At 31.9% G+C, this 60,948-nt stretch overlaps 8 protein-coding genes and 1 long non-coding RNA gene across 10 annotated transcripts; 5 read left to right on the top strand and 4 right to left on the bottom strand.

Annotated features, from left to right (window-relative positions):
- Window positions 1–5,037: 5,037 nt before the first annotated feature.
- LOC105774031 (probable carboxylesterase 15) lies at window positions 5,038–6,239 on the top strand. Its single transcript, XM_012596337.2, has one exon. It carries the CDS (start codon window positions 5,137–5,139, stop codon window positions 6,133–6,135), a length of 999 nt encoding a protein of 332 aa, XP_012451791.1. The 5' UTR covers window positions 5,038–5,136; the 3' UTR covers window positions 6,136–6,239.
- A 2,132-nt stretch (window positions 6,240–8,371) lies between these two features.
- Window positions 8,372–9,301, bottom strand: LOC128041845 (uncharacterized). Its single transcript, XR_008196753.1, has 2 exons — window positions 8,952–9,301; window positions 8,372–8,725 (listed from the first exon to the last, which is right to left on the bottom strand). It is a non-coding gene; the product is annotated as an uncharacterized LOC128041845 (long non-coding RNA).
- Window positions 9,302–16,539: 7,238 nt separating this feature from the next.
- On the top strand, window positions 16,540–20,290 carry LOC105772739 (uncharacterized). Its single transcript, XM_012594157.2, has 7 exons — window positions 16,540–16,994; window positions 17,225–17,424; window positions 17,916–18,518; window positions 18,686–18,836; window positions 18,958–19,134; window positions 19,403–19,572; window positions 19,667–20,290. The coding sequence occupies exons 1-7, from the start codon at window positions 16,727–16,729 to the stop codon at window positions 19,772–19,774; spliced, it is 1,677 nt and encodes a 558-aa protein (XP_012449611.2). The 5' UTR covers window positions 16,540–16,726; the 3' UTR covers window positions 19,775–20,290.
- Window positions 20,291–21,084: 794 nt separating this feature from the next.
- On the top strand, window positions 21,085–22,222 carry LOC105772741 (cysteine proteinase inhibitor 6). The gene is made up of 3 exons (XM_012594159.2): window positions 21,085–21,622; window positions 21,692–21,837; window positions 21,910–22,222. The coding sequence occupies exons 1-3, from the start codon at window positions 21,187–21,189 to the stop codon at window positions 22,045–22,047; spliced, it is 720 nt and encodes a 239-aa protein (XP_012449613.1). The 5' UTR covers window positions 21,085–21,186; the 3' UTR covers window positions 22,048–22,222.
- A 141-nt stretch (window positions 22,223–22,363) lies between these two features.
- LOC105772742 (cysteine proteinase inhibitor 12) lies at window positions 22,364–24,115 on the top strand. Its single transcript, XM_012594161.2, has 4 exons — window positions 22,364–23,066; window positions 23,228–23,332; window positions 23,488–23,633; window positions 23,726–24,115. The coding sequence occupies exons 1-3, from the start codon at window positions 22,559–22,561 to the stop codon at window positions 23,541–23,543; spliced, it is 669 nt and encodes a 222-aa protein (XP_012449615.1). The 5' UTR covers window positions 22,364–22,558; the 3' UTR covers window positions 23,544–23,633; window positions 23,726–24,115.
- Window positions 24,116–24,315: 200 nt separating this feature from the next.
- LOC105772740 (uncharacterized) lies at window positions 24,316–27,857 on the bottom strand. Of its 2 annotated transcripts, none has more exons than XM_012594158.2 (6): window positions 27,543–27,857; window positions 26,353–26,425; window positions 26,170–26,263; window positions 25,527–25,670; window positions 25,376–25,433; window positions 24,316–25,219 (listed from the first exon to the last, which is right to left on the bottom strand). In XM_012594158.2, exons 1-6 carry the CDS (start codon window positions 27,573–27,575, stop codon window positions 24,677–24,679), a joined length of 945 nt encoding a protein of 314 aa, XP_012449612.1. In that variant the 5' UTR covers window positions 27,576–27,857; the 3' UTR covers window positions 24,316–24,676. The 2 variants fall into 2 exon arrangements, with proteins under 2 accessions (XP_012449612.1, XP_052488436.1); XM_052632476.1 differs by lacking the exon at window positions 27,543–27,857 and adding an exon at window positions 26,608–27,145.
- Window positions 27,858–47,421: 19,564 nt separating this feature from the next.
- LOC105772137 (zinc finger protein 7) lies at window positions 47,422–48,096 on the top strand. The gene has a single exon (XM_012593460.1). It carries the CDS (start codon window positions 47,422–47,424, stop codon window positions 48,094–48,096), a length of 675 nt encoding a protein of 224 aa, XP_012448914.1.
- A 188-nt stretch (window positions 48,097–48,284) lies between these two features.
- On the bottom strand, window positions 48,285–49,673 carry LOC105772257 (metacaspase-9). The gene is made up of 2 exons (XM_012593564.2): window positions 49,169–49,673; window positions 48,285–49,095 (listed from the first exon to the last, which is right to left on the bottom strand). Exons 1-2 carry the CDS (start codon window positions 49,536–49,538, stop codon window positions 48,506–48,508), a joined length of 960 nt encoding a protein of 319 aa, XP_012449018.2. The 5' UTR covers window positions 49,539–49,673; the 3' UTR covers window positions 48,285–48,505.
- A 1,392-nt stretch (window positions 49,674–51,065) lies between these two features.
- LOC105774662 (metacaspase-9) lies at window positions 51,066–52,438 on the bottom strand. The gene is made up of 2 exons (XM_012597225.2): window positions 51,998–52,438; window positions 51,066–51,900 (listed from the first exon to the last, which is right to left on the bottom strand). The coding sequence occupies exons 1-2, from the start codon at window positions 52,365–52,367 to the stop codon at window positions 51,311–51,313; spliced, it is 960 nt and encodes a 319-aa protein (XP_012452679.1). The 5' UTR covers window positions 52,368–52,438; the 3' UTR covers window positions 51,066–51,310.
- Between the last annotated feature and the right edge of the window lie 8,510 nt (window positions 52,439–60,948).

The following is a 60,948-nucleotide window of genomic DNA, read 5'->3' as shown; positions in this document are numbered from 1 at the left end:
TAAAAGTTGGATTGCACTTCAACAAGAAAATGGAGGGACTAAATGCATAAATTACCCATTAGGGCAAAGCATGCAGATTTCCCCCCAAACGGCGCTTTTTAATTACCATAAAAGTAAAAAATTTACTCATTTTTCTGCTTTCATTCTTTTGCAAAGAACACAAAAAATAAAAAATAAAACAAAAGGGAGACTCCTTTTCTCTGCTAGGGTTCCAAGGTTAGGAACCCCGCCGCCGTCACGCCTCCTCACTGCCCGGTGGTCGGAGCCATGCGAGGGCACCTACTATCGGCGCATTGAAGCGCATTCAGAGGTCGAGGCTATGGAACGGGGAAACAAAGGGAAAGAGAAAAGCTTTGGCCCCTCCTTGTACCCAAGTCCGACGACGGTGGAGGACCATCGACGGCGGGCCTAAGGGCCTATTCAGGTAGCTTCTTTTCCTTTCTTTTTTGCTATTGATTATTTTTAAGATCGATTTGCAGAAATAAAAAAAATAAATACGCAAAAGATAAGAAAAAATGAAGAGAAAGCAATTCAAATCAACCTTTTAAATCTTGTTTTCTGTTTTTTGATTCCAATATCTGTGTGTTCGTAAAAAGGTTACAATGAGAATCCTTTGGCTTTTATAGCCGTATTACACCTGTTTTATCTTCATCTTTTTTGTTTTTTGCTCTTTACTTCTTTGTATTCCTCTGTTGCTTTGCATTCACTCCTCTCTGCAGGTGTCAAAGCAGGCCAACGGTGGTGGCAGAGGCATGAGCGAGGAGGGCCAGCAGATCGTGCGGCGCTAGGGCATTGGGCAGAGGCATGCGGCGCGCCCTAGGGTTTGCTGTACCGTTCTGCCAAAACTATTAATGTTGCGGGCTTGGGTTAATTTGGGCTTAAGGTTTGGTTTGGGCTTGTTTGTAAATGGACTTTTTATTTTTGGGTTTATTTTTGTTTTGTTATTTGGGCCCCGGGCAGAAATTGGGTCTCACAGCTGCCCCTCTTTGCTCATTGTCGTGTAACGAGAATGGAGCAAAGACTTCAAAAGGACCAATTTTGCCCGGTCTCACCAGATTTGACTTATTTTGGAGCTTTTCTTCTTTAGGTATCCTCATTCCGCCTACTGCATCTTTAGAGGTACTGATGCCTTGATCCACTCTATTTTAACGACAGAGAGATAGGATTTGTTATTTTGGTCTGTTCTACTGCAACCTCAGGGAAGTAAGATTCGCCGTTGCGGCTTCAATCTTTTAAATTACAATGTCGGGGAAGCAAGATTCGCCGTTGTAGCTTTAATCTGCTCTACTGCATTGCCAGGAAAGTAAGATTCACCGTTGTGGCTTCAATCTTTTAAATTGCAATATTAGGGAAGCAAGATTCGCCGTCGTAACTTTAATCTGCTCTACTGTACTGCTAGGGAAGTGAGATTCACCGTTGTGGCTTCAATATTTTAAATTGCAATATTAGGGAAGCAAGATTCGCCGTCGTAGCTTTAATCTGCTCCACTGTACTGCCAGGGAAGTGAGATTCGCCGTTGCGGCTTCAATCTATTTAATTGCAATGTCGGGAACAAGATTCGTCGTTGTAGCTTTAATCTGCTCCACTGCATCGCCAGGGAAGTAAGATTCCTAATGTAAAATTTTTTAAATCGAGTTAAGTGGTTAGAGTGGAGTCGAGTTGAATCGAGTAAAATTGTTCGAGTTAAATAAAAAAATAAACATGTCGAATTAAATTTTTGTTACAGTATAACTAATTCTATGTTAAAGAACATAAATTCAAAACCATATTTTTTTCAAAGCAAAATAAGAAGAAAAAAAAAGGACACTTTAGTATGATAAACTTAAATCATTAATTAACTTATCTAAGTCCCAAAATTTAATTTTTTAAAAAGATATAAATTTGGAATTTTTATAAATATTTTGAATTTTTTTAATTTTGTTGATAGATAGACCAATTTGTTCATTTTCAAAATTGACATAGACCAAAGGAATATTTATACTAATCTATTATTTGAGTTATCCGAATTGTAAAATTCAACTCAACTCAAACTCGAATAACTTGATTCGATTAACTTGAAATTTATTATTTTATTAATTTTTTCAAATTGAATCAATTTTAGTTCTCTATTTTAAGAAAACTAAATTTATTTAAGAACGGAATATAAAAGGTACCATGTCATCGTCATATTAATTTGTAAGTTATTCTAAAAAGAAAAACGTGAGATGCATTCTCTTAAGGGCAAGTAAAACATGCGGTGTACAGAGAACAATTTACAACCAAATTTCTCTTTAATTTCCAAAGAATTTCATTTCATGTACATGGCCATGCGGTGTACAGATAACAATTTACAACCAAATTTCTCTTTAATTTCCAAAGAATTTCATTTCATGTACATGGCCATTATACACACACACACATATATATATATATATATGTTTATTATTTGATTCTTGAATTTTATTCAAATAAATCCAAATTTATAAGGTTAAAATATGTTGTTAGTCCCTATACTTTGAATAATTTTGAGATTTAATCCATGTACTTTAAAAGTTAAAATCCAAGTTTCTTGTTTTTCAATTTAAGAATTTTAGTCCAATTTTATTATCACCAGTTAAAATTTGCCAACGTGACATGTTTACTTCATATTAATCATATGCCATGTCACTTGAGGGCAACCTAATCAACATGTCAAATTGACAAATATTGACGGAAAATACTTACAATTTTAATGATTGGATTGAAACTTTTACATCAAGAAAGTATGATGACATAATTTTAACTTTTTAATATAGAGACTAAAACTCAAATTTTATCAAAATATAGGAACTAACAACATATTTTAACCAATCTATAAGTTGATGGTTTAGATATGTTCAAATTATAATTTTACTAAAAGAATATGTTTTTTTATTTAATCTTTAATAATTTTAAAGGTTTTTATCAAGTTATAATATTATGTGAAATGATTTAGTTGTTACAAGTGAAGTGTTTAAGATGGCGGGCACTCCTTCAAGTACCAAATGCCAAAATCGAAATCACACAAGACATAAAGAGTTATTTACGTAGTTCAGTTTCCCTACGTCTGTGGAGCTTAACTCGGTGAGAAATATGCAGTCTCTTCAACAATTACAAAGTGAACCTACTTGATCACACACCCTGTAATAATTTTCCTTATCCTTGCACACAATATTCTCACCACTAAATACACTAAAACTACAACACAAAATTTTACCATCAAAATAGCACTCTTGCAATAATACTCTCACCTCACCCTTGTACTTTAGAGTATCTTTTTCTTAACAGTGAAACAATAGATCTCATACTTTAAAATATTAGTATATTGATTATAATTATAATCATAATTATAATTGGTGATGCGATTCTTTTAATGAATTATTATAATTAATTATGATTTATAAATTTATGTCAACATCTTATATTTACTTAATAATATATTAATTGTAATAAAAAGTAAGACTTGTAACAATTTATCTTAATTTTATGGAAACCAAGACTAAAAAAATACTGAAGGAACTAAATTTGTTAACAAATCAAATCATATATAACAAGGACAATTTAATAAAATGTGCTTCTAGATTGTTGATACAGAATACAAGATAAGGAGGAGCGAAGAGGAGATCAATGTGGTGCAATGGAGGCCGATTTACCTATAAAGATCGAGAGTTAAAACAAAGATAAGATGACAGACTGACTAAGAGGATAAGTGGTTATAGTAACTTTAGGGTTCTATTAGGTTTATCCCTTGTTCATAGTTTTCTAGTGTATTTCTAGAAAGGGTCACCTCATCTATTGACATAATATAATTAGATAAACATTCAATCTTATTAAATGCGTAATGGGTAACCATAAGCACTTATCTTGAAATCCTATCAATATGAGATGCTTAAGTTCAAATAGACTTCTTGTTGAACTGGAAACATGTTCACATTAGCTCGAGTGGTAGGTCTCGTTTGAAGTGGGACAGGTTGCTTAGCAAATCAATGATTGTTATCTTATATTACGATGGCTATCTTCAAACAGCTAAACGCGGAATCACGGTGTACAATGAGACTAATATAGTAGCAAAAGGGCCCCAAGAGCAAGTTCACGCTCTACAGGCAGTTGAGAAGATGGACCCTCCACTATCTAAAGTAAAAAAGCGTGCTTGGTGAAAATGTGTAGTGGAAGTCCTTGGGAGGCCCTACTATATTTTCTTATTTCAAATTTTTTTCAATCTTCTTAGAAATTTTCATAAACAGATACCTGAAAGTGTTTCTCCCAAGCTAAATACTGGTCCAAAATCATTTTTTTCAAAAATTAAAAATTTTAGCTTTTTCTCGAAAATACTTTTAAAAATATTTCTAAACTACACCTTAATTAAAGGAAAATCAAAATTACTTCTTTTTGTGAAATTTAAAACTTTTACTTGATAATACATAAAGTATTAATATTTTTATAATTAGATAACTTTTCTTTCATGTTCTTTCCTTGCCAATTTCCTTGGACTGAAGGAAGCAGCCCAACAACTTTGGGTGCTTTCATGATTAGTCAAATCTCTTTGTCCCCCATTTATCACGTCCAATATTCAATCCCCTTTCCACAATGTATATGTACTTGAACTCACATTTTCTTACATTTATAATAAAATTCATGTCAATTGAACTAAGACTCAATCGAATCATTTATCATATACATATATATATTTCATATTAATTATATTTACAATTTAGATCACTTCCAACTAAATTTTCTTTAAGTTTCAACCTCAACAGCAGCTTAAATAAGCTATTCTCAAATTTAATCAATAATAATAAAATAATAAAATATAAAAATTCATAACTAATTCAACGGTCCATCTTTTTATTGATTTTTGAATTTTAACTAAAATTAAATTAATTTTTTTAATAAATATAAGGTTGATTGGGAAGACTTCACTACAATTCAGTCAATTCCAATTAAAGTAAAACACGTTTTTTTTTAGTCAAAAAGCAAACCCATTGAAGTTTGGAGCACCAAAAACGCAAATAAATATTTAAAGTCCATAGTAAATAACCATGCGGTTTCCTGTAGTTTTCGTCGATAAAAGTGGCACAACCAAGTGCATCCTTTACTAATCACTTCAAGTCTTTCTCTCCCCTACTTAAAACAAAAACCATGGTTCAAGAAAAGAAGCTAGTCCAGGACGTATCTGGTTGGCTAAGAGTCTATGATGATGGCTCAGTCGACCGAACCTGGACTGGTCCCCCTGAGGTCAAGTTCATGGCTGAACCAGTCTCACCCCATGAACAATTCATTGATGGTATAGCCACTCGTGATGTCACCATCGATCAAAATTCAGGCCTCCGGGCTCGAATTTACTTGCCGGAGGAGGAAAATCCCAAGTTTCCGATCATACTTCATTTCCATGGCGGTGGCTTTTGCATCAGCCAAGCTGATTGGTTCATGTACTATCAGTTTTACACTAGGTTAGCCAAATCGATTCCAGCTATTGTCGTCTCGGTTTACCTCAGGCCAGCACCCGAGAACAAGCTTCCGGCAGCTTGTGACGATGGCTACGCCGCTCTCCTTTGGCTTAAATCGTTATCTAAAGGTGAGTCAAACGAACCTTGGCTCAACACCCATGGTGATTTCAACCGAGTTTTCCTTATAGGTGATAGCTCAGGAGGGAACATCGTGCATGAAGTAGCTACACGTAGTGGGTTCATTGATTTGAACCCACTAAGACTCGCTGGTGCTATCCCTATCCACCCAGGGTTCGTTCGGGCTCAGCGAAGCAAGTCCGAGTTAGAACAACCCGAGTCACCTTTCTTAACCTTAGACATGGTGGATAAGTTCTTAGCCTTAGCATTGCCAAATGGGTGCACCAAGGACCATCCCATTACTTGTCCTATGGGGTCATTTGCCCCACCAATTGAAACCCTAAGTTTACCTCCATTGATGTATTGTGTGGCTGAGAAAGACATGATCAAGGACACTGAGATGGAGTATTATGAATTACTGAAAAAAGCCAACAAAGATGTGGAGTTGTTTATTAGCACTGAAATGGGTCATAGCTTTTATCTTAACAAGATTGCCATTGATACTGACCCTGTTACTGCTGCACAAACTGGTGAACTTATTGAAGGAATCAAAGTGTTCATCAATAAGCATTGAAAAAGGTACTAGTTTTTATTGATGTTGTCAAGCTCTAATTGCTTGTTGCTTTTCTATATGTATGTCAACATTATAATAAATATTTATTTTGATCTTTGGTGTTATTTGAAAAATGTTTAGCATGCAAACATTGATTTTTTTTTCCATTCAGTAAAATTTTCAAAATTAGATGGATTCTCGAATCGATTCAATTGAATAAATTATTAAAAGCCATACAATTTTTCTTCTTAGCACCATTATCATAATTGGAAAATAAATTTTATTTTTTGGTAGATAGAAACAATATTAGCGATTATAGAAATAAGCAAAAATTAAAAGCCCATAATATCTTTTTAGATTAACTCCCGCACAATTTGAAGGGGTTCAAAAACAAATGTAGACTAATAAAATTTATACTAACTTACTTAGCCATGAAATTTGCAACTGCATTATAATTTCGAGAAATATGACAGATACAAACTTTATTTTCATAAGAGGAATATCAATAAATTTGACAAACAAAATTAATTGCATCAAAAAGAATATTACTATATTCAAATTCAACTTGTCGATATCGCTTTTCCCAAATTAGACCTAGCCCTTCCTGTATTTATGTGTTATTATTCTGATGGTGATGCTTAATTATTATTGATATTTCAGAGAAAAGGAAATTTCTAGCTGTGGAGCCAAGTCCCTATCTTCTTAAAATAGAATTTTTATTTATTTAAGCCCTTTATAATTTATAAAATTTTAAATTAGTAATGATAAAATTATATTTTGACCCTCCAAAAATAATAAAAATTTGATTTAATCCTTTAAAAGTTATAAAGATATAGTCTATTAAAATGGTAAAATTACATTTTACTATCGTAAAACATATAATTTAATTCCGCCCCAATAAAATTTTAGTTTTACTTTTTATATTTTACTTAAATATCAAACTTAATTTATATACTTTAATTTTGATATAATTTAGTGCTTCAAATTTTAGAATGATTTTAGTTAATTTAAATACTTTATTCGATTAAAATGTTTATATGAATTTTTAAGAATTATTAGCTCGTTAAAACTCTCTATTAAATTTAAGTAAATTGCAATGTTAATTTTTTATTACATGGATACCGAGTCATTTTTTTAATTTCAAAAATTTCTCACCAGCAAATTTATAAAAGAATTTTAACGATTTTAACAAATAGAACCAATTTTTTAAATTTGAAAATAGAGGGACTTTCCTGCACTGCTGCCTTTGGCCTGAGAATTTTAGTGTAGCTTTGATCTTTTCACTCTAGTTCGTGGGTTTGCCTCGGAAATACCTTGTGTAAACAGTGGTGGAGTCAAGAAATTCTTTTTTGAGGGGTCGAAATTCAATCGTAAAAATATAATTTCATCATTTTAATAGTCTATATCTTTATAATTTTTAAAAAAGTTAAATGGAATTTTATCATTTTTGAGAGTCAAATTGTAATTTTACTCTTACTAATTTAAAATTTTATAAATTACAAAGAGCCTAAATTGGACCATGGCCGTCTGTATAAAGCAGAAGTTTAAGATTTTAGAGAAGGAGAGACAATCTAGAGAAGATTGGAAACACTTAGAATATTCAACTCTGGTTTTGAAATTTAATTATCATTCTGGGTTGAATTTATTTCTCATTGGTTATGTTGCATCTCAATATTTGTTCATAATGAGCTAAATTCTTTAGAGATTACAATCAAACATAAATTATGATGGCATCATCGTTAAAAAAATAAAAATAAAAATCTTTGCAGGCTGCTCTAGCAAGCAAGTAAAGCAAACAACAGGCTTGGGCTTGGAACGTTCTCTTTGCTTATGATGAGGCAGCAAAGGCTACATGCTGACCAAAAATCAATTCAATTTGAAGTATTGAGATCATTTTTTATGATATAAAAGTATGGATTTTATATTTAAAATAATAAAAATATTTTAATTTTTTTTTGGAAATTTTATTGTTTTTTAAAAATATTTATGAAAAAAATTTTAAAATACTGTCAAATAATATTAAAACGAACCTCATGTTTTCAAAATAAGTCTAGAAATATAAATCAAAAATTAATATAAAAATCGAGAACCGAATTGAGCGTAACGAATTATGATGGACGATTCAAAATGAACCTGATCAACAAATTCAAATATCAAATTAGACCTAATTTACAAATATAAAACAACATAACAATAGAATAAATCAATATTTTTAAAATCTAATTTTATAATTGAATCAGATTTTATAATTTTAATATTTTAATAATTTATAATCGAACTCGATTGATTCGATCTAATTTTAAAAACATAATTTTTTGGTACGATGACATATTACAATATTAGTACTCCTACCGAATAAGGAATATAGGTGTAAGGCCCAATTTCGGCCAGGGCCTAAAAAAATAATAAACAAAAAAGTCCATTTACAACAAAATTTAACCCAAAATACCCTAGCCCAATTTTATAATTACAAAGCCCTAAACCCTAGTTGCCGAATAAGCCCAAAACCTTATCTAATTTTCAGTAAAAAAAAAAACAAGAGGGGTAGAAACCCTAGCCGCTACCCTCCGCCCTCTGCCACCACCTGCCACCACCGACTCCGCTAACAGACCTGCAAATAAAGCAAGCAAATGACAGGCAAACAGTAGCGAAATAGTAAAATGTAAATCGGCTTTAAAAGCCCCAGCACAATGTAATTTTTGGGACGGATTCTAAATACAAAAAACCAACAAAGTTTGAATAGATTCAAAGAAAAAAAGGTGCTCATCTTTTTATTTTGTATACATATTTCGAAATAAGTAAATAGGGATTAGTAAAAAGGGTTGGATTTCGGTTACCTTTGAGGGCCTAATCGGAGACTCCTCCGTCTTGAGGGTGGTCAGGCCAACGGGCTTGCCGAAAGGACCCCACCGGCAGCGAGGAGGGAACCGAAGGGTTTTTGTTTCTTTTTCTTTTTCCCTTTCTTTTTCTTTTTTTTTTTTGCTTTAGAGAGCCTTTTGGACTGTTTTAACCCAAAATCGGGCTTTGCTCGGAAAAAAGGAGTGAAAAGGTGTTTTTTCAATTTTTCGGCCACCGTGCGCGGCGACGCCATCGCCGGCGAGAAGTGGTCGGTATGGCAGTCATCGGCCGGAGCCAAGACTGGGGAAAGAGGGGATTTGAGAGAAAAAATTCTGTTTTTTTTTTGTGAAGAAGCAAGAAGAATGAAATTTAAAAAAAAAAAAACCTGACTTAAATAGGTGCTTTAAACGACGTCGTTTTGGGCTTGTGCATAAATAGCCAAAACGGCGTCGTTTTACCCATAACCCGCGTGCGTGACCCGACCCGTCAGAGGATCTGCGTGTTTTCGTGCGGGTGGGATATTTGCGCGCTACGTCCTTTGTCTTTCGTGCTGTTGTGCAATGTGGTCCCTTTTGATTTTTTAATTCGACCCTATAATTTATTTAGTTTTCAATTTGGTCCCCCTCCTTTCGCGCGTGTCACAGTTTAGTCCTTTGCCTTCTTTTATTTCCGATTTGTCCCCTGAGATTTTGTTTTATTTTTAATTTAGTCCTGTTATTGTTATTTTTATTATTATTAAACTAATTAATTTATCATCATCATCATCATCATCATCATCATTATTATTATTATTATTATTATTATTATTAGCCTTGTTATTATAAGTTTTATTGTTCTTTTATTACTATTAACATTATTATATAAATTATTATTAATGCTATTATTATTTTTTCTTATTAATATTATTAATATTATTATTGATATTATTATTATAATTATTATTATCTTTCATTACCATTATTATTATATTTCTTGTATACTTATTATTATCTTACCTTTGTATTTATATATTTACTATTATTCCCATATTGTTAAATTAATTAGTTTTTGCATCATTTTTATTATTTATTTACCTAAATATTTTAAATATATTTAATTTATTTTATTCCCTTTTATATTTATTTATATACTTTTATAATTTCGAAAACTTAGATTTATTATTATTATTATTATTATTATTATTATTATTGTCGCATTATACCTAAATTGTCTTATACAACATTCATTTATTTCTATAACATTTTTACTTTGATTTTTAAGTTCTTTACCTTCGTTATTTGTTTCAACGTTGGTTATTTATTATTTGCGTTTATGTTATTTTCTTTTTTTATTGTTATTCGTACAAATGCATTTCTCATTTTTCCGTATGCACATCAACATATTATGATCTTTGAATAAGTTTAAATACACGAATCTTTTTAAACTCAAGTTTTAAACGATCTCTAGAATTAAGAAAAGATCGTGTCTTAACTTACTGGGCATGATCCCTTTTTTTAACTCGAGATAGCTAAATATCTTTTAAATAAGTAAATTTTTGGCATTCATTCACACATCGGGAATTCAAGACATTGTGTTCTAACTTACTGAATATAATTTTCTTTCTCGATTAACGTAAAATATGCCCTTTTCCCAAAAATTTTCAATATTTCATTAAAAGATCGTATTCTAAATCTCTTTAAAGTTTTAAATCTTCGACATTAAGACATTAATTAATCAACTAGGTACCAATTCTGGGCGTTACGAGGGTGTTAATCCTTCCTCGTACGTAACCGACTCCCGAACATATTTTTTTGAATTTCGTGGACCAAAATCGTTGTTTTAATAAAACCAAATCGTTTATTAAAAATAATCATTTTTCGAGGTGACCCGATCACACCTCATCAAAAAAGGATTGGTGGCGATTCTCATATTCGTTTTAATTTTTCAAAAACTCAAGTCGACTCCGTTTTCACAAAAAATGGTGTAAACAATAGGTCTAATAAAAAAAAGAGAAATATCATCATTATTTTCAGTGCCATCTTAATATATAGTTAACTTCAAGTTGTTTTCTTATTCTAACATCATATGACTTTTTCTTTTCCACTTTTCACTTAAAAAAATGAATAGCAAAATCAAAAATGGTAATCTCAATCTGACCAAATTGGTTGGTCGGATGGAACATTAATCAGGGTATTGGTATCAAAAGTCAGTTAAACCGATTTTTAATATATAAATTTTTATATTTTATTCAATTGAACTATTTGGACTGATCAAATTCTGACATATTTCACTATCGATCGGGAAAAATATCATGCAAATCAACTACAAAAACAATTTCAATTTGTTTGCACATTTAGTATATTTTATTTGAATTTTTTAATAATATAGAATAAATTTGAGAATCCTAAAACTCATATAATTTTATGGGTCTATTTATATAAATTTTGATATGTTTTAATATTTATTACATAAGTTTGAACATAGTTGTATATTGTTGGGGACTGACCCGTATAAACAACGAGATAGTAAAAGTGAAGAAGAATGAACATAAATATTTTACGTGGAAAACCTTCAAAGAGGGAAAAACCACAGGTAAATGAGGCTTCGACTTTTCACTAAATGAGTATAATACGGAGAAAATAAACTTAAATATACTAAACGTACATACTCAAACCCCAAAAACAAAGCTCTCTTTATAGTTACCATGAAAGTTATCATCAAAACTCACATGCGACCATATTTTCACAAAACATGGATACAATGACCCCTTTAAATAAGCTTATATTAAAGTTCTAATCGTACTAGAATATCTCTGGAATAATCAAAGTTCGACTGGAAAAAGAAGTCCTGCTTGGAGTCTAAAACGTGACTACATTAGGTGAGATATCGTCGCGACGTCGCATATCTCCTCATCGTGACGTCATCTGTTTGTTTCCGATATGTATATCATATTCATATTCATATTATCATTTTATTATATTATGTTTTAATTATTTCTTTCATTTCGTGTACGTATAGTTAAGTAGGATCTACAATCAGTACACCTAATATGAAAATAAATATCTATACTAATTAAATAAATTTAACATTATTTATAACATTAATTATTTAGTCCAAATGTTATTTAGCTGTTCATATAAGGACAGCAGCCCTAATCAAATGTTGCAAGTGGCTTAGAGAATAAAGACAGACAAGCCGACCACTAATGGATAGATATTTAATTGGAGTTAGGAGTTAGAAAATGGGGCAATGAATTGAAAGTATTTAGAGTTTATAGCAAGAATTATAACATATTTGAGAAATAAAATGAGATAAAATTTGGTAATAACTTACCATGAAATTGATTTTTTTCATTTTCTTAAAGGATAAAAAATTAAAAATAGAATAAATTTTGAGTGTCAGAAGGTAAAATTAGAGATAGAGGCGAAGTAAAAAAAAAAAATTGGTGTTAGGATCAAAATAAAATTACAAAATTTTGAGTAGAATAAAAAATTTTATTTTAAAAAGGTTTAAATTGAATAGTTGATTATTGAGTGAGACTTAAACTACTCGAGTTTCATTTTAACCAGGGACTAAGATAATCGAGGCTTTGCCATGATGAGGGAAAAGAAATTGTTGTTACCTCGAGTTGTCTATTTGTTTAAAATAAAAATTGTAATGGAAGTGTTAGAATGTAATAACCACTACAGTTTGGTATTGTGAAAATTGTGCAAACAAAAATTACCAAGGTTTGTTTACGCAATTCAATTTTCCTATGTTCATAGAGTTTAGCTCAGTGAGTAATTCCACTATCTTTAATCCACAGTACAAGTAAATCACACTCCATCACTCCCCAAGTATAGAGATCTCTCATTTGTACTTAAATACTAGAATCCTCACCTCCAAATTCTCCCCTGAGAACTTGGGCAATAAACACTCAACAATGTTTACAATATCAGTTTGCAGTCCTTCACAAAATGGTTCCTCAAATGAAAAGATTAGAATGCACTCATAGCTCTCATACAAAACCTATACAAACTTTAAGACATATATTAAGTTCGCCATACTAACATAGAATCTAAGCGAATACAAAGTTCCTTGAAAATAGCTATTACATTAATAATAATTAAAGCACAATCGAAGATTTGCTCTCCAAGATCAACAACAATCTTAATCAGATCTCCACATTCCAAGGACTTATTTGATTCTCACGAATCTAATCCCATCTTCAAACTCCAAGGATTGGTTTTCGTAGATGGACCAAAGTATTTTTAATAACACAACATATTAACATGTCCAAATATTTTCTTCATTAAATTATCAAACTAAATAAGACAAGTATTAAACCACTTCAATGGTAGTTTGCAGTTAGCACTACCGAGTGCCACTTAGCAACTCTCAGCTTACTTTGCCTCAACAGAAACCATAAACAACAATAATACAAACACATTGCACATAAATAAATATTTATAAACAATAAATAAATCACTATAAACAAATGCACAAATGTCATGTATGCAAAGTAATCTAAAAAAAAAAAGAGACAAATTGACAGTAACTGCAACGCTGGAATAATTCAAAAACAAATCAGAAATGCATCAACTTAATCAAATCAATGAAATTTTCATCCTAGCCTTGCCATCATCAAATCAACTTGACGACGAACACCGATCAACCAAGAAGAAACTTTCAAAAGCCCCAAGAGACTCACTACATCAATGATGCATAAAAGGTCAAGTCTTAGATGACCTATCATTCTCCTCATCATCTCAAATCTATCACCATTACAATAATATATCATGATAAATCCATTCGAAAATAGTTCCTAATAAATCTGGCGACACCCTTATATTGAAAAATCTCACATATAAGCTAGAACATGACTAAAATTTAAAAGTAAAAATAAAACCACCTCTATTTTCAAAGTAAACAGAGTGAACAAAATAAAACCATGAAACTACGGACAGAATAAAGTTAGGAGACCATTAATAAAACCACGATAATGGTGGATTGAAATTAAAATCAAAATAAAATCACGAAAAATTTTATTGGAGAAAAGATATATATTTTCTTAATTTCTTTCCTTTTATCATTTTCTCTTCAATTTTTCAATCTTATTTATTTTCTTTTCATCTAATTAAATAAAAAGTTAATTGTTTTTTTTCAAATACAAAATTTACTTCAACAAATTTGTGATATATCTAATGGATTTATGAACTTTGCTATGAATAATGAATAGAAGTTGAGTCATAAGAATGAAACAAAGGATTGAAGAAAGGACAATTTATGGGCAAACGATGGATGGGGAAACATGTGATTTCCAAAGTGAAACATGTGATTGCGATTCCAATCCACACAATGAGTGGTTGCTAATGCTAATGCCCATATATCAATATCTAACTTTGAACAAACCAAATCATATTCGTTGAATTTCAGTTTATAATTTTTACACGTATCTTTAAATCTTATTAAATTTTATTTATTAGAAATTTCATCACGAAATTATATATTTAGAGCATAAGGGTGTGTTTAAAAAACATGCATATTTGCTGATTGAGTCTTAACTCAATTGGCATGGACATTGTTGCCAATGTAGGATGACGTGGCTTCGAGTGCGCTGAAACGCATTATCCTCCTATTTATGGGTAAAGAAACTATAGATAGTTTTAGACATTGTACCTAAATGAACAAATATGATCAAAACCTATAATACGAGTATTTTACGTTTTTTTAGTTTTTTTAATTTCTATATAATAAAACTCAAAATTTTTTTAATGTAATAATACAACTTAAACTGAAACACATTCACCAAAAATGAATTGAATGCTGTTGGCCAATAATTAGAAGTACTTAAATGATTGATGTAAAAGTTCTTCAAAATGTCAGATTTTCACATCATTCCAATTTTGAACAAAATTTCATGCTGACCCTTGCCTAATGTTGCTTGTAACAAATTTTGGTTAAAATTTGATGTTAGTCCTTGTACTTTGATTAAGTTTGAGATTTCGTCCTTATACTTAACAAGTTAAAATTAAGTCTTTTTATTTTACTTTTTTTAAAATCTCAATTCAGTCATTAAAACCGTAAGTATTTTCTGTCAAAATTTGTCAATTTGGCATATTAATTAGGTCGTTGTTATATGATGTGGCATATAATTCATGAAAAAGAACATGTTAAGTTGACAAATTTTAATGAAAACTACCAACAACAATAATTATTGAATTGAGATTTTTAAATTGAAAAAAAATACAAGGATTAAAATTTTAACTTTTAAAGTACAAGGAATAAATCTCAAATTCTATAAAGTATAAGGACTAACAACATATTTTAACCAAAAATTTAATTTATTGTCAATTGAGCCTTAGCTCGGTGGGCACGGTTGCTATTGTAGCAACTAGGAGAATTGAGTTCCAGCGTGCTTAAGTGCGTTTTTCCTCAAATTTAAGGATTGTGAAGGGATTATAGGTAGAAGTAAACCTTGTATAAAAAACAAAAATTTTAGTGAAAATTTTAAATCTTATCAACGAAGTCAAAATAGGTAAAAATGATACATACTAAATCTTTGGTGATTGTACTGACGGGTCTCTCTATTATAAAGGCAGATTAAATTAGTTTTTTACTATTAAATGGATTAATTTAGTCATTATACGATTAAAAGGAATCGAATAAGGCTAAAATTCACTAGATTTAACATCTATTGTTTAAAAAACAATGTTGATTGCCTAACATAGTTATATTTTGAAAGCTTTTATATGATTTTGCGGATGAAATATTTTGTTTGGAGTTAATCTCTAAATGAAAAATAATCATGTTTACATCATTTTTGAACAATAAATGTTAGCTCTGCTTCAATTTAATTAGCTTATTTAATTCTTTTAACTGTACATGAATTAAATCGATTTCACAAGTACTCTCACTCTAAATCTTTATACTATTAAGAAAAAGATGTCGAATTAAACAAACATGATAGATTTTAACCAACAATTGTTAGGTAAAGTGGTACTACACGAGATAGTTTTAAAAAGAAAACTCAGATTTGAACCTAAAAAATGATATTATTAAGAAAGATAATCACAAACCCGAAGGTAAATCTCAAAGACGGGTACTAAAGTTTTCATTTCCTATTTCCAAATACATTTTTCTATTACACCTAACATCAAATACTTTAGGTCCATTGCCCTTCTGAGTAATTAATTATCACCTCATTTACTTCTTTCGTTTTCTTTGAACCAACTATGATCAGATGCACACAATTTTATATAATAAAAAATAATTAAAATATGAGGTTATAATAGAAATAACACAAACACATACAACTTCAATAAAATAAAATAAAATAAAATAATTTTTTAAAATTAACAAAAAATTAATATTTTCAAAATCGAATTTGAATAAAATTGCATGAAATAAAAAATTAATAAATTAATCGGAAATATAAATTTCATATAAATTATAAATTTAGAACAGACATAAAAATTTACAATAAATACAAAAAAAGACTAATGAATGTCAAAGAAAATTAGAAGACTTAAATTATGGCGTAATAATGACATGTCAATGGAGCCACGTCTCTCCTCAAGTGGCACATGCTTTTCCCATATTATTGTCCCATCAATCAAACACCCCCAAAGTCAAAAATACACACACCCCCACAACCATAAAGCTTTTAACTTCAATTTTTCCTTCTTTCTCTCTTTTCACAGGAACTGCATCCCATCTCATCTCATCTCATCTCATCCAATTCCTTCAATCAAAATCCAAACCTTTTCCATCAATTTCCCTACTTATGAAACAAACTGTTTGAAAAAGAAAAAAGATGAACCCTTTCCTTTGCTTTGTTTTACAAGCATGGAATCCTAGCTCTTGTCAAGTTTCCTCCATGGAAACTTCTCGTTTTCTCAGAGACTATGCTGTTTGGGAAATCAATGCTTTTCTTTGGATTTCTCTTATAACTATTACTTATTTTCTTTCTTATAAGCTTTTTAAGTTGTTTAAGCTATGGAATCAAGCTTGCAAAATCCCAGGTCCTCCTTCTCCTTCCTTTTATGGTTATTTCACTACTCTCTCCAAACAAAATCTCACAGGTAATAAAAAAAACTCCTTTTTTTTTATGTGAATGATGAATATATGAGTTTTTGGAATCTGGGTTGTTCATGGATTTACCAAATCTCACTATTTTTTACTTTTCTACCATATGGTCTTTCTATAAAGATTTACATAAAATTTCAATTGCAAATGATCAGGGGTTGAATTTTATAATCCGGGTTTTGATTTTACTAATCAAATATGGAATCCGTTGTTTTTTTTTTTGAAGAGGTATTGTCAGATTCACATGAGGAATATGGTTCAATTGTGAAGTTATGGTTGAGTCCTAAACAGCTTTTGGTTTCAATAAAAGAACCAGAAATTATTAAAGAGATGTTGTTGAAAGCTAAGGATAAATTGCCACTTACTGGAAAGGCTTTCAATTTGGCCTTTGGAAGATCCACCCTCTTTGCTTCATCTTTTGATAAGGTACTTAAATTACAAGTTCTTTTACCTGTTATGGTTGTTGTTGAACTTGTAAAGAAGATGGTCACTGCTTATCCAAGTCAGTAACACAATTGTTAGTCTTTAAGGATAGGGGTGTAATCTAGCTGAGCCGATCTCAATCCGTATGAGCCTGCTCGAAATTTGGGGCCCAAAGTTCAGTTTGAGTCTTCATAATTGGTTCTAAAATGTGAAATTTGGAATGCTAACCGGATTTTTAAAACATGAACTGGTTCTAACACCTCTAGTCATTCTCTTTTAGGTTTTGTCACTGACATCCGAGTCTGAAGAAGATAATTTTCCTCATGTGCTATGCAAGACCTGTTCTATGTTTTATTTGCTCTTCAAATTGTTTCAACGAAATGGTTATTTAATAGCAATCATATATAAGAATGTGTTCATACTCGATATATGTGTACTTTGATGGCATGATCGAACGACCTTCTGATAATCTATGGATTCTTTTTCCTCTTTAGGTAGAAAGTAGAAGAGAGTCACTGGCATCTGAATTGAATGTAAGGTTGCTTGATAGAGCAAATTTAATCGCGACCAAGGCTGTTGATCATATCATGGCTGAATTACACCAGAACATGACCAAAGGAAGTATCAATTGTAAAATGACTTCTCAGCATATGGCCTTCACTTTGCTTGGTGCTACAATATTTGGTGACACATTCTTGGCTTGGTTGAAGTCTACTATTTACGAGGAGCTGTTGATGATGGTTGCTAAAGATGCTTGCTTTTGGGCATCGTATAGTGTCATTCCCTTTTGGAAACAAGGATTTTGGAGGTATCGACGATTATGTACAGAGTTGAAATGGCTAACTCAAGACCTTGTTCAACAGTGCAGTAAATACAGGCAATACCGTCACATGGAACCAAGCGCGAATCTTGGAATGGAGGCCGGCGTCTTTTTGCAAGATAACATTTCCCTGCAAGAGATTAATGGCCGTCATAATGTAAGAGATGAATCTTGCGGCAATATTATGAGCTTGCTGTTCCATGGATGCTTAACAACCGGAGGTTTGATTAATAATATGTTGATGAGGCTTGTTACACATCCAGAAATACAGCATAAGGTAAGCATTCTCTATTCCGGTTTCTGTGTTTTCCCGTTATCGTTAACTCCTGTACTCTTAGGACTTACTAAAAACTTAAAAGACCCTTATATATATTCACGTTCGAGTTTGAAGTTGAAGGTCCCAGGTTGCAGTTGATTTATGTCTTTGGAATTGAACTTCTGCAGATATACTCAGAGATAATCATGGCAAAGAAAGGTTCGGAGGACAAAGCTCAACCTGTTGTAGAGAAGATGCCTTTATTGTGGGCAACTATCTATGAGTCTGCTCGTGTTATGCCAGCCGGACCTTTGCTACAGAGGTGTTCTCTGAAACACGGTAAGCAGTTTTTTGAGTCATTAAACGAGAACTACATTGAATATCGACATGGAATTTGCAACAGGTACATTTATTACTTATATGGTCACTGATACAAATATTATTCTTGTGTGTTTTGAAGATTTGAGGCTTAAGTCTGGTGTAATTGTGCCGGCTGGAGCAATACTTGTCGTACCTATGCAGTTGGTGCAGACCGATGATTCTAGGGGAAATGATGCTGGCAAATTTAATCCATATCGTTTTCTGTCTAAGACAGAAAAGACATCCGCTTCACCAAACATGGATGCGTCCATTGCAGGTTTCACTCTACTTTTTCCAAAATGTCTGTCTATTAGGTCGGATTTGTTTATGCTATGTATTGTTTGCTGATTTAGCACAAAGCTATATGTTTATACACTGGAATGACTTCTTCTTGTCCATGTAGCTTACGCGAGATAAAATCATACATTTTTCCGATAAATACTCTTATGTGTTATGATCATGTCAGTTCTTTTGGATTTAGTTTGCGTTCAGTGTCACGGGGTACTAATATACGATAGCTATCTAATCGCTTTTCTTTGCTTTAGGACATGCTGAAGAACTTAAAGATCAAAGGAAATGTACTTTTGTTTTGAAAGATCCGAATAAGAATCCGGCTTTTCTTCCCTTCGGTTCTGGTGCTCGTGCTTGCGTTGGCCAGAAATTTGTCACTCAAGGAGTTGCAACGTTGTTTGCTTCCTTGCTCGAACAATACGAGGTTTGTCCTACGAATAACTTATCTATAATCTGTACTCTAAATACACGGAAAAACTTAGTGGACTAATGATTGTTCTGTTGAATCAATATAACAGGTGAGGCTTCGTTCAGGATCAAAGACAAACTCAAAACCGTCGACAAACTACTCGATGTCTCAAGATTTTCTGAGTTCCGAACTAGTTTTCGCAAGAAGGAATAACTGAAAAGCCATAACAAACATACATACTGTCATCCTTAAACCCTTAGTTTGCTCTTGTTTTCCGGTTTTCGTTTTTTCGTCATACAGCTTTTTGATGGAGAAAGACATCCTGATTCTCACCCTCTTTTTCCTCCGAAAATCATCGGAGAAGCTCATTCATTGCTTCTTACCTATGGATAATCTCACATGGGGCATATTTCAAATCTCATGTAATCCTCCATGGTTTTAAAAGTGTCTTAAAAAGTGCAGTATTTGATTTCAAGCATTTTAGTGTTTGTTTTTGAAGCACTTTGAGACACTATTTGCAGTGAAAACAAAACAAAAACAAAAAAAAAACTCAAAAACTCTACTTTTTATCTTTCCCCATCTTCTGAACTTTTTTTAATCATTTTCTCTTTGTTTTTTTCCTCCTTACTGGAGTTTGTGTTGTATTGAATTATATACAATATGTGTTCAGTGAATCTTGTAATCATAATTTCTGAACTTGTTATGATCTATGAAATAAATCCAACTTTTTACATATGATCATGTTCATGATATCTTAATCTAATGTCACACTATCGCTAGGTTATCGGTTTGATCGGTTTATCTAGTTTAATTAAATAAATTATTAAAAAATTCCCAATTTTTAATTCGGTTCGGATTGGTTCTCAAATCAACTGAACAATGGTCTCTTTTGGATTGATACTTCAATTATTGTTTAATTCAATCTATAGTTCCAACAATCATGCTATAAATACTATATTTTGAGCAATAAATATTATATTTTGAGTTCTTTCTTAGTGATGAAGGGGTTTTGCATTGCTTACAAATTAAGGAAAAGTTGGATTAATTGCATCAAAATGGTTCTTAAATTTGAAAAATTATAATTAAATCTTTAAAATATTAAAATTATATTAATCAGGTTTTTAGTCAGCTTCAAATTTGATATTATACATATTTAAATTATGTAGACCAAATTGTAAACACGTGTATTTATGAACAAATCATAAAAATAGTTTCATTAAAATTTAGGAAAAAACTATTTTTTTCTGAATATATTAGATCTAAACTGTCAATATAGTAAGTATATATTTTCAATTTAACTTATATGTTTAAATATGCTTAACATAAAATTTGAGGTAGCATTTTATGTGAAAGCTAATGGCTAAGTTGATGGAAGGATTTAACTGATATGATATTAATATTATGAGAATTAATTAGAATGTTTTAAAATTTAAAGATTAATTTAAAATTCAAGTCATAGTTAGAGGACCTATTGTGAAATTAACCTTAAAGTTGTATTTCAACTTAAGCTTCAATATTCTTTGCTTAGCTCAAGTTAAAATGGCGAAAGTAGAAAAACCTTTAATTTGATTCAAAATCATAATAGAAAATTCTTTAGATTCATCCTGAAAATTTTCTATATAAACCCAAATGCGAAATCCCAGTTTCGCAATCTCTTTTTTATTCTACATACCAATCTCAATTCTCTTCTTCAACAATTTCTTTGCGGAATCAACTCTCAGCTCTGAACCAATGGCCACCACCGCCGCCAATTTGGGCGGATTTCGCCCGTCCGGCAGATCCCAAAACAGCGCGGAGCTCGAAAACGTCGCTCGCTTCGCCGTCGATGAGCACAACAAGAAAGAGAAGGGTATGGTTGAGTTTGTGAGGGTGGTGAAAGCAACGGAGCAAGTGGTGGCGGGGACGCTTCACCATTTGACTGTGGAAGCCATTGATGGTGGAAAAAAGAAGCTTTATGAGGCTAAAGTGTGGGTCAAGCCATGGATGAACGTGAAGGAATTGCAGGAGTTTAAACATGCCGATGATTCCCCTTCTTGTACAACTTCGGATCTTGGTATCAAGAAAGGTTTGTTCATAACTCAAATCCTCTTTGATTGTTGATATTAAACTTAGATAAATTATTGGGTGAAAATAGATGGGCATGGCCATGGATTGCAAGGTGTGCCAATACATGACCCTGTAGTTGAAGGTGCTGCAAATCATGCTCTCAAAGCCATTCAGCAGAGATCAAATTCCCTTGTGCCTTATGAACTCAAAGAAATCCTTCATGCCAATGCTGAGGTATGGTGTGTCATCCTGTTTAATAATATTATTGAAGTGAAGTGGTTTTGACATGAAAGTGGAAATACACAGGTGGTGGAAGATTTGACCAAACTTGAAATGGTTCTGAAGGTTAAGAGAGGAGACAAGGAAGAGAAGTTGACGGTGGAAGTACAGCATTTGAGCCATGGAACTTTCCATCTCAACCGCATTGAGCCACATCACTCTTGAACCCATTTGGATGCAAATATGTGTTGGTTTGGCAATGGATTCTTGGAAGATTATATCCTTTTATACTTGAAAACATTAAAGAGTGGAAATTCCTAATGTTATCCAAATCTTATGAAATTGTTGAAAAATAAGTTTGGATAAAAAATAAAATCGGAAAGATCTTTTTAGGTTGGCACGAATTTGCTTAAAATTTTTTACAATTGTTTATTATTACTGTTTATTATTGTTTTACTACTGTTTATTATTATTTTATTATTTTTATTTGGGTATTATTTAACTTTTATTTTATTATTAATTTTGCTACTATTGTTAAATTGTAATTATAGTATAAAATATTTTTAATGTATTATATTTTTAAATTTATTTTTATATAAAAAATATAAAAAAATTTAACACATGCAAATTAAACTCGAATTTATTTATTTAATTATTTAAATCAAATTTGAACAAAATTTTAATCTCAATTCTAAATCGAGCAACCTAAATTTTTGCATTAATCCGGACAACCACGATGAGAATTTCTTACAACCATGATGAGTTACACTTGGGACAAGAACCAAAGGAAAAAAATAGCTACAGTGTGAGAATAAATTATTCATTTGAGCCTTCTCCATTTTCATCCTCCACACCAATCTCAATTCTCTTCTTCATCAATCTCTCTGCGGAATTAACCCTCAGCTTAGAACCAATGACCACCACCACCGCAGTCACTTTGGGCGGAGGTTCGGCAATCAACGTAGAGCTCGAAAACGTCGCTTGCTTTGCTATCGATGAGCACAACAATAGAGAGGACGGTACGGTTGTGTTTGTGAGGGTGGATCAAGCAGCCGAGCCACTGGTAGTCGGGAGGCTTCACCATTTGACGGTGGAAGCCATTGATGCCGGCGGAAAGAAGCTTTATGAGGCCAAAGTGTGGGTCAAACCTTGGTCGAACTTCAAGCAGTTGCAGGAATTTAAACATGCCGGTGATGCTCATGCTTCCCCTTCTTCTACTACTTCCGATCTTGTGGTCAACAAAGGTTCTTCATTACTCAAATTTTCTTCGAATAGTTATTGTAGGAAATTATCGGCATTTCAGAAAAGAAAAGAAAAAGAAAAAGAAAAAAAGAGTTTGTATCTTATTAAGAATACTCATGCAGGGGGATACGATATGAAGAATATCTCCTTTCCTATTTTGCAGTTGTGCAGCCTTTACCCGGTACAGGCAGGAGCTCTTACGCAAAGAAGCGAAGAGCAAAGCGCATGGGATCTGATTATTACTCGTTTGCTAGATGGAAAACTAAAGGTAACTATCGTTGTATTGAAATAACACCCAAAATTCGAGGGTGTGTTTGATCGGATGAAAGAGTTAAAAAATACGAGGGAGTGGAAAGAAAACCTAAGAGTATATATATATATTATTTCATATTGAACCCAAATTAATTATTTGCTCCAAAATAGATGGCCATGGCCCTGGTTTGCAATGTATTCCGACGCACGATCCTTTAGTTGAATAAGCTGCAACTCATGCTCTGAAGACCATTCAGCAGAGATCAAATTCCCTTGTGCTTTATCAACTTAAAGAAATCGTTCATGCCAATGCCGAGGTATGCTGTAAACGGGAAGCTTTTATTTTCTTATTGCTTTATTGTAATTGAATCCGAGTTTATATGTAATTTCGTTTTCATTTGAATCTCAGACATAGGTGGTGGAAGATTAGGTGAGAATCGAATTGGTTCTCATAGTGAAGAGAGGAGAGGAGGAAGAGAAATTGAAGGTGGAGGTAGACCATAAGAGGCAAGGAATTTTCCATCTCAGTTGCATTGAGCCACATCTCTCTAGATGCTAATGTTACCATATAATAGTCTACGTTATTTAAGAGTTGTGTGTGAGTATTGAATATTAATATCTGTAATGCATTTGAAAGATTTTTCGGGGATTACGTACTCGGGTAGGCACTGAATGGGTGTATAATTAAAGAAAATAAGGGTCAAGGGCAACATAGTTACATATGGTATGCTGTTAAATTGTTAATCCTACTATTAGTTTCATGTCATTGAAATATGTATATATATTGTATTATAATTCTCATGCATGGAAAGAAAGATGCAATTCATCCATGCATCTATGATCTATCACAAGCTCAAAAGCTTCAAAGACTACCCAGTTTTAGTTCCAGCAATGGGGAGGGATCCGAATTGCTCCTTTTTGCAACACGGGCGGGCAAACATGTTCTTCCCATTGCTTAACTTGGTTAATGAAATTGAAGAAATGGACAGTACTAATGCATTTGACAATCATGAAACTAAAGTTAATGAGCTAAATCGAAATGGAAAGAACAATAAGATCATAGTTACACTACGGAACCGCAAATTTCTCGTGGCATAACAAGTAGGTTTGTGGACTAGTGTCTTTCGGCTGTGAGAATCTACCATTTTAAAGTTATGTTAGCAAATGCTATAACAGAAAACGAACCGTGACAGATAAATAAAGAGATAGAGAAGAGAAATCCATTTGAGTCCTTGAGAGACCTACATGGGATATACTTCCATACTCCAATAAGGTCATCCCGACTATTTTCGGGTTTTCCTACTGGGTTGCTAATCTGATCTCAACCACTACTTTTTCTAGGAGTCCAGTTTCGAGCTACTCACCCTTCCTCATCATAATCTTCTTCATCCTCGTCTAACCTTCCACCAAGCCGAGCAAGTTGAAGAGGATCGATAGCTATCTTGTCCATATCCGAAAGAGACCAGCCTGGGTATTCTTCATGTTTGGCCTCTGTTGTAGGCTCTGCTGTAGAAGGCTGAGCTGCTGCAGCTGGCGCTGCTGGTGCAGCAGTGGCACTAGCAACACCGACTGAGGATGCAGGTGCAGCAACTTTAGCAGCAGTTGCTGAGGCTTTTGTATCCACATTCTCATCTACCTCGGCATTCAGATCAAAATTCCGAACAGCTTGATTGGCATCTTCAGCAGCTGTGTTCTCTTTCACCGGTTCCTTCAACTCGGAACCATCATCTATCACCATTCCCGAGGTTGAATGACTTTTGTTGTTTTGCTGAAGAGTTGAGCAGGGTTCTGGTTCTATTTCACGATGAGCATCTCTTTCCACATTTCGAGCTCCTCTTCCACGACCCCTGCCTCGTCCCCGGCCTCTCCCTCTGCCACTGGTGCCTGCATGACCCATATCATGCTGCGTTGAATACAAGTGAGGGAAGGTGTTAGTGAAAGTACTTAAATTCACGGACATAAATGGCATGCTCCAATAATGACATTATAATACATGTGGTATAACACGCACTGCATCAAACAAACCCAGTAATTCTTATATGAAAGTAAGCCATCTTACCATTCTGCTTCTCTTTGATTCTTCATCACTGTCATTGACCTCATCTCCAGTAGCTTTCCTGGCAGAATGATACGAAAAAGTATCACCAAATAAGAGACCTTTTTTACAACTCGAGAAGTGAGAAACAGGAAAAAGCCAGGGTTTCACTAACCTTCTCCGCGAAATAGTTCGATCATCAGTACCACCAGCAGCAGCAGCAGCAGTAGCATCAGAATGGCCATGACCATAGTCAGGAACCCGGCTAACAATGTCCCTCAGAAAATCGAATACATTGTAGCTCTGTACACAATGCTTTCTGCAGTTTATTTAAAACTTTTGTTAGAACAATGGACAATACACTGAAAATACATAACACTAAGGGTAACAAAGAATGAGATCCAGAGACGCATAATAAGAAACCGTGCTGATTACAAGGCTTGTTAATCCAAATCTGTAGCATGATCGAGAAAGGATGAAAAAATATATTATTTTTTCCCTCATAGCAGATTTATGATACTTCCAGACCCGAAAGGAGGAAATCCGGACCAAGTCCAACATAAATGAAATGAAATCGACAAAAGCTGTGGGAAAACTTGTATTTAAGGCATTTAAGGTAAAACTCCAAAAGTGTTTAAGGCATTTTGTATTTGTTTTGTTCCTATCTACATCGCTAATACATGTAGACTAATCAAGAAATGTGAAGCAAAGCATTCAAAGAACGTTTATTCATAATAAATGCAGAAAAGAACATCAAACCCTAAAGTAGACCACAGATATTGCACGGTACAAAAAGAAAACGCTAATTATTCACTTACAAATGCAATGAATTCATGGTCTTTGCTCCCCTCTGAAGAGTAATCTCATACGTATGATCACAAAGGTCTTGTAGAAACAATTCCAATGCTTTTGCTGCAAAGTAACGGAAAGATGCGTGATCAAGTAATATACATGCATGAAAGAATTATTTCGGCAAATCGTGAAAAGTTATAGCTGCTCACAAACTAAAACAGGCACCGCTAATGCAATCTTCCCGACATCTTCATCTGCTTGCATAATCTTTTTAATGCGAGCCTGAAAAAACAAATACATTTGAAAGTTTCAGCACTTTATCACAAGCATAATTTTTTGAGATAAAAAACGGCTTGAAAGATGCAACAATACGTCGACTTGTGGAACCATAAAACTGTGCATCTTAAGCAATCAAATTTATATACTAATATCGGGTTATCCTAATATAAAACAGCAGCACGCACCATGACAAGTAAGAAACCCGACAAGGTTTGTTAAATATAGAGTATATCAAGACAAGAAGATGGGATCTTTGACTCATCAACGTCGTTATCAATCCATCAAATGAGACATCGTGTGACACATGTCATTGTAAGTTGCTGATTTAATACCATCAACTGATCAACATAATGCAAGTTCCAAGTGCCATATGCCAACTCCGGTGTGAGTAGTAGAATGCTGCGAATCTATGTTACTCAAACTTATGTGCGAGTGTCGGATGTGGATAGTGTTCGACATCGGTATGTTCAATTTCTTCGAAGTTTCTTTTCTTTTTCCCCATTTCTAACATCGTTGGAAGGTCATATTATCGTACCCATGTCCGGGTATGGGTACTTCAATAAAAACGAAGAGTCGGAATAACACAAATGCTAAGGATATCAACACTAAACTAGAACATGATTGAAAAGAAACTAAAGTTCTACAAGTAAGCAAGATATTCAGCAGCCTAAGAATTATCAAATAATATTTGGGAAATTTAACCCCCATAGTTCCATAAAAATCGATCAATTTCGAAGAAACAATAAATAAAAATTATTAAACCAACCTGGGCTTTCATAGAACAAGGAAAAAACACAAATCAAACAACACCGTCCATGAAAAATCCATATAGTTAAAACAATTTTGAACTAAATATCCAAAAACCCTAAATATTGAACACACAATCAACTATTCTATGGTAAACTAATGATGACCTAGATCGTATAAATCGGAATCGCAACAACAAAAGGCAATCACAACATCAAAAACTTTAATAAAAAAAAAAGACCCAGATTTCATTTTCCATCGAATCAATAAAAAATCGAATACCCAAATCAAATTAACATCGTATTAAAAAAAAGGAAATTAAACAAATTCAATGAAAAATAAAAGGAGAAAAAAAGAAGAAGAAAGAACTTACAGCTGGGAAACGGGTATCGAGCTTCTTTCTCATGATTTGGGTGTCAGATTTGGAACATTAAATTATTAAAATATTAAAAATAAAAAGGAAAAGAGACAATCGAAATAAATATATTAAAAAAACAAGTTCAGAAAAAAAAATTCGATGTTGTTCTAATAATTTCAAATTATGAAAAAAATTTAAAAAAAATAAAAATCTAACCAAAAGAAAAAAACCATTTCAGATCCAAGACTGCTTTTTTTTTTTTCTTCTTTTTCCATTTAGTTCTGAAAAACCAAAAACATGAACAGAGAAGTCTTTTGTTTCAAAACCGAACACAGGTTCAAGTTTGACAAAAAGAAAATTCCAAAGAAGAAAAAAAAAAGTCAAGTGGATATTGGTTGATAAATTGACAGGTTGGTTAATTTATTTGTTTAAACAGTCGACTTTATTAGTTGATTTAAAGAAGAGAAATCGTTCGTGACACGTGTGATTACTTTATTTGGCTGTTTTTAATGTTTCATAACTGACAACGATATTTACAGATATTTTTTTTTTTGGCTTTTTATTTATTTATTTTGAATTTTATATAATATCTTACCTTGGTTATTACACATATATGATTGATGTTTAGAAGATAAATATGAAATGTTATTATCATTATCATTTATTTTATTTAAAAATTTAGGTTTATTTATTAACAATGATAATTTTTTATTAAATTTATTGGTACAACTTTTTAAGATAAAAAATTCACTTAATATTTATATAAAAAATTGACGGGTTTTTACTAAAATAATATTAAAAAAATATTTATTTGGTATCTTTCAAAAATTATGTACCAAAATGGTACACTTAGGGTGGTGCATAGGCGGCACCACCCTAGTTCTGACAGCCACCAGTCACGCCTTCCCCATAGGCGGCATCGGTCACACCATCCCCATAGGCGACACCCACTCCCCCCCTTCTACCTCTATTTTAAAGCAGCAGTAAAAAAAATAAATAGCAGAAGAAAGAAAGAAAAGAGAAGAAAGAAAGAAAGAAAATGTATTATTATTTTTATTGTTATTTTCAGAAAATGTATTATTATTTTTATTGTTATTTTCAAATAGAATAAATAATGATAAGAAAAAAATATTTTGTTAGTATTATGTAGTTTGTTTAGTGTTATTTTTATGTTTTGTTTTAAAGTTATTTTGTTTATTATGATTTGTTAGTATGTTTTATGTTTAGATTAATTATGTGTTTATTGTGAATGTTATGTTTTAAATTTTTTAAAATATTTGAAAGTTTTATGTTAGTAACTATTATAAATTAATTGTTAGTTAGTGATAACAACAAAAAATAAATAAAAATTGTTTTGAGAATTTTTGTTTATTTTTTTAACAGATTGAGTATTGAAAATGGATAACCAATTTTTCGTATGCGTTTATTTCGATGGAATCATCTTGACAACAACCATTGGATGTTTATTTGAATGTCAGCAACAAATAGCAATGAGATTTAATAGAAATGAATGTCTCGTTTGATGATATGAAGGAAATGATTAGTGCAAAATTGTTAGACGTTGTGGGAAAAGGATTTCGAAATTTTTCTACAAGTTCCCAGTTTCGACAAATCCCATCAAATTCACCGAAATGAAACTTGTAAACGATGAAGACGTGGAGACAATGATCGCACTTTAATGTGGGAATCGAAGTGACCAAAATACACTGATTCAGTTATTTGTTGAGTTAGCTGGTGTGGAGCCAACTGAAGATCTCACTGCATCTGGTGAAGAACATGGAGCTGAAGAACTGTGTATGGTGGCTCAAATATCGTACGTTGATAGTGAATCAACTATACGCGAGATCGATATCGATCTTAATGTTGCACCCGATATTGATGTGGTTGGTGATGATGGATACGATAGTAGTGATCTTTGTGATCAAGAGGTCGATAGTGATAGTGATCTCGACGTGGACGAGGTCCTCGATGATATTGACGATGAAGGCATGAATGACGATGGAATCATTAACGCGCCTTCAGTGGGGAACTAGATTCGACGTATTGTGATACACAATAATCCTGGGCCACACACGTCACTCATAGACCCAGACGCGGCGCATATAGCCGAGTTCCCGGAGTACCCTGAAATACTACATGCTCACCGGCTAGCCGTAGATTCCGATCTTGGGGAGTTGTTCGTAGGCTAGAGATTTGAAAGTAAGGAAGAATGCATATTTGCTATTAAGCGGCATAATATGAATATATCAGTGGACTAAAGAGTCGTAGTGTCTAAACCGACATTATATATTCGGAAGTGTTGGAAGTCAGCGGAAGGCTGCAATTGGCGGGTACGAGTTACATTTATTCAAAATTCGCAGATGTGAGAGATATGAAAATTTGTTGAGCCTCACACATACACATCAACACATATGATAGAAGATCATCGAAAACTTGATTTCAAAACTATCTGTATGTGTATCATGCCAATGGTGAAGAATATGCCGACCATTAAAGTTTCGGTACTGATTGCCGAAATGCAAGCACGATTCTAGTATCAAGTATCATACCGAAAGGCGTGGATAGCAAAACAGATGGCAATGGGGCAATTGTACGGGGATTTCGATGCGTCGTATAATGAGCTATAGGGATGGGTAGCCGCTATAAGGGAGTACGTACCGGGGACTGTCATTGAGTTACAGACATTACCTTATTACGGCTCGGGTGACCAACTACAATCGAGAAAAAGAATTTTCTATCGGATGTTCTGGACATTTGATCCATGTGCGCGCGCATTTCCCCACTACAAGCTATTTGTGCAAGTATATGGAACCTAGCTATACGGAAAATATACACAGATCCTACTTCTTATGGTTGCTCAAGACGGTAACAAGAACGTGCTCCCGATAGCATTTGCCATCATAGATAAGGAGAACATAGAATCGTAGGTATGTTATTAGCAATGATAATATTTGCACCGTCTCCGATAGAAGGAAAGGATTAATTACCGCCATTAGGCATTCTGATATACCATAGAGATCCGTTTACTTCATCCGGTACATCGCGGCTAACTTCCATCGAGATTATAAAAATACAGACTGGAGGAGACAAGTTGTGAGAATGGGTAAAGGATAACCTTATCTTTTCAATATAAGTTTTAATGTTTTAGGGCAATACTGTAACTTATCTTTTCTTAATACATATACAACGCACGAGCTAGAGCCACACATTTTTCGCCACACATTTTCCACCAAAGAATAACTCGACTTGAGAGTAACATGGAGGGTCAAACGAACACATCTTTTCGACAGTGGTTGGGTACCATTGAGCCGTGACAATGTGCTCAAATTTTTGAAGAGGGCTTTTGTTATGGTCAAATGACCACAAACTTGGTGGAAGGGATCAATACTATATTGTTGAAAACACGACATCTTTCGATTTCATCTGTCTTCTCGGCTACATTCTACAGGTTGGCTACCTTGATGCCAAGAATGAGTCAGCAACAAGTCAACCAGATGGAGGCGGAACACGTGTTTGTTGAAGATGTCAATGATGTAATGGTTGCAAACCATCGGATTGCGAGGTCGATGAATGTAGAAGTATATTCAAGATGACTTGAAACGTTTCGAGTTACAGAGACCATCGATCGTCGACCCGTTATACTATCTAGGTTTTATGAAGTTGATCTCCGAAATAGACGGTACGATTGTAAAAGGTTCCAAACACTTCTTTATCCATTTACGCATGTCGGGGCAACATGTGCAAAGTCTTGCTCAAAGTTGAACGATTTGTTGATGATGTGTACACCCTCAAGAACACGTTGCGTGTCTGGGAGAATGAGTTCCCCGTCCTATCTAACCTGTCTATGTTGGAGGTGCTTCCGACGTCTTTTGAGCTTGTCCTAGACAAAGGGTTGCGTAGGAATTCGAAAGGTTGTCCGCAATTATCCTGAATCCATAGGAGAAATCCGACGTTAAGCGTTGTGGATTATGCAGATTAGCTGGTCATAATCGGAATAAATGCTCGCAGCGAAACTACCATATTGGACAATTGTCACGATGGGTAGGAATTAAGCTTACGTAATCCATTGTACCTAATTTCATCTGTCTTCTCGGCTACATTCTACAGATTGGCTACCTTGATGCCAAGAATGGGTCAGCAACAAGTCAACCAGATGGAGGCGAAACACGTGTTTGTTGAAGATGTTAAGGATGCAATGGTTGCAAACCGTCGGATTGCGAGGTTGATGAATGTAGAAGTATATTCACGATGTCTTGAACCGTTTTGAGTTACAGAGACCATCGATCGTCGACCCGGTATACTATCTAGGTCCTATGGAGTTGATATCCGAAATAGACGGTGCGATTGCAAGAGATTCCAAACACTTTTTTATCCATTTACGCATGTCGTGACAGCATATGCTAAAGTCTTGCTCAATGTTGAACAATTTGTCGATGATGTGTACGCCCTTAAGCGCACGTTGCGTGTCTGGGAGAATGAGTTCCCCATCCTACTTGACCTATCTATGTTGGAGGTGCTTCCGACATCTTTCGAGCTTATCCTAGACAAAAGGTTGCGTAGGAATTCAAAAGGTCGTCCGCAATCATCCTGAATCCATAATGAAATGGACATTAAGGAGAAATCTGACGGTAAGCGTTGTGGATTATGCAGATTAGCTGGTCATAATCGAAGTAAATGCTCGAAACGAAACTACCATATTGGACAATCGTCACGATCGGGTAGGAATTGAGCTTATGTAATCTAATGTACCTAATTTATATTACAAAGTTTGTTCCAATTTTTAATATTGTAATGTATTTAATTTATATTACAAAATTTATATTATAAAGTTTGTTCCAAATTTTAATGTTGTAATGTTGTAATGTTCTAATTTATGACTACAAAGTTTGCTCCAAATTTTAATGTTGTAATGTTGTAATGTTGCAATTAATCTAATTTATGACCACAAAGTTTGTTCCAAGTTTTAATGTTGCAATTAATCTAATTAAATAAATACAAAGATTGTCTTTTTCTTAATTTATATTTTATTAGAATAAAAAAGTACAAACTTTGTAATATTTAAATTGCAAGAAGCCCTTAAAGTTGATGGTTTGATGGTGTGGTCCTAGGGGTATATTTCTGCGGGGGTTGACGTTCACGTTGTAGGTGATTGTGACGATCAACATCCTCTTCAGTCGTAAGTAGGGGAGTGCGAAACTTGGAAGAAAAATTATATGCCCCGAACGTCATCGACGAACTTAAGCCGGTAGGAGTGCTGTACTATGGTGGATACGACCCAGGAGGAGTGGAGTAATACGGTGGATATGGGTCAGTAGGAGTGCTGTACTGCGGTGGTATTAGACTAAAGATATCAAACCTGGAATGATGTTCGTGTTTTGATGAGCCCGGGAAATAGTCATTAACCCGTAACTCTAGATGATAAGAACTATTAGTGGAATGTGTATGCGATTGCTCGGGCTTGGGCTCTGGCTGATGTTTTGGCTCTGGCTCGGCCTCTATACCTGGTACTAGCTCATATGCCCCAAGTCGATGCATGTGCCCTCGACTATAGTCGACTGCCCACCAAGTAAATATGGTTTTCCATTACTAGAGTACCATTGTATGTACTCTAACGATGGTTGCAAATTAGAAGAAATATCAATCTGAGGTCTCCGCACCATCCGATTATCCCACACTGCAATATATTTTTGGTGCACAACCCCCCAATTATTTCCATGTTTTCCTCTCTTGTTAATCCCGTGAATCTTCCCCACCTGCATTGGCGGAGTTGGGATATACTGGATGCAACCAAACTGCCGGAGTACTCGATCCCCGTGGTACCACTCGACTGTCTGGAAATTGATAATTGGTGCATTAATGCACCACATGTGAGAATGAATATGGGCAGATGAGGATATAACAGCCCCAATTTCTGGTCTCCGATAAGGCGTCCAGATAAACTGCACGATTAATAACATGGTTAAAATTTAACACAGTTAGAGTAAGATATACAAAGTAATTACATGTCACGAATATTGGAATAGCTTACCCCTTCCCCGGCATGTTGTTCAATCATCAGATGATATATCGGGATAGTGTACGACCTCCAGATACCCGGATAAAAACTCAATCTATGAAAACAAATTACATGTTAGAATAGTATCGTTAGAATAATATCATTAGAAAAAAAAATGTCAATTAATTGCTATAACAAGTTAAATTTTATCACCTGTTCGCTAGTGGAAATACGTATACTTGGTGCTTAACCGATTCCAAGAATAACATTCGATAAAGAGCCCGTGACCGCAGCAATACAAGGCATCCGCCTATGTTTATGGCATCAGGCTTTGTTGTCCGACAAAGCTTACGATACAACATAGCCAGAATTGCGGAACCCTAACTATACGAGCGAACATTCTGCAAATCAGCTAATAGGGATAAATACATCAAATGAACCCTGTTTTTGTTTCCATCCAGCATCAGTACACCTCTATAATATGCATAATGTACGCTCGAGCTGCGCATATCACCTCATGCTTAGTGGCATTAATTGATAAATGTTTAAAATTGGCTTTTAGCCATTAAAATTTCAAACTCATAAAATTGGACTCAGCATCGTTGGGCGAGACTCTTAGTAGGCTATAACAAAGGGCAGCCAGCTTAGCTATCGTACTTACGCCTGTTACGGCACTCTCACCGATTGGGAGCCCAAGTTGTAATACAACATCCTTCAGAGTGACAGTGCACTCCCCACACAGAAAATGAAAAGTGTGGGTCTTCGAGCGCCAACGCTCGACCAATACAGATATTAAATTGTATCGCAAATCAAACATTCGGATCAATGTTGCTGACCTGAATCCAACTAACTCCAAGTACGCATCAGCCGTTCATTCGGAGAATATCCTATACCATTCACCTGACCCCTTAATGCGCGGTACGGGCCTTGATACTATTAAATTACAGAAAATAGTTATAATAACATAATTTATTTCCGTAAATAACGTAGAACTTTTTTTAAGGGAACCCGTGATTAACAAATAACAACATATTACCATATTATTAACTGTGTTTGATATGTGACCATCATTCTTAATCAATGAACCCATTGCGATACCTACAATTCTAAAACAAATTTCGGTTATTAATTTCAAAGTTTGGTGCATTTTAAATATTTATCAAAATACCTAAATTTTATATATTGATTTTAACAACAAAAAAATACCAAACAATTTTGTCCACATCATATTTTTGCTATACTACATTAACAAAATAAATATATCTTAAAATTGAACTCAAACTCTAACTCAATGGTCCCATTCACAAATTCCATCTCAATGGTTTAATCTTTTACTTACATAAAAACAAAAAAATTATATTAAAATAATAAAAATAACATGCCAATAAAAATATAACAAAAACATAATATAAACTATCTCAATATAATAAATACGAATATTTTATTATTTTAAAATAATAATAAGTAAAATGTATTGGTTAAAAATATAATATATAATAACGGGCAAATGACCAAAAAAGCCCTTTTTTTCAAAAATTACCGAAATGGGCCAATTATTTAATTATTTACCGGAATGGTCCATTTTCCGCGAAATCGCGTCCACGTCAGCGCGATGTCAGGGTACGCGCCAGGAAATCGCGTCCATGTCAGTGCGCTTTGCTTACGTGGACACAAATCGCGCCCTCTAGGACGCGATTTGCTGACGTGGATGAACAGTTTCTCATTTTTAGCTTGGAAAACTTTGAAATGCCATAACTTTTCGCTCGATTGTCCGATTGAGATGAATTTTTTTTGATTTCGAATAACTTTTCAAGATCTACGTGCTGACAAACCGCCGAAGGCCGTTTGCCACACTTTTCATCGAAAAAGATCCCTTTTTGCCCCTAAATTTTGATTTTTTCGGTTTAAAATTAAATTTTGAAACATTCAAATAATTATTTGTAGTGTGTGTATATGTTAATAGTTACGTACAGAAAAGTCAACTGAATATAAATTTATATTAAATTCATTTAAGTTCTTCTCAAACGACCAATGATTCTAACTGTCTTAATTATATGAGTTACCGATGCCTTTGCCTAAGCATCGATGAGCTAACATTTTATATAAGTTATTTCTAATTGTAATTAGCACTTTCTATCATTATGCAGGTTACTTTTCCTAACTTGGAGAAAATCACAATCTGTCATTTGAGGAACGCAAAGAGGATATGGCACAGCAAATTTCATAAGAATTCCTTTTCTATGCTAAAAGAGTTGACTGTTGAGGAATGTGATGTGCCATTTGAATCTTTTTTGTACTTGTTGCTATTGATTCAAAAAAGATTCAAAATTGTTACCAACAAGATTTGAACCAAGGTACTAAGAGAAAAGAGCAAGCATCTTAACCAACTAAGCTAAACTAATTAATTGATATATTATAAAAATACTGTTATTATCTTAATTATATTACTTACGTTCTAACGATTTATCGGACCTATTCCATACACGTGTCAAATCAGAAGAAATAATACAACAATTCTGTAAAAAAATCCGGTGTTTACTTCAAATAAATAAGGAAAATAATGATTTGAATGTTTCAAAATTTAATTTTAAACCAAAAAAATCAAAATTTAGGGGCAAAAAGGGATCTTTTTTGACGAAAAGTGCGGCAAATCGCCTTCGGTGTCAGTGCGTAGATCTCGAAAAGTTATTCGAAATCAAAAAAAAATTCGTCTCAATCGGACAACCGAGCAAAAAATTATGGCCTTTCAAAGTTTTCCAAGCTAAAAATGAGAAACTGTTCATCCACGTCAGCAAATTGCGTCCTAGAGGGCGCAATTTGTGTCCACGTAAGCAAATCGCGCTGACGTGGACTTGATTTCCTGGCGCGTACCCTGGCATCGCGCTGACGTGGACGCGATTTCGCGAAAAATGGACCATTTCGGTAAATAATTAAATAATTGGCCCATTTCGGTAATTTTTGAAAAAAAAGGGCTTTTTTTGGTCATTTGCCCTATAATAACATGCCAACTTAATTATTGTCAAAAATATAATTTTTTTTTGCGTAGAAGGATTCAAAAGAAATTTCATTTATAATATTTATAAAAAAACATAAAATAAAATTTAAAACATAAACTCTTATTCTCAAATATAAAATCTAAAAAATTAAAACATATAAACTAATTCCTAATTTATCTCATAAATTCCAACTCAATTGTCCCACTCACAAATTTCATATCAATGGTCTCATCTTTTACCTACATAAAAATAAAAAATTATATTAAAATAATCAAAATAACATGCCAAATAAATTACATAAAAATATATCTAATCAACCTAAAACACACATAACAAATAAATTACATAAAAAATAAAACATTCTTTGTACATAACATAAATCGACTTTTTTACTTCAATAAATATTAAAATAAATTATGAATGAATGGAAATATAAAATAAATACAAACATACCTTAATAGCTCTTTTAACCAAATAATACCTTACAAAAATAAAATTAAAAATTAAATCCAAATTAAATCAACAATAATAACAACAAAAACAAATTAAGTTAACATTAATTTATAACAAAAAAATTACCTTTTCTTAAACTCCTAAAACAACAAATTCCCATTTCTTTTTCTACTTATTTTTTCCTTCTCTCTCTTTCCCTCTCTCTATTATGCTTCTCTTTCTTTCTTTCTTTCTTTCTTTTTCCCTTCCCTTCCCTTCCCGCCCTCTCTTTCTCCTTCTTTTTCTTCTCTTCTTTTCTTCAATTCTTTCTCTCTTCCGGCTAGCCAAAAATGGCTATTGGGGACCTTTATAAGGTCCCCAAACAAGTCACGGCATGAAATGTCCTATCGCTGTTGCAGCACTGGTGCCACCTCTTCCCTAAGTGTGACCGGTGTCGTGCTGTCCCATCACTTGTTTTTCATCAGTTTTTTTTCTCATCAGCTTTCCCATCACCTATTTTTCATCAGTTTTATTTTTTTTTCATCAGCTTTGTTTTTGTTTTAGTGTCAGAGGCGTCAGAAATAGGGTGGTGCCGCCTATGCACCACCCTCCACCACTTGAAATGTACCATTTTGGTACATAATTTTTGTAACATGCCATTTTGGTATTTTTTTTAAATTTTATATTATTTTCGTAAAAAACCCAAAATGACATTATAATGTAATTGGATTTAACCATGTTTAATTTTTAAAATTCAAATAAACATTTTAATTAAAATGAAATATTTAAACTAACTAATGATATTATAAAAGTTTAAATATCAAATTATATAAAATTAAATTATATATAATAGAATAGGCATAAATAAAAATTAAAAAATATTTTTCATTATTTATTATGTTATTTAATTAATTTTTTAAGTCATGAACAAAGTTTGATGTAAACACATAAATTCATGGATCCATATCTTGATCGAAAAGAATCAATAGAAAAGAAAGATTTAGAATTGATCAATATTTTTTTCAAAACATACGAAAAGGAATGGAAACTGAAACATAAATCATGTATTAATTGAGTCTTCCCAGATATTTGCTTAAGAATAAGAAAGAAAAATCTTATAATACCACGGAATAAGGTTTGATCTTACTCATGGGAATCCCATAAATATTCTCATTCCAAAGAAAAGAAAGTTCGAAACAATTGAGGTTTTTTTAGAGATTAGATGCAATTCCTAATTCATAAGCTGGCTTGTATAGAATGTGTTGGGGATCGACCTGATTAAGCAACGAACAAGTAAAAATAGCGGGAAAAAAATGAGAAATTGAATACACAAAGTTAATGTGAAAAAACTCCTCCAAACATGATAAAAAAACCACGAGCAAAGATAATTTTACTATAATGGCAAAAGAACGAAGAGTAAAAAAGATGGAGATAAAAACTAAACCCCGAAAACCCGAAAACTCGAAAACAAATAACCTTCAAAACGTAAAAAAAAAATTCTCTAAAAGTGTTATAAATTCTAATTTCTAATTAATGTATTTTCTAAGGTTGTAAAAGAGTCTATTTATAGGCTAAATTCATAGGTCAAATAATAATAATATAATTTAGACTAATCAGAGTTTGATTGAAACAAATAAACAGAGTTCAACTGGAAGATTATTTTTCAAATTTGACTGAAATATGAGTCATACTCAACAGAATGAAAACTTCATTCTCAATTTTACGAGAAATTTTATGAAAGGCTTTCATTTGCTTTTCTTTGATGGAAGCTTTATTTTCCCCTTAATGTATCTGAATTTTTACCTAATTTTTTTCTTATGATTGATTCAACTTATAATAAAAAATACATTGATTATATTTCTTCTCTTCAATAAGTTTAGTAACGAGAATGACCTTATTGTTTTATTAAAGATAAAGAACCTATGATTAGCTTTTAAGGAAATTTTCAAACAATTTCAATAAAATCTTTCAATTTCTTATTTTACTATGTTGAATCTATATATTCCTTTGCCTGTAGAGTATATTGAATGTATAGAAATAACTATAGCAGAGTACTATTATTCATATTTGTTAGGATCGACCCGATTAAGTAACAAGTAATAAAAAATAGCGGAATAAATTGAGAAATTGAACACACAAATTTAACGTGGAAAAACTCTTCCAAAGAGGATAAAAAACCACGAGCAAAGATAATTTTACTATAATGGCAAAAGAACGAAGAGTACAAAAGATAGAGATAAAAAACTAAACCCCGAAAAACCCTAAAAACAAAGAACCCACAAAGGCTAAACACAAAATTCTCTAAATGTGTTATGAGTTCTAATCTTTAATGGGTGTATTTTTCTAAGGTTGTAAAAGAGCCTATTTATAGGCTAAATTAGCAAGTCAAATAAACCATGCTAATAAATGCTAAATATATTATACTAATAAATACTAAATCTTCTAGAAAGAAAATATATTTTTGTTTAACTTGACTTGCAAGCAATCTCTTAGAATTTGGGTCACACAACTCTAACAATCTCTACCTTGACACGAATTCTTTCAACGCCATCTTTGCCAAAGCCCACCACGGGCCTATCTTGAACTATGCAGGGAATTAATTGAGTCGAATCCGTGCTTAGAAGCTGGAAGACTTCTAGCCTTTGACTTGTGCACTGTCAAATCAAAACTAACTCGGGTCTGATTTTCACAAACACAGTGTCCTAACTTTTCAAAACTTGCATCCAAAAGAGAACCTCTCTTCAACGAAACGATCATACCTTTTTCCCTCCTATGACCAAGTTGCCTCTGCTCCAAACGAGTTGACTTTGACTTGGTAACGGACGAGAGACATTAGATTTCACCGGTCACTATAGAACCTTCCAGGATATAAAGACTGCCAGTTCTTTTACCTTTTAACAAAACGAGAGCTCCACGAGATACTTTAACGTCGCTCGACTCGATGTTGATTTTGCATCCTTTCAAGTTTAAAATACTTAAGGAGATGAGATTCTTTCGTAAATCAGGTACATACCTGACATCTGAGAGTGTCCTAATCGTCCCATCGTATATCCTAATTTTAACAGTACCAATACCAATTACCTTACTAGATAATCGTTTCTCATGCGCACAACTCCACCTTCAATCGAACTGTATGTGGAGAACCATTCTCTATTTGAACACATGTGGAAAGAACATCCCGAATCTAGGATCCACTCAGACGTAAGCTTGGAGTTATTGCTTGTTGACGCTAACAAGAAATCATCACAACCTTCATCGGCCAAATTAGCACGAGCTACATCTTTCTCGTTACTCTCAGTAGCTCTTTTATTTTGTAGTTTATAATAATCTGCTTTGACGTGACCTAACTTTTTACAATAGCGACACCTTTTGTCTCGTTTCTTTGATGCTTCCAAAATGAAAGCTTGCCTATCTGCCTTGCTATCCAAACCAAACTCATTGTTGAGTTTGTCTCTACTCAACAAATGACCCTTCACATTTTCGAATGATAGTTTGTCTAAACTATAAATCAAGGTCTCCTTAAAAGACTTGTATGAAGGGGGTAAAGGGCACAATAATAGCATAGCCTGATTTTCATTGTTAATATGAACCTCAACATTCTTTAAATCATTTAAAAAAGTAATGAATTAAATGATGTGATCTCTAAGAAGCTCACATTCGTTCATGCAAAACATAAATAGACGTTGTTTCAACACTAAATGGTTAGCCAGAGACTTAGTCGCATAAAGAGTTTCTAACCTTTTCCACAAGGCAGATGATGTCTTCTCCATCAAGACCTCCTGCAATACCGGATTCGCAAGGCACAACTAGATTGCACACAAGGCCTTTTCGTCAAGCTCTTCCCATTCTATTTGATTTAGATTCTCAGGCTTTTTCTTGGTAACAACTTTTTTCAAGCCGGTTTGAATTAGAATTTCCATCATCTAAACTTGCCACAGATTGAAATTTGTCTCACCATCGAACTTCTCAATTTCAAACCTTGTTGCTTCATCTCTGAACGGGCTGATCTATGAAAATTAAACTAGATCTGATGCCACTTGTTAGGATCGACCCGATTAAGCAACAAGTAACAAAAAATAGTGGAATAAATTGAGAAATTGAACACATAAATTTAACGTGGAAAAACTCCTCTAAAGAGGATAAAAAATCATGGGCAAAGATAATTTTACTATAATGGCAAAAGAACGAAGAGTACAAAAAATGGAGATAAAAAACTAAACCCCGAAAAACCCGAAAAACAAAGAACCCTCAAAACGTGAACACAAAATTCTCTAAATGTGTTATGAGTTCTAATCTCTAATGGGTGTATTTTTCTAAGGTTGTAAAAGAGCCTATTTATAGGCTAAATTAGTATGTCAAATAAACTATGCTAATAAATACTAAATATATTATACTAATAAATACTAAATCTTCTAGAAAGAAAATATATTTTTGTTTAACTTGACTTGCAAGCAATCTCTTAGAATTTGAGTCACACAACTCTAACAATATTAATATTTACTCTAAGAGAAATGTTCTTATGCCGTGCTAATGATTTAATAACTATTTTTGTAGTTAAAAATGTTTCAGTTTATGCTCCTACCTATTATCTAGATTAACAAAGAATGATGTATGTCTAACTAGCCTACTATGAAATATTTATTCATAGGTTGGGCAAGTTCTTCTATTCCAGATCATAGTTTCTCTTGGTTATATAATTCATTTGGGAGAAGAGATTAAGCTTCAAGAAATAGTGAATGGTCTCATCAATACACAAATGTATAACTTCTCAAGGAATTTTCATTGCAGTTAAAAATAATAACAATAAAATAATATAAATATAATTAGTTCTAGAATATACCATCGTTTGGTTTCGGAAAAATAAATTAAATTTTTAAATAAAATATTTATATTAATATATGATAAGTAACTCAATCGACATCATTATTGTTACAATAATTTAGACGATGCGAGTTCGAATACGCTTAAGTGGGTATTATTCCACTTTAAGGATTGGGAGATGATGTTTTATTTAGGCATTGAATCAAATATATACGAGTGTTATGATGTAATTTTTAAGTAAATGAATTTAAAATTAAAATTAAATTATCATGAAAGACTATAAAATATGACATAAGATGTCATAAAAAGTATATTTACATTACACAAACATCATGTGTTAAAATCTACATAACATGAATATAATATGAACATATGATTTTTTTCTACAAATTGAATCTGTATGATAAATTATGTAAAATATGATATAAATTGATACATTACATGGATAAAAGAATAATATCTTTAAATTAAATAATTACGATAAACTATACAAAGTATATTACAAAATGAAAGCAACATAAACATGACGCACATATATAGTGTTCCAAAATATAAATACAATTAATTTTAACGTGTGAAAATTATATATATTTTAAAAATAAACATGGATAAAATATATAAAAATATATAATTAATTAAAATATATAAAACTTTGAAAAATAACATCATCGCAACAAAATAGATGAATATATATAATTATTCTTTTATAAAATTAAAGAATCAAATAAATCATTATGTCGATGATTAAATGATGAAATCATAACAAAATGTTAAATTAAAAGGATGGGAATACAATTAGCAACACCTTGTACAACATTAATATTAAATCATATTTAGTATTAGTGCATCGACACTAAAAATAATAATATTAATAAAATTTTGATTTATTCTTTTAAAAATGTATAATTATAAATTAATACAATGAAATTTTTCATTTTAACTTTTAAAAAATTATAACTCAATTTTAGCCTCTAAAAATTGTTTTGACTTCAAGTTCAGATCAATATTAATAAAGTTTAAAAATGTTATATTAATATTTAGATATTTTATATAATTAAGTTTAAATAAAGATATTTTATTTATTAAAAAAAATTTGGATTAGACTTATCGTCCCACCAATAATTTAAATCAAAGCTAATATTTGATGCATTGATAGTGTATAATTCTATACATTACTAATGAATAGACTTGTTCACGGGTCGGGTTACTCGTTTAGGCTCGAAGGCTCACCCGAAATTTAGGAAGGTTTGGGTAAAACTATTAGGTTCGAAAAATGAGCTTGGGCAAAAAAATTAGGCCCGTTTAAAATATGGGTCAAGCTCAGGCTTAAACCTTCAAGGCTCGAGCCCAACCCGCCCTGATTTATTTTTAAGTTTATAATATTTTATATTATGTTATTTTTATATATTATGTAGTTTAGAACACATTTAAAAAAATAATAAATCTATACTAAATATATAAAACTACTCTAATGTAAACATTAAAATAATGTTAAGATGACTATATAAAAAATTTCAATAAATAAAAAATGTAGGAAATTATTAAATATTAATGTAATATAATATATTTTTTCAATTATTTTTAAAAATAATATGGGCAGGTCTAAAATAAGTTTGTATTAGTCTTTTGTAAATATAAACGAGTTTGGACAAAATTTTAAGCCCATATTTCGAGTTGGGCTGAGCTTACATAAATATAAAGTATATTAATATTATACTTAGACCCGACCCGAATTTGACCCAATTCGACCCAATCCGTCCCATGAGCCCCTCCAATAATGAATCGAAGGAGATCATTAAAAATAAAATCTTAAACTTTAATTAACGTGAATATATAAACTAATATAAAATCTTAAATTATAAAACAACCTAATGCCGACTAGTGCTTAATCATACTATAATTTATTTTTAATTAGCTTCAATCTTATCTTAAATGACACTAAAATTAAATGTATTACTTTATAGTTTATAATGTAAACATTAAAAACTATTAAGTACGCTATGCATACAATTTTAATGAATGGAAAATAGATTAAATTAAAATTAATTTTTTTTGAAAAATAATATGGATGGACTTAAAATGAGTTTAGGTTAACCATTTATAGATATTAGCAGATTTTAGTAAAATTTTGGACCCATATTTCAAGTCGGGTTGGACATGAACAAGAATAAAGTACGTTAGTATCATGTTTAAGCCTAACCCGACTCATGAACATCTCTAATTATGATAACAATTAAGATACAAGTGAGAGAAAAAATCAATTTGAGAAGTTTTTTTTAAAAGGAGTTTACAAATACAAGTATATTACAAAATACAATAAATTCATAAGCAAAATAAATTCGGATCTAGACTAGAATAAATATAGACAGAGCCCATACATAATGAGATTTAAACCAGAATAATTTAAAAGAGAATCCATATGACATTTGTGTATAATAAAATATGAATTGGAACTACGAAATCCCTTTATATATAAAAGGACATTCTTGGGAATAATTTAGATAACCGGCCCCGACCTATTTTTAAGTTTATAATACTTTATATTATATTATTTTATATATTATGTAATTTAGAACACATGAAAAAAATCTATACTAAATATATAAAACTACTCTAATGTAAACATTAAAATAATGTTAAGATGACTATATAAAAATTTCAATAAATAAAAATGTAGAAAATTATTAAATATTAAAATAATATAATATAATTTTTTTAATTTTCTTAAAAAATAATATGGGAGGGTCTAAAATGAGCTTGTATTAGTCTTTTGTAAAAATGAACAAGTTTAGACAAAATTTTAAGCTCATATTTTGAGTTGGGTTGAGCTTAAATAAATAGAAAGTATATTAATATTTTATTTAGACCCAACCCGAATTCGACCCAGTTTGACCCAATCTGTCCCATGAGCCTCTCTAACAATGAATCGAATGACATCATTAAAAATAAAAATCTTAAACTTGAATTCGACCTGAATATATAAACTAATATAAAATCTTAAATTATAAAACAACCTAATGCCGACTAGTGCTTAATCATACTATAATTTATTTTTATTTAGCTTCATTCTTATCTTAAATTACACTAAAATTAAATGTATTACTTTATAGTTTATAATGTGAACATTAAAAACTATTAAGTTGGTTATGCATAAAATTTTAATGAATGAAAAATAGATTAAATTAAAATTAATATTTTTTGAAAAATAATATGAATGGACTTAAAATGAGTTTAGGTTAACCATTTATAGATATGGGCAGATTTTGGTAAAATTTTGGACACATATTTTAAGTCGGGTTGGACATGAACAAGAATAAAATACGTTAGTATCATGTTTAAGTCTATCTCGACTCATGAACATCTTTAATTATGACAACAATTAAGATACAAGTGAGAGAAAATATTCAATTTGAGAAGTTTTTTTAAAAAAAGTAGTTTACAAATACGAGTATATTACAAAATACAATAAATTTATAAACAAAATAAATTCAGATCTAGACTATAATAAATATAGATAGAGCCCATATATAATGAGACTTAAACCAGAATAATTTAAAAGAGAATCCAGTTGAAATTTGTGTATAATAAAATATGAATTGAACTATTTTATTAAAATAGAGATAGATGACAATTTTTAATATTGCTAGTGGAAAAAAAATTGCACTGCTAGTGGAAAAAGATTACACTGCTAGTGTATCAAATATTAACCCGAATTTAATAAAAGAATTTTAATGGTGATAACAATATAACTTGAATTTTAAATCTAAAAAATTAAAAGACTAAATTTCTAAAATAAAAAGTAAAGAGACGAAATTCCAAATGCACGGAGTGTATGGGGACTTAAAACATATTTCAAACTTCAAAATTTTAATCCATAATAAAAAACAAACAAATAATCAACCCAAGGTGAAGCATGGGTGAAAACCATATTAGTATTGAAACAAAGTTTACCATAAATATTTTAAAAAAAGAGTTCATCGTAAATGTTATAATTGTTTTTTTATTTTTTTGAACAATATCATTATAGATTCTAATTATGTCTGTTTTTTTTTTTGATACAAAGGCTAGAACTACTCATAGTCCCTCGCCAACCTATAAATATGAGCATAATGCGCTTTACCGTACTCGAACAATATCAAATGTTATAGTTGTTTTTAAATCAAAATTTGACTACTTCATGTGTTTTTTGGGGTACTAGTCACATAAGTTTTAACGTGTTTCTATTTTGGTCACTACAGTTTTTTTTGGTTAATTTAGTCTCTCCTGTTAGATTAATTGTAACTTTTAGTCACTCCACCATCAAAATAAATTTGTCACTAGACGGAATGATGATGTGGCTAGGTATAATAACAAATTTAATCTTTGATATTCTACACATTATGTCAATTTGATCCTAATTTTAAAAATTCAACAAATTTAACCTACAATGTTTACACATTATCTCAATTCAGTCTTTATTTTAGAAATTCATAAAATAATAATTACAAAAAATAAGTTTCAAAAATATTAAAAATTATAATTTTTAAAAATTTTATGTATTGTTTTTGTAATTAATAATTTTATAATTTCTAAATCAGATCAATTGACATAATATAATGTGTCAATATTGCAGCTGAATTTGCTAAATTTTAAATTAAGACTAAATTGATAGAATGTATAAAATATTAAGGATTAAATTTATTATTATATCTACCCACATCAACATTTCACCTAGTGACCAAAAAGACATTTTATTGGTGAAGTAATTAAGAATTACAATTGATCTAACAAGAGCGACTAAATTAAAATAACACGCTAAAACTTGAATGACTGTATGACAAAAAAATTGGTTTGAAATCAGAATCCAAATAAAATTTTGTAATTCCTTTCCATATTTTTAAATTTCAGCCATTGTAAGTTATGGAGTTAAATCCTAAAATTATATATTTTATTTTTATTTAATAAACAATACATGTTAATTTAAATAAAATAATGTGACATATAGTTAATTCAATTATAATTAAATTTTGATTTTGATTTAATTATATTTGTTTTGAATAACAATTCAATTAAATACGTATTAAGTAAAAATTGATAATGTGTGTTAATCACTTGTAAAAATTGAACTTAAATCAAAATTTATATACAATTGAACAAAATTAAATTAATATTTCATATTTCATAATAAATCAAAATGATGTATAATTGAAATTTATCTTTAAATAAATTATAAAATACGATCGTAATCGATTTTAACTCAAACTAGACAAAAGATGAATAAATAACTCGATTTATGAACACGTCTAATTAGCGTAAGTAATGTTGATTAAGCAAACTTCAAAGTTATCTATAAGTGTATAAAATTGTATTTACCATAACAGCTTCATAATCTGGATTTTTTTCCTTTATTTTATGGTAATGAATATGTGTAAACATTAATTAGTTAAACGTGATGCATGAATTTGCCACTTGAGATTTTTATCTACCTACTAAGTACGTAAATTAGTGCCTAATAGGCAAGAAATTCCAAGTCACAAAATCTCAAAGATGGAAAATTCATACACATTGACACTACAAAATGAGATTTTCTTTCCATAATTGAACCAATATTACTAACTCGACTTCACTATAAATTTAACATCCCTCATTAATATCCTTCACACCAAAAATCATGGCTAGTGAAGCTGCCAATGCATCTAGAGTTGAATCTAGCAACCTCTCCAACGATAATCGTTCATCGCGCGAATCAGAGATTGGACTCAATCTTTCCACCACTATGAACCCGATTATTACTTCTTCCGAAAGCCAACCTGAACCCGAAAGGACTTTCTCTTGCAACTATTGCAGGTCAAAGTTCACTAGTCCTCAAGCCTTAGGGGGACACCAAAATGCCCACAGGCAAGAGCGTGCATTAGCCAAAAGGCTTCGAGAGATCCAAGCACAAACTTTTACCCCTCCAACCTATCCCCATTACCCCTATCCAACCCTTTCTTCAACCCCTTATCAAGGATCTTTGAATAGATCAATCCTTGGGGTTAGGCTAGGATCCATGATCCGTAAGCCTTTACATTCATGGACACTGTTTGGATCCGGTGGATATCTTTCCGGTCATGGTTACCCTAGGCTAGCTATGAGGAACCATCTTCCTCCAAGTTTTAATGGCAGGTTAAGCATCAACAACAATGGTGGAATTGCAATCTCAGGGCCTTCAACCTCTTCAAGAATGGTTACCGGAAGGGGTCCACTTGAGAGCTTTGCTCGTAATTCTCAGGCAAATGTTGGAGCCAATAGGCCAGCAACTAATCAGAATGATGATTCAGAAATCGATTTGACCCTTAGGCTTTAATTTTTATTAGGGTTTAGGGTTATTATTATTATGTTTTGAATAAAGTTAGTGAAGGTTTTTGCTATTACAGGCTTATTATCTGATTGTACTTTTTATCTTTTTCAATAATATTATGTTTAATATTTAAATCTAAATTCTCAAATAGAACATATCTTATCATTATACCCAATGTTTAATTAATAATAATATTCTCGAAATGTTTCACATATTCTTATAAAATATAGACAATTTCACCCGAAATGAATCACAAAGCAAATACATATATTCATATCGGAATCTAAATTGCAGCAGCGAACATATTTTCGGATATAGTGAATTTTGTTAAACATTAGTAATTAGAAAATCGAATTTGTAAAATAACGATCGTAATATCACGTTGCAATTGATATTTAATTTGTCGATACCAATATCAATAAGGCTCGGCCTCAAGCTGGCACAAGAAAGTAGCATCGGCGTTCTTGTCACTGCAATAAAGACAAGGGTGTTGATCAAATCCTTGAGCCTCTAAAACCTTTCTAGCCATCATCATCACCTCTTTACTGCTTAATCCGCCGGAGTTCTCTTTCAATACCATCTGGACGGCATTGCTAAAGGCTCCGTACGCTTTTCTGCCGCTCTCCATCGGGTTCATGTCCGCCGATGTCTCATCTGCTTGACACCCACTTAACAAAATCCCCTCATCAGCCTTCAAGAAGTCGAATAACTCGGGCTCGAGCTGAGGTGTGAGGAATTTGAGGCTGGAATTGGCACCAAAGGATTCTAACAAATGAGTACCAACGTCTGATGTGTTGATCCCTGTTAGTGTTGTTAGGTGCTCAAGTATGGATTCAAAAGGGACGTTCTTAGCCTTGTAAGAAAGTGGTGAAGCTGCCCTATAGGTAGAAGGTCCGATTTGTTCTTTTTCTTTATCTATGAGACCACCACTGTGACATGAATCCGACAAGATCGTGAAGCTTGCTCCTTTGGTTAATTGATTAATTAATTGTCTAAAATCCACGTCTACAATTAAAAGATGCGAAGTCAAGAATTTTGTATTTCAACTAAAATTAAAAGTTTAATATAAAAAATTTACCCGTAATGAGATTGAAATCACAAGGCACGATTGCCTCATCGTGTCCAAAAAGATGGGCAGGCTTTGGAATTCTTGTTCCAGGTCCACTATAATGGAAATACAACACATCACCGGCTTCAGCCTGGCTCACCATCTTACTCAATGCTGCCTTAATGTTCTCCCCTGTCGGCAAAGCCATCAATGACGGCCCTTCTCCAGTCGCCGCCGATGCATCGGTCAAGAGCTCGATATTTGTTGGATCAAACCCGAATCGTTTAACCAGCACGTCTTTCATGGCTACCACGTCGTTTATACATCCATGCAATTCGTATTGGGTGTTTGGGTAATTGCAACCCACTAGAACAGCCAATCTCTTGTTAACTTTGGCCATTGATGCTGAGATGTTGAAGAAAAAGTATGGACGATTGTAGATGTAATGAATGCTATTGTGATTATCGAATACCGAAAAGTTGTGAGAACTGAAAACTTGAGGTTGGGATTATTTAGTAAATGAAATTTGATAGTTGACTTGAAAATAGTTAAAGCAACCTTTAGATGCCTTTCAAGCGTGGGATATGATTGCTTCAAACATTCAATCTTTGCTGATGATTAAACTTATCCGGCTATGATAACCCCTCCAACTCAATAAGAGAATCCAATCTGTTTTATTATTTATATAGTATAGTTATAAACAATATTTTTTTGCAAAAATTAAATTATTTTGAAGAATGATATGAGTTCGAAGAAAACACAGACAGTAAGCAAAATAAGAAAAGAGAGAAATAAACACAAGAGATTTGTTAACGCAATTCAGATTCACCAATCCTATTCTGTAAAGTCTCGTTCGGTGAATGATTTTTATTCAATAATTTTCTATATCGCCTATTGGCTTAAGCCTAATCTACCATTAAAGAAGTAATTGTAGCCCCAACACCAATCCCAATTGTTACACAAATAACAATACATCAACTATAAATTCTCCAAGAAAGCCTAACACAAGAGTGCAAAAAAAAGTAAAAGATACACAAATAACAAGTCAAAAGCACTCTAAAAGCACACCCAAATGTGCGGCACAATAATTTATTTATAAGCTAAAATTGACATCTAGGTAGTCTTAATAAGGTAAAAACTTGAAATAAATCCTTATTAGCCAAGTGAAAACAGTAAATAAATTACCAAATAAATAACTCAAAAAGATAAAAAAAGGTAAGGATAAAAATAAGCCTTAATAGTAAGATATGTCAATTTCATGGTTCTTTCAATTATCTAAATTTGACCCACTATTATTTGGAACGAAATAAAACGCATTTTGAAACTCATTTGCTTATAAAAATACCAACATCTCACATAGGTTGTACTAAAATTCTTGTGTGAACACTGTTTAAACTGACAAACAATGTTGAACAAAAATCGAATCAGTGATGAACAACCTTGGTTCTATCACTAGTGTCTAACCAAGCAGTTGAGTAGTGACCACCACCTCATTTATCATTCAAAGAAAGAAGATAGTTGAAGTCATCGATGCAAACCCACTACAACCTAGAAGCCCTAGCGAGAGAACAAAGTAACTCCCAACTAGCTTGCTTATGAGCGGCCTCGGGGTACCCATAAAACCTAGAAAGGCGCCGCTTATGATTTCCACAAAAGCTGGTCATTGAAATATTATACTTGTAATTCCAGAGAAGAGCTAAACCACCACTACGATATAATCTGTCGACACAGAAACAAGAATTGAACTTTAAACTGACACAGTTCCAAGCAAGGTAAATCTTTTTTCCTCCTCATAAGCAGGTCCTTGATATTTAGGCGGACACGGATCTGCTAAAAATTGTTCATAAAATTCATTCTGTTACTTACATCATAGTCAAGAAATGAACCCATAAATAATGGTCCTTAGCAATTAGTTTAACAAGAAATGTTTCACAAATTCATATATAATATAGATTAAGAATTTCTCATACAAGAGGTTGACATTACATCTTGTTATTGCAAATGAATCACAAAGCAAATACATATATTCAAATCGGAATTTAAATTGCTGTTGCCAACATATTTTCGGATATAGTGAATTTTGTTAAACATTAGTAACTAGAAGAATCGAATTTGTAAAATAACGATGGTAATATCACGTTGCAGTCAATATTTAAATTGTCGAAACCGATATCAGTAAGGCTTGGCCTCAGGCTGGCATAAGAAAGTAGCATCGGCGTTCTCATCACTGCAATAAAGGCAAGGGTGTTGATCAAATCCTTGAGCCTCTAAAACTTTTCTAGCCATCATCACAACCTCTTTATTGCTTAATCTTCCGGAGTTCTCTTTCAATACCATCTGGACGGCATTGCTAAAGGCTCCGTACGCTTTTCCACCGCTCTCCATCGGGTTCATGTCCGCCGATGTCTCATCTGCTTGACACCCACTTAACAAAATCCCCTCATCAGCCTTCAAGAAGTCGAATAACTCGGACTCGAGCTGAGGTGTGAGGAATTTGAGGCTGGCATTGGCACCAAAGGATTCTAACAAATGAGTACCAATGTCTGATGTGTTGATCCCTGTTAGTGTTGTTAGGTGCTCAAGTATGGATTCAAAAGGGATGTTCTTAGCCTTGTAAGAAAGTGATGAAGCTGCCCTATAGGTAGAAGGTCCGATTTGTTCTTTTTCTTTATCAATGAGACCACCACTGTGACATGAATCCGACAAGATCGTGAAACTTGCTCCTTTGGGTAATTGGTTAACTAATTGTCTAAAATCCACGTCTACAACAATCACATATGCATATTAGGTGAAGTCAAGAATTTTTTATTTCGAGATTCGTATAAAATAAAATTAAAAGTATAGTGGCAAAAAGTTTACCTGTAATGAGATTGAAATCACAAGGCACAATTGCTTCATCGTGGCCGAAAATGTGGGCAGATTTTGGAATTCTTGTTCCATGTCCACTATAATGGAAGTACAACACATCACCGGCTTCAGCCTGGCTCACCATCTTACTCAATGCTGCCTTAATGTTCTCCCCTGTTGGCAAAACCACCGATGACGACCCTTCTCCAGTCACCGCCGATGCATCGGTCAGGAGCTCGATATTTGTTGGATCGAACCCGAATCGTTTAACCAGCACGTCTTTCATGGCTACCACATCGTTTATACATCCATGCAATTCGTATTGGGTGTTTGGGTAATTGCAACCCACTAGAACAGCCAATCTCTTGTTAACTTTGGCCATTGATGCTGAGATGTTGAAGAAAACGTACCGACGATTGTAGATGTGACGAATGTTATTGTAATTATCGAATATCGAAAAGTTGTGAGAACCGAAAGCTTGAGGTTGGGATTATATAGTAAATGAAATTTGATAGTTGACTTGGAAAATAGTTCAAGCAACCTTTGTTTTCTTAATGTAATGTTAGATGCCTTTCAAGTGTCGGAAGATTGCTTCCAAATTTTATCTTTCCTGAAGATTGAAATAAGGTAATTATTTATATAATAAAAGATAAGTTTTATTTAAATTTAGTTATAAATAATAAAATTCTTTAAAAAATTAAAATCTTTAAATCGATTCATACCATTCAACTTGGATGAGTTTTTGTACAAGACCTCTACATGAGGTCTCAAATCTATTCAAATTTAAAAACTACCCAAGGCTCCATCCATTCGCTCAACCTTTCTTCTCTATTCCTATCATATATGGAAAATTATAAGCGAATTTCATTAAATATGTATTTCATCCCATAAAAAAATGAAATTTGTGACGAAATAGTTTCAACAGGAGAAGTACTCTTTTATGAATGTGTATTTATTTATTTATATGGTTGTTGGGTGGCCAACAATGTGTAAGGAAGCCAGCTTCTTTTTGTTGTAAACTTTAAGCAATGTGATATAATAATTCGTCAAACAATATCTGTTTAAAATTCCACAGGAGACTTTATTAAATTTTAAAAATATTAGAATATATTTAGTCTAATGAATATAAAATAAGAATATATTTAATTAAATTGTACATACTTTAAAATAAATTCAGAGTTTAAAATTATTTTTATAAATAGATTAGTTTAAAACATTTTCATAATTTTGTTTCGAGTTTTTTATCTAATTTAAAAATAAAATAAAATCCATGTTTTAGCTTTAATGATAAATGTTAGACTTATTATCGATTTTTAATTTAAGGATTTAATCTTATAAATTTAATATCATATCATCGGGATTCATGGCCCCTTAAAATAGTAAATTTTAATTCAAGCTCTTTATAATTTATAAAAATTTAAATTATTAATGGTAAAATTATACTTTGGCCCAAAAATGATAAAATTTGATTTAGTCCTTTAAAAATTATAAAGATATAGACTGTTAAAATGATGAAATTACACTTATGATTGAGTTTAAAATATTATTTGTTCAAAATTTGTGAATTTGTCAAAGATATTGGCCAAGATTAAAAGCTAAGATGATTAAGTCACAATTTCAGGTTTCATATATCAGATTCTAAATATGGTACAATTTTAAATATGAGTTTTATATTTTATTTTATTCTGTCTAAATTCTTAATTTAATTTCATTTTGCTCCATCCATTTCTTTATTAACTAAATTTTATTACCGAGTAGAAAAAGAATATATTTCTTTTGCTATTATATATGTTTATCAAATTTCTAAACAAAAAATGTATTATAAATTATATAATATATAAAAGAAAAGAAAAATATCTGAAAATTATATAATATCTAAACGTAGTGACTTAACAAATATCTGAAATAATAATTAATAGGCAAAAATCAACAATCTTTCAAACCTGATCATGATTTTTCGATTAAATTGAAGCTAAGAAGTTGTAGTGATAGAGATAATGGAGAAGATGGATGGAGTTAATATTTGTAGCTGAGATGGAAAAAATATTGAAATGATTGAGTTGTAATTTGTAAATCCGTAAATATGGACATTGAGAGCCAAGGTAACGTGGACCTTGCTAGATTCTGAATCTAGATCTCTCTCAACAATATAAACCAGACTCATAATTTAGGAAAGTTGACATTATAAGGCTACGAGTATTAGAAAATAGTTAAAACTAGATAAATGGGTACTAATTAATAGATGGATCATGGTCAGTCTTAATCGATTTAGTTTGTTTATCTAATAAAAGCTGATGCTTAATTGAAAGCCAAATTAATGTTGACTTTGCTGAATTATGAGTTTAGTTTTCCTTTCATTTGCATGCAATGATGAAGAAATGAAAACTACGTTCACAATCCAACAAAATTGACATTATAAGGCTACAAGCATTAGAAAGCATCTTATATTTGTTAAAACTAGATAAATGGGTACTAATTAATGGATTGATCATGGTCGATTTCAATCGACCGAGTTTGTTTATCTAATAAATGCTGATCCTTAATTGAGAGTCAAATTAATGTCGACTTTGCTGAATTATGAGTCTAATTTTCCTTTCATTTGCATGCGATGATGATGAAATGAAAATTAGGCTCATAATCCAGCAAAGTTGACATTATAAAGCTACGAGTATTGGAAAGCATCTTATATTTGTTAAAACTAGATAAATGGGTGCTAATTAATAGATTGATCGTGGTCGGTTTCAATCGATTTAGTTTGTTTATCTAATAAAAGCTGATCCTTAATTGAGAGCCAAATTAATGTTGACTTTGTTGAATTATGAGTTTAGTTTTCCTTTCATTTGCATGCAATGATGAAGAAATGAAAACTACGTTCACAATCCAACAAAATTGACATTATAAGGCTACGAGCATTAGAAAGCATCTTATATTTGTTAAAACTAGATAAATGGGTACTAATTAATAGATTGATCATGGTCAGTTTCAATCGATCTAGTTTGTTTATCTAATAAATGTCGATCCTTAATTTAGAGTCAAATTAATATCGACTTTGCTAAATTACGAGTCTAACTTTCCTTTTATTTGCATCTGATGATGAAGAAATGAAAATTAGGCTCATAATCCAGCAAAGTTGTCATTATAAAGCCACAAGCATTGGAAAGCATCTTATATGTGTTAAAACTAGATAAACGGGTACTAATTAATAGATTGATCATGGTCGGTTTCAATCGATCTAGTTTGTTTATCTAATAAATATTGATCCTTAATTGAGAGCCAAATTAATGTCGACTTTGCTAAATTATGAGTCTAATGTTCCTTTCATTTGCATGCAAAGAAATAAAAATTAGGCTCATAATCCAGAAAAGTTGACATTATAAAGCAATGAGCATTGGAAAGCATCTTATATGTGTTAAAACTAGATAAATGGGTACTAATTAATAGATTGATCATAGTCAATTTCAATCAATCTAATTGTTAGAGTTTTGTGACTTGAATCCCGTTTGATCCGACTTGAAAAGTTCGAGGTGCAACTCACTTGTTAAAGAAATAAAATAGAGAGGCAAAATAGGGGATTTGTGGGGATGAAATGCCGCACAAGTTGAATCTGTATATGACTATACTTATTCTATTAGACATTGATTATAACAGGATCGTTTGACCCTTAAAAACGTGTGTAGTCGAAAACCTTTTGTATTGTTGTTTTTCAACATTAATGAATTTCTCCTTCTTTTCTTTTGGTTTTTCCCAAAAAATGTTTTTCACGTAAAATCTATGTGTTCTTATTTTTCTTTCTTATTGCTTTGCGATCCTTCCTACTGCCATTATCGACATATAGTATAGCATTAATGTTGACTTTATTGAATTATGAGTATAATTTTCCTTTCATTTGCATGCGATGATGACGAAATAAAAATTAAGCTCATAATCCAACAAAGTTGACATTATAAAGCTACAAGCATAGGAAAGCATCTTATATGTGTTAAAATTAAATAAATGTGTATTAATTAATAGATCGATCATGACCAGTTTCGATCGATCTAATTTGTTTACCTAATAAATGCTTATCTATAATTGAGAGCCAAATTAATGTCGACTTAATGGTCGGTCAGGGCTTCCTTGGAAATCCATATTATAGGGGATCAATTGATTGCACATTTCAACGAGAGGCTCAATTGATTTTTGAATTATTTTCATGGGTTTTTAGTACTTAAGCCTTAATTTAATAAAAATGAAAAATAAAGTAAATAAAAAAAGATATTTCTTCGTAAAAACACAAATTTTTCCTATAAAAACCAAAGTAATTCATTGTAAAATATTACAAGTTGGGTGACCAACTGTCTAATTTACCTTTTATTTTAAAACACTATAAGGATAAATTTGAGATTTCAAGTGCCCAAACTCAATTTTAAACAATTTAAATTGAAATTTTCTAGATACAAATCATTTTCATTGAATGTCAACTCACCTTATTCTTCATAAATAAAAGGAAAAGAAACGTCAACTACCAAGTAATTTTCCTTTGTGGAAAAATTATAAACTATTTGCATAAAACAATCAATATGTAATTGTTTATTATTGATTCTTTTCCTTTCTACAAACATTCATTAGGCTTCAACTATAAATACGTTTACCCCTTACCTCTCTCGTTATCATCCTCTTGTAAATATATAGAAATACCGAGGTGGATGCCATTGCCAATGATATTGGCTATAATGTCGACTTTGCTGGATTATGAGTCTAATTTTTATCTTTTCATCGTTGTTTGATTAAATTGATCGTTGTTTGCAAAGGAAAAAAGAATTAGACTCATAATTCAGCAAAATCGACATTAACTCGGCTCTTAATTAGAGATCAATCAACATGTGCTATCCATTGCTAATAGCCCTATAATATCGACTTTGTTGGATTATGAGCCTAGAGCCTAGTTTTTATCTCTTCATCAACTAATGATTGCATGCCAATGAAAGGAAAACTAGACTCATAATTCAGCAAAGTCGACATTAACTTAGGTCCAACTCTGTATTGTACCTGTGTTTTGGATTGAAAAGAGTAGTTCGAAAAAAAACACCATACGGGAGAATCAAATTTAAATTAGAAGTAAGAACAGTTCACTTAGCCAATCCAATGAATTCATGTAGTAACAAGCATGCAGGAAACACCCAAGTCCAATTTCCAATGGAACTGGATGATGTTATGTCGAACTTTATGAGAACAAAAAGACTCGAAGGAAGGCAGGGAAAAGGTTGGGGTCCTAGCTTACCTGCGCTAAAGTCGGAAGGACTGGTTTGCCAGTACTTTCCAGAAACCCGCTGCAATCACGAATTGAAAATACATCTTGCAGAGTAGGAACCCGAAGCCACTCATCAACACCAATCCTGTTAGTAAAAAGGAATTGATTTAGGTCAACCAGCTGGTATCTTAAGTTTTATTTACAATTTATGAAAACTTACCAATAATTTTTATGCCAGTTGGTTCAAAACTTTATAAGGTGCATCAGTTGTTAATTGATGAAAACTAGACTCATAATTTAGTAAAATCGACATTAATTTAGCTTTCAATTAAGGACCATCAATTGTTAATTGATCATCGACAAGTACAGGTTGCTAATAGCCCTATAATGTCAACTTTGCTGAATTGTATAAAAAAAATTTCAATTTACATTATCTAGTCTCGTATTCCATTTTCGGATAGTGATGTTCTATCACAATGTTATAATTAATCGAAAACTCGTAAGAAACGTGTTTTTTTTCTTTTTCTTTTAAAGACTGGTTAACAAAATTGCAAAATTTGATGGATTGTCTTAAGTATAATGGTAAGGTTTATTGTATTTTGAGTGATATAATTTAAGTTAAGAATTAATCTCTATGAACCGTAAAATAAATATAAAGGATACTTTTGTTGTACGAAAAACAAGAAATTATGAAATTATTTTTGTATACAATGCCTACTCTTTTCCCTAACCTTCCTAATCCTAAAATCAGAAGAAAAATGTAAATAGTATTATTATATAATGGTCTTGGTTTACACTTTTCTCTATAATATTAGATTGATATATATATATATATATATATATATGATTTCTTTGGTCCTCTAATTTTATAATAAAATTATTTTAACCTTCTATTTAATTTTTTATCTCTTTTAGCCCTTAAACTTGCGTTGTTTGTCAAATCACCTAAAATGGATGGAAAAGTTAACGTTTGTTAATTTTGCTTATGTGACATCCACGTGGATATCACATCAGCAACTAATTAATTTTTAAATTTTTAAAAATTCAAAAAAATCAGAAAATATTAAAAATTACATATTATTAAAATTATTTAAAAAGTATAAAAAAATGTAAAAAAAATATTTTTATAATATTTTTACTCTTTAAAAGATAAATTAATTGTTGATGTGGCATATATGTGGACCGCTACATTAGCAAAGTTAACGGACATTAACTTTTTCATCCATTTTGGGGTTGATTTGATAAACATCACAAGTTAAATGGCTAAAAGAGGTAAAAGAAATTAAATGAAAGGCTAAAATGATTGTTTTTGTAAAGTTGGAGGGCCAAATAAGTGATTTGCCTATTAAATTTAACAATTTGTATATATTTGTGCTATAATCTTATTTTGTAGGTTTTGTATTTAAGATGTTTTATATTTATATAAATTTTAAGATTTTTGTATATTCATGTAGTAATGCTTTAAAAGGAAAAGCAAAGAAGTTGGAGAGTAAAAGTCTATACATTTTCCTTTCATTCCTGCCCCTCCCACTTGTTTGTTGTAGACTTCAGACCTTGACAATTCTTTTTCTTTTTCGCCTTTTAAATTTAATACAGTGTTGAAAATGGATTAATTTCATATTCAAACCCTCTTAAGTATTTGGAAATTACAAGAAAAGAGGAAAAGGAATGGTGGTTACCATGTCTATATTTATATTAAGCTTTAGATGAGTTAATGTCACCAATCAATTCAACATCAACTCAACGAAATACTATTAAAATATTATATTATATGTAAAATAGTAAATATGGAAAACATATGTATATATCAATTTTTAAGTTTGTTATTTGAAAATTATATTTATAAATTTTTAATAAGTATATCAACATTGTGAGTGTCATAAATCTAAGTATTAATTAAATGTGAAAGGTTGAGGAAGTCAATAGTCAAAACATTCTTGATGGGGTGTTTACAATTATTATTATTTTTTCATATTTGAAAGGAAATAGGGTTTGGAGGTTGACTAAAAACAGAAGTGAGAACATTGATGCAAGAGAGTATTTCAAATGCTTAGATGATTTATTATGGTTATCTACTATGTACAAGAGTGGGGTGGGATGACCCCGTTGTTGCTACCTCGTATGTATCTAACGAATAATTGCACGATGTTATTTGGGTCGTGCCCCATGTGGACTCAGTACTTGCTCTAACTTTATTGCGTGATACTAATTCAATTGGTAGCAGAAATAGATTTTAAGGTGCGGGACCTTCAACGAAAAATTAGAATAAGTCAAGATGATCATTTGAAAAAGACTTATACAAACTTCTTTAAATTTGTTAATTATTTGTTAGGTTTCATAGGAAAAATCGAGTTCCTCTGTTGAATATGTTCTTAGCACGATCATGAATGAAATTTATAAAAATCATAAATTTAGAGTTTTTGGGGTTTATCAAAATCACAAATTTACATACAAGTTTATCAAGATTTAATTATATGTGTTTAAATACAACTATATTTAATTATATGTGTTTGAGGATCAAATTAATAGAAAAAAATCATATATTAATTTCGTTAACCATTTAACGGAGAGTGACCAAACTAAAAACAATCTAAAATGTGAGTGACCAAAACAGAAACACTCTAATAGTCGGGTGATTATTTCCACAGCTTACTCATATATACATAGATTATAGATATATCATTTTTTAAATAAATTTATTACATTTTTTTGACCCACAATAATATCGTGAGTATACTATAATCTAGACATAATGATAAATTTAACTCTCAACGTTTACAATTTTTTTGTCAATTTGACATTTATTTTTATTTTAGGTTAAATTTGACCCTTAACCTTTCAAAAAAGAGTCAAATCACTCTTTTAATGACAATATTGACTACAACATTAATTTTTAACGTTGTTGGCATGACAACACGCATGGTAGTCTATGTGCACCATGCTAACATAGCATCTCACGTCAACAAATAATTCAAAAATTATAGTAATAAAAAAATTGAGATTATAATCTTTTATAGTATATATTTTTTAAACAATGCAAAATGACTTGATACTTGCCTATAAACTTTTTTTCCTTTTCACACATCCACCGAACACATTAGACCAAAACATAATAAGTTGGCATCTCAAATATACCATAAAGATTTGATGAATTTTCCTTTCTCTTCATTGTTATTTGGTCAAATTGATCGTTACTTGCAAATGAAAAAAAAATTAGACTTATAATTCAGTGAAGTCGACATTAAATTAGTTCTCAATTAGAGATCAATCAACACATGTTGATTGATCATTTACAAATACAGGTTGCTATCCGTTGCTAATAGCCCTATAATGTTGACTTTGCTAGATTATGACCCTAGTTTTTATCTCTTCATCAAATAATGATTGTATGCTAATGAAAGGAAAACTAGACTCATAACGAAGCAAAGTCAAAATTAACTTGGCTCTCAATTAGAGATCAATCAACATGTGTTAATTGATCATTGGCAAGTACAAGTTGTTGTCCGTTGCTAATAGCCCTAGAATGCTGACTTTGCTGGATTATGAGCCTAGTTTTTATCTCTTCATCAACTAATGATTGCAAGCTAATGAAAGGAAAACTAGACTCATAATTCAACAAAGCCAACATTAACTTGGCTCTCAATTAGAGATCAATCAACATGGCAAGAACAAATTGCCATCCGTTGCTAATAGCCCTATAATGCTGACTTTGCTAGATTATGATCCTAGTTTT

The sequence above is a fragment of the Gossypium raimondii genome, chromosome 6, assembly GCF_025698545.1.
Source record: "Gossypium raimondii isolate GPD5lz chromosome 6, ASM2569854v1, whole genome shotgun sequence".
NCBI lineage: Eukaryota > Viridiplantae > Streptophyta > Magnoliopsida > Malvales > Malvaceae > Gossypium > Gossypium raimondii.
Note: the sequence above shows the minus strand (reverse complement) of the source record. Positions and strands in the feature narration are given on the sequence as shown.

Excerpts from the sequence above, each read along its gene's own strand:
- LOC105772740 (XM_012594158.2), bottom strand. The coding sequence starts at position 27,575 with ATGAGAAAGAAGCTCGATACCCGTTTCCCAGCT. Across the intron at positions 26,264-26,352 it reads AGCGGTGCCTGTTTTAGTTT|CAAAAGCATTGGAATTGTTT; the intron begins GTGAGCAGCTAT and ends GTTACTTTGCAG. Across the intron at positions 25,671-26,169 it reads ACCATGAATTCATTGCATTT|AAAGCATTGTGTACAGAGCT; the intron begins GTAAGTGAATAA and ends AATAAACTGCAG.
- LOC105772257 (XM_012593564.2), bottom strand. The coding sequence starts at position 49,538 with ATGGCCAAAGTTAACAAGAGATTGGCTGTTCTAGTGGGTTGCAATTAC. Across the intron at positions 49,096-49,168 it reads TGATTTCAATCTCATTACGG|ACGTGGATTTTAGACAATTA; the intron begins GTAAATTTTTTA and ends TTTTAATTGTAG.
- LOC105774662 (XM_012597225.2), bottom strand. The coding sequence starts at position 52,367 with ATGGCCAAAGTTAACAAGAGATTGGCTGTTCTAGTGGGTTGCAATTAC. Across the intron at positions 51,901-51,997 it reads TGATTTCAATCTCATTACAG|ACGTGGATTTTAGACAATTA; the intron begins GTAAACTTTTTG and ends TGATTGTTGTAG.
- LOC105774031 (XM_012596337.2), top strand. The coding sequence starts at position 5,137 with ATGGTTCAAGAAAAGAAGCTAGTCCAGGACGTATCTGGTTGGCTAAGA.
- LOC105772137 (XM_012593460.1), top strand. The coding sequence starts at position 47,422 with ATGGCTAGTGAAGCTGCCAATGCATCTAGAGTTGAATCTAGCAACCTC.
- LOC105772742 (XM_012594161.2), top strand. The coding sequence starts at position 22,559 with ATGAGAATTTCTTACAACCATGATGAGTTACACTTGGGACAAGAACCA. Across the intron at positions 23,067-23,227 it reads CGATCTTGTGGTCAACAAAG|TTGTGCAGCCTTTACCCGGT; the intron begins GTTCTTCATTAC and ends CCTATTTTGCAG. Across the intron at positions 23,333-23,487 it reads TGCTAGATGGAAAACTAAAG|ATGGCCATGGCCCTGGTTTG; the intron begins GTAACTATCGTT and ends GCTCCAAAATAG.
- LOC105772739 (XM_012594157.2), top strand. The coding sequence starts at position 16,727 with ATGAACCCTTTCCTTTGCTTTGTTTTACAAGCATGGAATCCTAGCTCT. Across the intron at positions 16,995-17,224 it reads CTCCAAACAAAATCTCACAG|AGGTATTGTCAGATTCACAT; the intron begins GTAATAAAAAAA and ends TTTTTTTTGAAG. Across the intron at positions 19,573-19,666 it reads CCTTGCTCGAACAATACGAG|GTGAGGCTTCGTTCAGGATC; the intron begins GTTTGTCCTACG and ends TCAATATAACAG.
- LOC105772741 (XM_012594159.2), top strand. The coding sequence starts at position 21,187 with ATGCGAAATCCCAGTTTCGCAATCTCTTTTTTATTCTACATACCAATC. Across the intron at positions 21,623-21,691 it reads GGATCTTGGTATCAAGAAAG|ATGGGCATGGCCATGGATTG; the intron begins GTTTGTTCATAA and ends GGGTGAAAATAG. Across the intron at positions 21,838-21,909 it reads TCCTTCATGCCAATGCTGAG|GTGGTGGAAGATTTGACCAA; the intron begins GTATGGTGTGTC and ends GGAAATACACAG.